Raw genomic sequence first — 70005 nt, forward strand, 5'->3', positions numbered from 1 at the left:
TTCCCAGAGGTATCCCCAGGATTTATATCCTTTCAGAGGAACTTTGTACATGTATGAGCAATATTCACATATTTGTGTCTGTTTACAAAAATGGTAGCATACTATGCATGCTGTTCTGCCCTTTTTGCATCTAGCAATCTAGCATAGAAAACATTCCATGTGTACAGCTACCTCATTATTTTTATTGGCTACTTAATATTCCGTTGTATGTGTGTATGAAAGTTTAACCAGTCCTCTCGTAATGGTGTTAATATTGTTTCCCATCTTTTGCTGTTTCAGACAGTGTCACAGTGAATAGCCTTACCCACATCATTTTGCAAACATAAGTACCTGTAAGATAAACTCTTAGCTGTGGGTTTGCTTAGTCAAATGGTGTGTGCATCTTCAGTAACCTGGAGCACCATGTTACCCTCTATTGTTGACACTCCCACCCACGATAGGATGATGCCTTTACCCTGACAAAATGTCTGGGTTAAACAATGGCATCTTCTTGTGATTTTATTTTACAGGTCACCTTTTAAATATGAATACTTGTATTTTTTTCTCCTTTTCCTTTCCTTCTTATTCCTCTAGTTCCTAGGAATTTTTCTTGGGTTGTTTTTTTACCTGGAATAGTTGGAGCTTTCTGGAGCTTTAGACTTTGTAGAAGGCATGGCAATGACCTCTGGTGTTGCTTTCCAAGGTGGAGCTGCAAATGCCATTAAGAATTCCCTGCTTTTGCCTTAGCACTTTACGTCTCATGTTATTCTCCTTAGACTCTTGTTCAGATCCCGACAGAAGATGCTTGTCTCCAGACCAGACATGGTAGCCGTGGGGCCTAGAGAGGCCCCTGCTCCACAGGCAGTAGTACCAAGAGGCGCCAGCAGGTGGCAGGCAGGGCACCACAGGCACACTGGGCCTTAGTGAGGCACTTCTCTGGAGAGCAGCCAGTTTTGGACGGTTCCCAGTGACTTGACCTCCCAGCACTGTGCCCAACTGAATGTAGGGCGGGTGCCTGATCCTTCCCTCCCACCTAGTTTTGCTGCCATTTCTTAAATGGATGCGCAGTTTAAGATTACCAGCTGCTGCCTTGAGAGGAGCTTAAACAGGTCACACCCCAGGTGACAGCCTGGGGCCTCTTCCCCTTCAGGAACTAGTTGGAAGGATTTACATGCCCGGCCTGGGATGGCTTGGGTTTCCTTAATTGTAGGGCCCTACTTCCTGCCCTTGCAGCCAAATCTCCCACACCCTTCCCATGAACTGGGAGGTCCCCAGAACAGGCTCTTGCCACCCTCCACCCACTCTGCTACGGTCTAGGGGAAAAAAATGAGCCAGAGGTTTGAGAAGCCCTGAGGCAAAAGTGCTAGGGTCCTTGGGCTGCCTTGTTTTGGGGAGGAGCCCCTGGGGACCAGCAGGGCCCAGGGCTCAGGCCGAAGGCACCACTTCCCTTCCCCCAACTCCTAGATAAGTGCCCCCTCAATCCCATTTTCTCTGTTGCTCATTGTCTCTCTGCCTTGGTGAAGTCCTGCCCAGTATCTCCCTCAGGGCAGGGGTCTTGCTCTTCTGCCTTTCCAGGAGGCACGGGGGAGGAGGGAGGGCAGAGAACTTTGCTGGGGGGAAGAGGAAGGAAGTGGCAGCTGCAGTGATGAGTGCTGGCCTCTTCCCAGACACTACCTGTCCTCTCCTCTCACAGGAGATTGGCAGAGTTTGTTTGGGGTGTTAGCACTCGGCGTGGGGGGCGGGGGTGCCTTGGGAGAGCCGCTCTCCTGCAGCCCCAAAGTTCTGCTCCTAGTTTAGATCTATAGATCTTTAGGGCCTGCTGGGTTTTCCCCTAGTCTGGAGGGGTGGGATGGGGATTGAGAGGTCCCAGATGTACAGAGCAGGGATAGTTCATCCCTTTGTGAGCTGGTGTGTTCTCTGCCAGGAAGGCTGGCGTTATTCTGAGGAGAGAGCAGCCATAGTCATCTTGGGTGCACTCCAAGCGGGGTTAACCCATGTGTGCGAGACAGAACTTGCAAGAAAACTCAGGGTCAGGCCCCTGCTGGTGAAGCCACAGGGTGGGGTGGGGGGCCTGTGGGGTGTGGGGAAGGGCAGGCAGGAGGCTGTCCTTCGTCAGCTGCCCAGGATCATTTCCCAACAGTGCAGGGATTTGCATACTCACGAGTTTCCCCATCAGCTTCTGGCTCCAGGAACCAGGAAAACAAGAGGAGGAAAGAGCAAGTGGGGCAGCTGCCTGGAGTTCCATCCAGCACCCTCGGTGGCCTGAGCTTCAGGTTCAAGGGTCATATTCCATCCCTGTCACCCCCTACCGCTTCCAAGCTCACACAGGGAACTTTGGCAGGCCACGAAGCTGAGGCTCTGAGAGGGGAAGTTAGTTGCCCAGGGCTGCACAGCTGGTGACTGGGGCTCAAATTCAGGCCTCCTCCCTCTCCTATCTGCTTCTGAACTGAGGCGTCCTCTCATCAAATCTAGAGAGGCAAAGATCATTGGGTCCCTTCTACAGGTGGGGAGACGGAGGCCCTGTGAGCAAATGCCACCTACTTAAGCTGCTTGAGTGGGTGGTGGTGCAGGAGGTGGTGGGGAGAACTTGGAAGGTAAAACCCAAGTTATAGAAAAGAAACATCCTGGGCATTGGGCCTGGTAGCCTCTGAGTAGCTCTGCCCAGAGGCGAGATTGAGAAAGAGGCCTGGACAGCAGGCCCAGCCAGGCCGAGGCTCCCGGGAAGGCACAGGACAAGCTCAGGCCAGCGGGAGTACTGAACTGACCCAGTCTCCCCAGAGCCCAGCACCTGGCACGTGGCTCCACTGTCCTTGTTGGTGCCTGTCGATGGACCAGCAGGGCCAGACAAGGCCTCCAGACATTAGCCACAGCCAGCCATGAACTGCTGCCCACTGCCTGTCTGCCTGTAGGATCACCGCTCCTCCCCTGCTCCCAGAAGCAAAAGCAGCAAATGACCAAGAATTCAACTCGAGAAGCAAGTGTGAACTCTCCAGTCTGTGGCCAGCTGGCAGGTGGGATGGGAAGAGGGGTGAGAGCACTCCCTGCTTCTAGGCAATGACCTCTGAGGCCTCAAGGCCTCCAAGTCCCACTGTGGTGTGCAGGAGGAGGCTTGGAGGGTGGGGCTGTGGGGTACCTGCCCCTGAGCAGGTGAGCGGGGTGGGTATTTCAGCTGCTGTGCTGGAGGGATTCCCATGTGAATGTTGGAAACCTGAGCCCGTTGTGAGGTGTGAGGCTGAGGGGACCTTCACCTCCCCCATCCCTGCAGAGGTCTGAGTTGTGCAAACTAGTATCTGGAGCCCGCCCTCCCTCAGGTTTGGGGGCCAGGGCACCAGGACTCAAGGGCCTGTCCCAGTCCTTCCTCTGTGGGACCTTGGACAAGTCACTTAGTGTTGCCAAGTGGCTGATAGTGAACTGGACATTCCGGTATTTTAGCTTCCTGTCCCATAAAAACCAACAGAGGCCCATAAATAGCCTTTTAACCCAGAATACAGTTCTTGATTGGAAAAGTATTTTATAAATAAGGCAATGACGTTTCTTTGTGCAGATAAAACCTGAGGAGGCTGGAAGCAACAGGCGTGGGTCACCTTGAATACCATGCGGGGGGCTTCGAGGGGTTTGCCGAAATCATTTCCATATTGTGCATTGATTCCTGCCTTAAGTGTAGGCTTCTAAAGAACGTTTGGGGTAAAGAGTGAGGTGGGGGCCTCGTGTACAGAGGATCGCCAATGTGGCATTTTCTTCAACATGCTGTACAGCTGTTCTGTGCTAAAGCAAGCAGTCTCTAAAAAAATTACAGATATAAAAGCTTCACAAGCAGTAAGTACAAATCAGGTGAGATGTTCAAAGATATATTTATTAAGACTATTTTTTCCATTTTCCCTAATGGTGTGTGTTTGGGGGGTCATCTGATAGGCCAGCTTTTCACTTAAAATTTAACATTCACACCCCATTTTTCATCTAAAAAAAAAAAACAAAACAAAGAGCTATTTTCTTTTACGGTCAGATGGAACATTTGAGGTGGCAGATGGAGGTAAAACCCTGTGAACACAGCCCACAGCGCTAACACCAGAGGCCTCTCAATGCGCCCTGGTGCCATCGGGTCATGCACCCTGCAAGTATTATTTCATGTGATCCTTACAACGACCCTGTAAGGTAGGTACCATACTTATTCCCCATTTCACAGATGAGGGAACTGAGACCCAGATAGGGGCAGTCCCTTGCCCCAGGTGACATAATCAGTGGCAGAGCCAGTTCTTGAGTTTGGGACCAGGGTCCCTACCCTCCTGGAGGGTACCCTGGCATTGCCTCTCCAAGCTGCTTCTGCCCTGCTGCTCCCCACCCCACTTTGTGACCCTGGTCTAGAACACAGCAGTATCCGGGAGGACAGGCCAGAGCTGAATACCCAAGGACTCCTCCCACACCCACCCTAACCAGTCTCTCCTGGAAGCCATCTTCTCAGCCGGGTCACAGCACAAAAGAGGGGAACAGTCCACCCCAGTGCCCCCTCCCCAGCTGCAGCCACAGAACTTCAAGCCATTTTATCCTTCTGCTTCCCCCCAGCCTCCCTGGGCCCCTGTCCATGTGTCCACGGCCACCTTCTAGCAAGGCCCAACAAGGCCTCAGGAAAGATGCCCCAGCCCCAAAGGGACTGAGCACTCAGCGAAACTCGGATGCCTTCCTTCCAGAGAAGGGTCAGAGCAGGCGTGGAGGGGCTACCCGGAAGGTGAAGACAGGTCTGGGGTGCACACCTGCTGGCCTTCCATCACCCAAAGGCCAGCTCAACACCCCCTCTCCTGAGTGCAACAAAGACAATCACCTCTTTAAAGGGCTCACATTGATTGTACTTTATTGATGTTACAGACTTTCCACTTAAAATACTTAAAATTTACATCACTGCACAAACATATACATGTGCCCCCATCCACGGGGAAGGATGAGATGACTCGAGTACAGAGGAAGGGGGGGTAGAGACAGAGGGCCCTTGACCCCCAGCAGGGGCAATGGGACAGGTGAATAGAGCGGTGTGGAAAGTAAGTTATTAAGAAGCATCTTGCTTACTAACATGAAGCCTTGTGCCCAACAGGAACACGCAAGAGGCCTCATCGGTGTAGGGGGCCCTTGGAGGGCAGGCACACGGTGCCCAACTAGCCAGCCCAGGCTGGCATCCCGGGGGGCGGGGCGGAGGTGGGGGGCGGCACACAGGGTCCCCAGCCCAGGTCTCTGCTTCCCTGGCCTCCCTCCCCGCCCTCTGAGAGAAAAGAGGGTTTGGGCCTCAGCCACGGACGGGCGCCATTACTGGCAGCGTCTCCTTAAACTACAGAGATACAATGTGTATCAACAGGGTGATCGCTTCTGACCACTCAGGCAGACGGCTAAAGGTGCTGCATGGGCCAGAACCAATCCTATGGTATCTTTGGTTTGTGGGTTCCTTCCCTACTTTAATCCTCCCTCTGTCCAGCCTCCAGGGTGGGCCTCAGGGCTGGGAATGGGCTGCTCGAGGTCCCAACGCCGAGCCCTTGGAGGCCAGTGGTGGTGTCCTCGCAGGCCAAGGGGCGGCTTACTCACTGGGGTGCTGGGACTTGTAGGAAAGGATTTCGGCAGCCAGCTGCTGGGGGTCCAGGAGCTGCGGGAAGCGCCCCATCACAGCCTTCACCAGGTGTGGGGGGAAGACGCCACACAGCTTGGTGTACACACTGGCCTGCTCCTTGGCCAGGCTGCCTGCCCTGCCCCATGGGCCCCCGCCAGCCCCTGGGCTTAGCACCTGGGGCTCCTGAAGGACTGGGGTGGGTGCGGGCAGCGGGTACGGCTCAGACCAGTACTCCCGAGGTGGAAAGGCCGGTGGTGGGGGTACGTAGTCGGGGACACTGAAGTGGCCAGCACCCACGGGCCGTCCAAAGGCAGGGAAGGGTGGAGTGGCTGGAAGCTCAGATCCATAGGGGCTGTAGCCAGCGTAAGGGCCCTGAGGTGGGCCTGGCTCCCCAGGGCCGCCTCCTCGAATCCCCCACAGTTCTGACATCTGGCTCTCCAGGGAGCCAATGCCCGAATCCAGGCAATCCTGGGAGGTGTACGGGAGTGAGTCCAGGGTCTGTGGGAGCCAGTCCGTGGGCCCAAAGCTGCTGCCACTGCCCCCGCTAGGTGGGTGGCTCCTGCCTGACGGGGCAAAGGTCTGTGTCGGACCTTCCCGGCGGGGCCCTGGGGATGCTCGGGTCCCCAGCTTCTTCCCATCCAGGCTGCACTGCTCACTCTCTGTAGTTACAGAGTTGGACTGAGACGAAGGTGAAGGCCGTCGGCCACTTTTGTCCTTGCCCAGCGTCCTGGGAGGTGAGAGGAGGGCGTTGGCACGGAGCTCATCAGCCACAGAGCGCTGGGGACGGCTTGGCCGCTCTGGGTGGAAGAATCGGCACTTGATCCCATACGTGCATTTCCTCCCTGGAAGAGGAATGAAGAAGGACTCTAGCAGGGGGCTCCAGAACCAGGGACAAGAGCAGGGAAGGGGTGGCACAGGAAACAGGGTTGGGTGGTCCAATCATGGTGGTCCCCAAGAGGAAGAACCTGGGCACAAGCCAACCTAGGTGGAGGGAGGGAAGGAGTGAGGAGGGCTGTAGAATGCAGGGCTGGGGACATACCGTAGGGACATGGCTGCTTCCTCTGCTCAGAAGTGAGTGGCTTCTTACGCAGGAAGTTGTCCAGGCTGGGCCCGTGCCGGCCCAACGGGTCATCAGGTGGCATGAACCTACAGAGGGCGAACAGAACTTTCAGGAGGTGGGAGACATGGAAGGGGACTTCTAATTGCTGAGCGGGGGGCTGGATGGCAAGCCTTGCTGGGAAGAACAGGAGAGTAACCCCTAAAACTGGCACCTGTCCAGCAGGACACCTCAGTACTGTTCTCTTGGTGTGATCATCCCAAGAAAGGGGAGAAAGATCCCTTGGTCCAGAGGGCCACAGTCCATGGCCCTTAGGGCAACTTCCTCCCTGATGTTGGGAGGCCAGCACCTGAGTATCTAAATCTAGGGCTCATCCTCTGCCCCGTGGCTTCTGCTCAAGAGATGCGGTGCTGGGGCCAGGCGCGGCGGCTCATGCCTGTAATCCCAGCACTTTGGGAGGCTGAGGTGGGAAAGACTGCTTGAGCCCAGGAGTTCTAGACCAGCCTGGGCGATACAGTGAGACTTTGTCTCTACAAAAATAAAAAAAATCAGCCAGGTGTGGTGGCAAACACCTGTAGTCCCAGCTACTTGGGAAGGTGAGCCAGGAAGATTGCTTGAGCCTACAAGTTTGGGGCTGCAGTGAGCTGTGATCATGCCACTGTTCCCCAGTCTAAGTAACAGTGTGAGACCCTGTCTCAAAAACAAACAAACAAAAAAAAACAACTAAACCAAACCAAAAAAATGGCACTGGGAACAAGAGAGGCTTTCTTGGAGCCACTGACCACATCACCTCACAAATGCTACTGCTCCATACCCCAAATCAAAAAGCACAATCCCCCTAGCCTGCTTGGTCCCAGCCTGATCTCTCTCATGCAGCAAGCTGTCCATCTCACTCCCAAAGCTGCCTGGAGCCAAGACCACAGCCCGCATGGCCACAGGGCCCAGCAGAACCCACCTCCAAGGCCCACCCTCCCCAGAGCATCTCTGGCTGTCTGTCAGGGCCCCCCCGGGGCAGGAACATACTTGTCATTGACGAAGGAGTACATGAGCAGCCGTTCCTCGATGAAGCGCTTCCACTCCTGCCGCTCACCCTGGAGGTCTCGGTACGTGTCATTGGAGACCACGACCCCATCGGAGTCAAAGGCCAGCTTCACAATGAATCTGTCATCATAGCACACCACTCGCTTGCCACCCACACGCCGGGATGGTGTGAACACCAGTATCTTCTTCTTCTCCAGTTCCCGTAGGATGTGCTGGTCTGGGAGGTGACGGGGCGTAGGTTAGGGCCAACAGGACTCAGAGCCAGGCCCACAGGGGTCCCTAACTTCCTGGTGGCCAGGCACAGGGGCTGTTAATGCCAAGTTCAGAAAGGCAGGAACCAGCTCTGCTGAAGCCACTTCCACGCACCTGCCTCTTGCCGGGGCCCTGCACAGTTTGCTGCTGAAGACCAGGAACACCTGAGCGCAGGGCTGCAGGGCCCATTCAGCAAAGGCTCCAAGCACAGAGCTGGCCCCTCGCCTTTCCCCTCTGGACATCAGGCCTGTTCACCCAGCCTGTCCTGTAGGGGTGGTCCGTGAACAAGCTGGGGCAGAAGTATCTTGGCTCTGTCCCTTGCATTGTCAGGACGTGGTCACTAGATCTCATGTGGAAGGGGCCCCTTTTCCTGGAGCCTACAGCCCCAGCCAGCCTGTTCCCAGATTGCAAGACTTCTAGAGAAAATGACTCAGTTTTTACCCCCAAAGGCTGGAGGCCCTTGCAAGAACAATGATGGCAGCTAATGGACACTGAGCACTTGCTCCATGCCGGGTGCTCTTCTAAGCACTTACTGGGTATTAAATGTGATGCTCACAGCAACTCTGTGAGGAAGGCACTGTTGTCAACCCCCCACCGCTCCCCAGTCTACAGATGAGGAGCAAGTGGCTCAGGGCAGTGCTAACAGGGGTCCTTGCCCAGGTCACAGCACCAGAAAGGGACAGAGCCAGGATTCCAACCCTGGCTATCTGGGTCCAGAGCCTGCAGGCTTAATCACTATGCTGCACTGCCCCTCTGCCACTGGGGATGTTGAAAGAGTGACCCATCCACCAGTAGGATGAGGGAGGTGCCCAGTAACTGAAGCAGAAGGCTAGACAATGTGACCTCCAATGACCACTGTTCAGGGCAGGGTTGCTGAGGACAGAAAAAAACAGGAAGACGAATGCTGGTCCCTGTTTGAATTCTAGAAGTTGTTGGTCATGCCCAAAGGGTCCTTCTCGGGGACAATCAGGGCTGCTGGGACAGTGAGACCACCCTGCCTCCAGAGCACCACTCACCTGTGATGGGCACATCAGGTCTTGGCTGCTCCTTCCTCCAGGATGGCACAAATACCGTGATGTCCGTGTGGCCCCGCTCGAGAAACCAGTTCACTGCCAGCAGGATGCCCCGGCAGGAGAAGACCTCCTTGTTTCCATGGCTGGGAGGAAGAGGGGACACAGTCAGCCCACACAGGCCCACCTGCTATTCACCAGGCCTGAGCAAAAAGGGAGGCAGGGCCCTCTGCAGTTGGGGGCCCCAGGCCTCCATTCCCTGTGCTGGCTCCCACAGAACCAGGATGGCCACACTCGGCTGGGACTTTCCCTGAGGTTCCATCTCCCGAACGTGAGGAAACACCCAGGAATCTGGCAGCACCCGCTCCCCATGGTGGGGGAGGGTCAGGCCACTTGCAACACACCTGGGGGTGGGGGAAAGGCGCCGGAGACTTCTGGTTCCTGCCCCACCCGGGAGCCACTGGGACCACAGGGACGCAGATGTACACGCAGACTGAGTCACCACCCCTCCCTGGCTCACAGTGCTGCGGGTGGGGGCGGGGAAGTACCAGCGGGGCTGACCCAGGAGAAACCAGACTGTTCCGGATTAAAGTTCAGTCCGTACAAAAACCTCAGGGGCCGAGGCCCGAGGAGGGCAAAGGGGAAGGGATTGGTGATTCCCACCTTCAAGTTGGGACAGGAAGCTTTCAGTTCGAAAGTGAAAGGACACTGCTTTTCCTCCCAAGACAGCCAATTCCCCAAAACGCCTGGCCCATCCCTGGCCTCCCTTCACCCGCCTCTTCATCTGAGGCAGACACCGGGGGACCCTGTTGGCAAGGAGAGCTGAGGGATGGGACATCTTCCTTGCCTTGGTCTGAGGACCAGACCCCACCCTATCCAAATGTGGCTGGACAGAGAGGGAAGCCTTGAGGTGTTCTGGGTTGCTGCGGCTCTTAGTTTCTCTGTCTGAAAAATGGGCCGAGCAGCCTGCAGCTTCCTTAAGGGCCATGTCAGTGAGATGACCTTCCCAGTTGGCTTGAGGCCAGAGACAGTCCGGCAAAGTGGAGGCTCCAACGGGATTTCCTGGGAGGGGAGATGGGGGCTCCCAGGTAATACCAGGTGTCACAGAAGGGCTCCTGGAACCAGCAGTCCCAGCCTCTCACTGCCCCTCAAAGAACAACTCAGACTCTCATATTTGGCAAATAAAACAGAATACATGTTACGCAAAAGGGGCGGGTCCAGGGCCGACCACATCCTGTGGGTGGCTTTGGGGGTGGGGGATGATGGCTGGAGCCTCAAGAGAAGACAGAGAGGGAGGTGAGGCAGCCGGGGGGCACACAGGCTGTCTGGGGGTGAGACTGGGCACCAGAGTCTGAAGGTCTCTGTAAATTGTAGGGGAGACAAAGTCCAGCCCCAGGCAGCACTCATCCCACCTGGGGCCCCCCCGAACCTGCCAGCCTGCTCATAAAAGTTAACATTTACTGAGAGCTGTGAACCAGGCCCTGTTCTAAGTGCCCAACACTGAATCAGCAAGCCTATGAGGAGGGCACCATCATTATCATCCCCACTCCCCCTTTTCCAGATGAAAACTGTGGTCCAGAGAATGTAACTTAGTGGTCAGGGTCCCACAGCAGTAAGGGTGGAACAGACGCAGACCCCACAACCTGTGCTCGAAGCCACAGGTTGATGCTCAGGCAGGTACAAAGACAGGATAACCCTGACCTCGAGGACAGAGCGGGAATTAGCGGGTACTGAGCTCCGACTGGAGGCCAGATAATGTTGCCGCATTCTCACAAGGCTTGCTACAGTGAAGGAAAGGAAGGTTCCCTGACTCATCCAGGGTCACCTGGCTAGTGGTTGAGACAGTCAGAACTTTTTTTTTTGAGACGGAGTCGCTCTGTTGCCCGGGCTAGAGTGCCATGGCATCATCATAGCCCACTGCAACCTCAAACTCCTGGGCTCAAACGATCCTCCTGCATCAGCCTCCTGAGTAGCTGGGACTACAGGCGTGCGCCACCATGCCCGGCTAATTTTTTCTATAGTAGAAAGGGGGTCTTGCTCTTGCTCAGGCTGGTCTCGAACTCCTGACCTAAAGCAATCCTCCCACCTCGGCCTCCCAGAGTGGCTAGCATTACAGGCATGAGCCACCATTCCTGGCCTGACAGTCAGAACTTGAACCCTGGTCTGGGGCCACTAGATTGCCTTCCAGTCTCTAACAGAAGACCCAAAGTTTATTTGGGAGAAAAATGCCCGCCAAATTGAGTTTGGACAAGTGTGTTAAGAGAGGTAGGCTGGGACAGGAGAAAGCCTTCCCTGACTGCCAGGATGGGTCAGGTCCCTGGTCTGTGCCTTCACGATGTCCAGTGTTTCCCCAACACATTACCCCTTCCCTGGGGCTTCTGCTCTATCTTCCCAAGACTGCGAGGTACGGTCACCCCTAGCTTGGGTCCCTGTCTCAGGGATGCAGTCTGCGAGTGCACCCACCTGTCTCCCTCTGTACACATGCATGTAGGTGCACCTGCCCCATGCTAGGCCAGTGTCTCCAAGATCTGGGACCTAATGGGATGCCAGGCCTCCTAGGGCATGCACTGCCTCTGAGCACTGAAAATCTTGGCTGGGGACAAGTTTGCTTTCAGCAACCCTAGCACCTGGAATATTCCCTCAGCAGGTAGTTAGAGCCCTACTCTTGGTAGAAGTAGAACATGTGAGCCTGGAGTGCCTCCCTGCAGCTAACTTTAGTCCCTTTCACTGCAGTGGAGGAAGCTCTGCTGGCACAGGAAAACCAGACATCCTCCCACCCCAAGTCCTCTTTGCCCAGGAGGTCAGGGCCCCCCCAGCCTGGCTGATCAGGCACTGATAGAATCTGTATGTTGGGAACTCCAGCTCGGCTGCTTCTGCCCCAGGACAGAGGGCAAGGCTGGGCCGGAGTCCCCAGGTGAAAAGATCTGCCTGGGCTGGGTCTGGCTAGTGGAGAAAAATTCCCTTAGAAGGAAACAGAGGTGAATTTCCCCACGATTTGCATATGGTGGGGGCAAGCCTGCCTGCCCTTAGGGGGAGGGGGTGGCAGGGCAGGAACCCAGCAGCAGCTGAGACAGGAAGTTTGAGGCTGGAATTCCCCTCCTGCCACTGCCCCAGCTCAGAAACCCCCCCTTGGTGGGCGGGTCCTTTGCCTTTCAGGAGCCAGCTCCTCTGACACCCCCCTCCCCCAGTGCCCCTCCTCCTTCTGCCAGGACACAAACACACACAGCACATGGCTGCTCTCAGGGCTCAGCCATTCCTGGCCCCCAGCCCCCAGAGGAAGGAGTTACAGATCCTTCCTAGCTCCTCGCTCAGCCTCTTGAGGCTGGAGCCTGAGAGCAGACCCCTAACTCTCAAAGCACAGGCTGTGACCCACTGCCCTTGGCATGGGAGCCAGCTTTTCTCAGCCTCCCACCCAGGCTCTGCCCAAGTCAGAGGAAGGGGCTCACCCACAAGCCTGTGGAGCTGGGCCAGGACAGCTGACTTGCCCCAGCTGGGCCAGGAGTAGGTGGGGCCAGGGAGGGCAGAAGCTGACGTCATGCCAGCCTCAGGCAGCCCACCTGGGAAGATCCTAGGGCAGCTGAGGAAGGAGCCCTTTCCACCCCCGTGTCTGGGGTCTCCCAGTCCAGGCCAACAGGAACTTTTCCTTGTCCACCCAGCCCTGACTCACCAGCCTGTCTTGGAGGGAAGTGGGAGAAAGCAGGGGCAGAGGGCAGGGCCTGGATCCAGGAGAGAAGTCTGGGTTTCCTAAGGTCAGCGGCAGCCCTAGGCCTGGCTTCACCCTCTGCCCCCCGCCACTCCCCACTGTGAAAGCCTGCTTGGGGACAGGGGTGGGAGTTACTGGGGCTGAGACCCCAGAGACCAGGCCAGCCCTGCCAGCTGACTCAGCAGGGATCCAAGTCACAGCTCACCTGGAGCCTGAGCATTAGGCCACCAGCTGACACCTACCACGTAGAGCCAGATCCAGCCCTGAGGTCATTCCTGGTCATAATTAGAAAGGCCTCAGTAGCTGGGAGCCCAGCTCTGGGACAAGAAGGCCTCAGAAGCCCCAGCCCCTGAATAATAATAACAGCAATGACTGCTGTTTACCCAGCACCTGCCCCTCCCCTGGTTCTGTGTCTTTGCTCCTCACAACCACCACCTGAGGAAACAGGGCCCGTCCAGGGTAAGGGACTGGCTCCTGTGCAGGTGAGCTGAAGCCCCCAGGCTTGTCCCCTGTGCTACCCTGCCTCATGTCACAGGACAGGAGTTGGAATAGAGAGTGCTGGCCTCAGGGAGAGACCACAGCATAAGGGGAGCTCTGGATTGGAATCCTTCTACCATTTACTGGGAGTGTGGCTCTGGCCAAGTTTTGAGCCCCTGAGTGTTCATCCCTAAAGCATTTCTAACACACCCCCTTCAAAGGGGTCACTCATGAGGGCTAAGGGAGCCTCCTGACAGGCAGTAGGGCCTCATACAGCGCTTTCCCTCACTCTAGACCAGGACATAAGAGGTCACTCCTTCCTGAAGGCCCCTGGACCAGAGTTGCAGAGACATGGGCCACACTTCCACATCCTGGCCACGGAAACAACACATACCTCATGGCCACATTGCTCCCGTCGATGACCACCGGCCTCAGGTCGCTGCTCTCCTTGTCCTCCTCTGGGAGTGAGGGCTCTAGGGTGGGTGCCTTGGGGGTGCCCCCACCCCGGGGGACCAGAGGGGGTTGAGGGCAGGGGTCGGGCGAGGCCTGGCGCTCCCGCTCGGCAGCTGACCCGTGCTTCACCAGCTCGCCCAGCACCGTGTTGGTGTCCGCCTGCACCCCCAGCTTCTGCAAGACGCTGTGGATCTCAGAGGATGAGTAGCCCAGCTTCCGGAAGAAGTCCACCTTCATCTGCAGCTCCGAAGCCAACGCCTCCTCAGCACGAGGCTCCTGCGCCGGCCTGGGAGTGCCCTGACAGCTGTGGCTGTCCCCAAGTTCCCACAGACTCATGGCAGGGCTGGCTTCCTCGATGTGCCTCTCTCCACAGGGGCCACTCATGGCTCAGACTCTTGGAAGGCACGCGCCACAGCTCCTATCGGACAACCACAGGGTTAGGGATGGGGAACTGTGTCTCTTTTCCCTCAGCCACACCCAACAGGAGGAGGCAACACTGACCGAGCACTATACAAAGTTATCTTCATGTGTTAGCTCAGGCTGTCCTCTCAAAAGCTCTCCCAGCCAGCCATTATCATTCCCATTATGTAAAGGGGGAAACTGAGGCATAGCCATTAAGAACTTGCTCAAGGTCATCCAGTTGTTGGCTGGCTGCGCAGGGATTTGAACTTAGTCTGACTCCACCACCCGCACCCGCACCCGCACGCTAACCCAGGGGACCCGGAGGCAGGGGCGGGGCTCGCAGATGGAAACCTGAGGCTGGAAGTGCGCAGAGGGCCGCGGGCTTCCCCCTGAGGCCATCGCCTTCGCCCACCCGTCCCGAACTCCGGGCCCAGGAAGCGTGGGGCCGGTGGCCAGACTCCCAGACCGGGGGAGGGCAAGTTTCCGGGGTGACCCACCGGGGAGAAAAGTTCCTGGGAAACTCTGGTTGGCCGCCGAGCGCCGGTGACGCCGAGGCTGTCCCGCCCCGAGACCTGCGCTCTCTCGGTGCCCCTCTGGACCCTGGTCCCCCTCCCTCGGCTCTCCTAACTTGGGCTAAGTTAGAGAGGGTCCTGCGGACCGGCGAGGCCCCGGGCGCCGTCCCACGTCCCTCCCTCCGGTCGGAAGCGGCAAGAGCCCTCCCCACCCCCTCCTCCGGCGACAGCCCGAGGCCCGCGACCCTCCCCGCCGCGCGCCTCACCTCGCCGAGCGCCAGCCGCGGCCCGCGGCGTCTCCATGGGGCCGAGTCCCGGCGCCAGGCCCGCGGCTCCTTTATACGGCCGGGCGGGCCGGCAGGTGGTGTTAAGGACCGTGACGCGGAAGCGGGGCGGGGAGGGAGGCGAGAGCTGGTCCGGGGAGACCGTCCCGGGGGCGGAGCGGCCAACGCCCCTTCCTGCTCCGCCCCCCTCGCCGCCCCGCCCCCGGCCTCCGACCCCGCCCCCTCGCCGCCCCGCCCGGCCTCCGACCCCGCCCCGCCCCCGCCCCGCCGCGCAGGGCCCAGCCCGGGGTAGGGTCCGGAGCCGGGGACGCAGCCCCTTCTGCGTGCCTGACGACCTCGGCGGCGACGAGATCTGGAGGGGAAAGTGAACGGCCCGTGTGCGTAAGATAAGCACCGACTGAACCAGGTCCGCGCACCTGCCAGGTACGGACAGGTAGAGCCGGCAACGTTCAGACCTAAGAACGTGACAAGCACACCCTGCCTGCGCAAGGTGCAATCGCGGGCGCACTGAGGGAATCTGGCGCACAGAGGCTGGTCCACAAACTGTTGGAGGTAGGTCTATAGTTATAAAGACGGGTACATAGAGACAGGCACTTTCCAGATTGAGGCAGGACCACTGAACAGATAGGCTGTCACTGAAGCGGTTGTGCAGAGGTGGGGCCACACCCAGGGCCAGGCACACTTCTGAAATAAGTAAGTACCTTTTCCAGGATAGAAAGGCAGGTTCAACCAGCAGATACGCAATGACGGAGGCGGGAAACCAGGCAAAGGAGGGACATTTACACCAATCGCCATATAAATAAATGTTCACGAAAAATATGTTACCCATGCTACAAAACTCACGTGACTCTGTCCCCACTGGAGGAAACACCCACCCGGCCCATAAGGATGCTTTTAGTTTCCCAGGTCAGTAATGATCCCTCACACCAGCACGGCACTTTACAGTGTCTATCCATGGGCTTAGGTGAGGAAGACAGAGGTCAGTATGCCCATTTTACCCTTGAGAAATTCAGAAAAGGTTAAATTGCCTCAGCTAGAAAGACTTGGAACCAGGACAAAGAGCTCCCATCCCAGTGCACCAGGTACTGCGTTTGCCACTTTGGAAACCACCAGTGACCTAGGGCAGAGGGGAGCTTGGCTGTGTGTGTGTGTGTGAGAGAGAGAGAGAGAGGGAGAGACAGAGAGAGGGAGAGAGAAGGAGAGAGAGAGGCAGAGAGAGAGGGAGAGAGAGAAAGGGGAACATAGAACCCACAAGCTAGAGGCAAAGCCTCCACGAGGCCACCTGTACTTACTGTACCAGCCCTTTGCTAGCTCTGTCTTTGCCTCATCATAGGCGTGTGTCCTGAAAGGTAGGTGTTAGTGTTATAAGAAAAAAATTATTTCTTGTAAAAGACACCACAGACACAACTATGCATGTAGTGATTAAAGAATAATAGCAATGAAACAATCCACCAACTTGCTTGAAAAACAGACCAGTGCCAGTAGCCCTGAGGCCATCTAGGTGTCCCCATCACAACCTCCTCCCCTCAGCCCAAGAGCTACTTCCCTGCGTTTTAATTGTGCTGGTCATTCCCTTACTTTTCCTGTAGATTTACTACCCTTGTGTGAATGCCTAAATAGTAGATTGTTTAGTGTAGCTTTTTTCTACTTCTTGTAAGTGGAATCATTCTGTAATTATATGGCTTCCTTTTTCACAGTGTTATATTTTTAAGAATCCATTTCTGTTGCCTGTTTACCTGTAATTTATTTATTTTGCTGTTGAATAGTATTTTATTTTGTGACTGTACCACTGGTTATTTATTCATTCACCTGTTGTTAGATGTTGTTTCTAGGATTTTTTTTAAAAAACTATTAGAAAGAGTGCGCTTTGGATATTCTTGCACACGTCTGAATGCAGTTGTAGAGCTGAGGAAATGGACACTCAGGGATTCAGAAAGGTGAAGTCACCTGCCCAGGGTCACAGGCTGGTGGAGCTGGAATTTACATAGCGCTCCTCAAGGCAGTGCATCTCCCCATCCCCACGGATAGGTACCTGCTTGTTCCGGAGGCCACAGAAGGGCCCAGGGAGTGTGCCTTTCTCGGTGGGCCCTGAGGCTGTTCCTCTGGGCTTGCTTGACCCTGCCTAGCCATGTGCCTGCTTTCTTGCCTCGTCATCGTTGAAGACCCCAAAGTGTCCCCTTCTCTGTGTGCCCCTGCCCCGAGGTACAACAGCCCCAGGGGCTGGCAGCCTGAGGAGAGAGGGAACGCACGGTCCCCTGCCGCATGCCAGCCCACATGCAATGCTGGGCACCTCCCACACTGGCAGTCACTCCAGTCCAGCACTGTACAGGCTGGAGCCCCAATCCCACAGCAGCTCCTTTTACACATGAGAAGAGCTCAGTGATGTCAGGTGTTTATTCGTAACTACTTTCAAGATAGGAAAAGTATTCAGTGATGTGTCCAGGTTAATAAATATAATGATATTAATACAAGGCACAGCGATAACGCCTCACATTGATGGAGTGCTCACTGGGCGGAGGCGCCGTGCCAGCACCTTGCAGATGCACCCGCCTCTGCTCGGCCTCTTCCTCGCCCAGGAGTGCCCTCCCTTCCTGCCTACCCGACAGCTGCCTGGCCACTTCCATTCATCTCTTTGATGATGTCACCTCCTCTGTGAGGCCTGCCGAGCTTCCTCAGTGCCACCACAGCATCCTGCCTATGTCCGTCCCTACGTGCCCTGCCGGGTCATGATTGCTAGCCTGGGACCTCCTCTGGGCCGGGACTATGCTGGGACTCCGCCCTTGCTCCCAGGCCCCTGCTGCCCAGTGCTGCACCAGTGGGAGTCAGCGGGACGTGATGAGTCACGAAGTTCCCTGCCCTCCGGGAGTGAGCCTCGGTCTCACACTCTTCCGGTTTATGAAGGCTGCTTCTTCCCAAGAAGCTGACTGTCTTCTGCAGAACCCAGGGCTTCTCCGGGGAACCCCTGCTCCATCCACTTACAGCTGGATTTTGCAAACTTTGGCCCCAGTCCCCTGGAGCCCTGTGGTGTCGAGCCCATGCACCCTCCTCTGCCTCTTGCATGCCTGTCTTGGAAGCCGGGCTGCAAATTTCCTTCCTGGAACCTGCCAGCCCTCCTCCCACCATCTGCCTGCACCCAGCCAGCCCGGGTGAGGTCTGCAAAGCTCCTGGACTGGCCACCCCCTGTGAGGAGGAGGGAAGGCTGGAGAGGGAAAGGTCCCGGGAATGACCTTCGACTTCAGTTGCTTCTTTGGGCACCTCAGCCTGGAAGGACCCCAGAGCTGGGCCACCTCCACAGGAAGGCTGGGCAGGCTGGCCCCAAGCCTTAGCAGTGTGGCTACAGAGATGATGCTTAAATTCCACAAGGCTTCCTGGAAGTAGAGAAGGGACAAGATCCCTCCCATGTTTTGAGGCTCCTGGTATATTTTAAAAAGCCTTGTCACACAGGGCTACAAAAATCGATGTATGTTTTAAATGGTAATAGAACAAATTAACTCTTTTTTCTTTATCATGCACTCAAATGCAGTACCATATATTTGGACTATTGACAAGATAATTAGAGAACTTGTTTTAAAAATACATTATTTCCTTGGAGAAATGGCTGATTCTAGGGCAGGGACAGGGAAAAGACGAGCTTGGAGCATCTTGTGGTGCCAGAGAGTTGGGGGGTGCTCACGACACAAAAGGGTGGGGGCGTGTCTGAGGGACCCAAGAGCCAGAAGAGCTCCCAGTGGCCCAAGCTGGAACCGTGGGAGCAATGGAATAAATAATGGAGTAGTATTGGATTATAACCCAAAGTATAAATAAATATTTTTATTTTATAAATAAATATAAATAAATTTTTGAATAAATTTATTTTGAATACATTTTTGAATAAATAACTGGGGGAGAAGAGGTAAACAAACCTTCCTTACAGAAGAATTCCCAGGAATGAATGTAGATGCTCCTCCCTCTAGGAGGCGGAGCTTGGTGAGCTCCTCCCCTTCCCTTGAGTGCGCGCTCGACTCAGGTCTTGCTCCTAAATAATAGAGCAGGGAAAGATAAAAATAGTAACTTTACAGTGGAGAAACCTGGCAGACACCACCTTACCCAAGGGATCAAGGTTAACATCACCAGCGATACGTCAAGCGGCTATCACGTACCTCCCCTCTCTCGCCCCCTCTGATGTTGTGTGACCAGAGCGCACTTCAGCTGTGCCGCATTCTTTCTCGAAACCCATCACCCCAGAGAAAAACATCAGACAAACCCAAATTATAGGACATTCTACAAAACACCTGACTAGGACTCCTCAAAACTGTCAGGGTTATAAAAAGCACAGAAAGACATAAATAGTCATAGACCAGAGGAGACAGGTTGACTCCTGCAACAGAAAGAATAGTAATACAAAAGCCGGTAAAATCCAAATAAGGGCTGCCGTTTAGTTAATAGTGCTGTGCATATGTAGGATTTCTGAGTTTTGACAAATGGCCCACGCTGGTGTGAGACGGTAACATTAGGGGAGACCGAAACTGGCGGAGGGGCACACAGGAGCTCTCTACATTGTATCTTTGCAACTCTTCTAAAGACCTAAAGTTGATTCCAAAATTCAAACGTTTATTTAAAAAATACCCATAAAATTTTATGGGCCTTGCAGGTGGTGTGTTTTGGTGATTGGGTCAGCTCTCTTGGTACTTATCCTGTGACAGTATAAGCTTATTTGGAGATAGTGTCAAAGGCTGAACTTGAGGCCTTTTTGTCTATGCTCCCCCCCCCCCCGCCCCCCCCTTCCCAGATGCCCCTGCTGTCTCTGCTCTTCCCTTTGCCCCCGGCATTCAGCCACCGCTCCTCCCTCTTTTCTGAACCCTGGGATCAGACTGATAAGAGCTGGAAAGCCCCATGCAGATTGATTAGCCTGAAACCTTTGTTTTATAGATGAGGAGACTGGGAAGGAAGGAGGGAAGGCGCTTGCCCCTGGCCACGGGCCAAGCTAATTGAGGCAGAGTCGAGAATGGGACTAGCCAGGCTTTCTCCATCCCAGGATCCCTGGCCCCATTTGCCGTGGAGACGGGGATCCGGGATCGGACCCACACGGGTGCTCTGAAGTATCGGTGACTCACTTGGGGACGTGATAAGGGCAGCGCTTACCTGGAAGGAAGGGCGGAACCTCAGGTGCTGGTTGGAAAGAATGGTTTGGAATGGAAGTTTCCCCTTTGGCCTCACTGTGCATTCTCTTAACAGGTGAATCCCACCTGCTTTTGAAGATCCAGGAAGAGCCGGGGACTGAAAGTAGGCAAAAGGTTAAGTCTGTCTATGGCCCCCACCCCAACCCCAAAGCTGTTGCAGTAAAGGGAGCAGAGAGATTCTGCAAAGCTCTGAGCCTGTGAAGAAGGGTTGGGTCTCCAGTCTTGGTGTTGAGCACTCCCTAATCTGCACGGAGAGATGCAACTTTGGTGATAAACTCGAAGCTGCCTGAGAACCCCCTGGCCTTCCCTAAGGCCTGCAGAGTAGGGGGCTGGGCTGCAGTGGCCCTGCTGTGAGAGTGCTGGGCGGACTCATGCCCCCTGGCCTCCCTCAGTGTGTTCACATACTGAACTGTACCAGTCTGAGCCACCACTGTCTCCCCACCTGACTGTGGCTCCTTAAAGGTGGGCCCTGCCAGGCACGGTGGCTCAGGCCTATACTCCTAGCACTTTGGGCGGCTGAGGTGGGAGGATCACTTGAGCCCAGGAGTTCAAGGCTGCAGTGAGCTATGATGATGCTACTGTACTCCAGCCTGGGAAATAGAATGAGACTCTCTCTCTTAAAAAAAATAAATAAAAAAAAGGTGAGGCTGGGCTCGGTGGCTCACGCCTGTAATCCTAGCACTCTGGGAAGACGAGGCGGGCAGATTGTTTGAGCTCAGGAGTTCGAGACCAGCCAGAGCAAGAGCGAGACCCCGTCTCTACTAAAAGTAGAAAGAAATGATCTGGACAGCTAAAAATATACAGAAAAAATTAGCCAGGCATGGTGATGCATGCCTGTAGTCCCAGCTACTCGGGAGGCTGAGGCAGGATTGCTTGAGCCCAGGAGTTTGAGGTTGCTGTGAGCTAGGCTGACGCCACAGCACTCTAGCCCGGGCAACAGAGCGAGACTGTGTCTCAAAAAAAAAAAAAAAAAAGATGAGCCCAAGTCTCACTCTCCTATGCGTGCCCAGCACAAGACCTGGCATGGATGGTGCTAACTGCTTGGCGAGTCAATGTAGGAGCGAGCCGATGTAGTTCTGGTTATGTTTGCTGTGAGGGTGTCTGTTGCATCCTCTTTGCCAAGTCCAGCTTGTGGGTGTCCCCTTGAATCTGAAAAGAGCAGACACAGGCCTGGGAAGTCAGAGCTGGAGGGGGGCTCAAGGTTCACTTGGGGTCTCCAGCTGAGTCACATGTGAACATTCAGATGGGATTGGGGAACTAGAAGCTGGACACGGGTGAACTGGCAACTAGGCCAGATCTAACCTCAGAGTCAGACGCTTGCTGCTGGTGGGGCTGACGTCAGCTCACGTGGTCAGTGTGGTTACCCACAGATGGGGCGGCTGTAGAGCGCCCCTCACAAGATGTTGGAGGACACTGATGTGCAGTTCACATGCTGGTCAGCAGTTCCGATGGCTGTTGGTGATGTCGCTAATAAACATGCCGTAGGAGATGTGCCGGGTGTCTCTCCAGCATCCTTTACCCAATTCCCCTTCCTAACAGTCCTGGGAATTTCCCAGCCATGTGATCTGGTTTGAAATGACCCACTCTGGGGGCAGGGCCTAACTGTCTTTAAAAAACCAGAGTAACTCATCCTCTAGGCTATAGGAATGGGTCAGAAAAAGGCACATGGTCCAAGTCAGACCAACTCGAATTGATCGATCTCAATTCTGGGTCTTGTCTTTGAGCTAAGTGGGAAGCAGACTGTTTCTTGATAATTACAGATGAGAAAAGCAAGCAGTGCCAGGAGCTTCTGGCAACCACTGTGTGACACGTCATAGGAGGTGGAGCCAAGAGACTGAAAGAACGTGGGTCCTTGGTAACAGCTGCTGGATCAAGCCTTGCCTGAAGCTATTCCTAGTTCTAGGCTTTCTGGTTATATAAACCCATAAATTCTGTCACAACCAAAAATATCCCTCATAATGGTAACAATAATTACTTAATAATTATATTAAGTATACCATAATTGCCTAAATATAGCTTAGGAGATAGAATCTTACAAAGTACAAGATTTGTGTTTGGATATAATAAAAGAGACTCTCGTGTATGAAAAGGTCAGCAAACTGCTGAGTTAGTTCAAGCTTCGCTATCAGGCATGTGGTTAAACGAAGGCCCAGAGAGGTCATGAGACTTGCTCAAGGTTTGACAGCTGCTTAGTAGAGCCTGTGACTCTCAGGCCACTAGTGATTGATGTTTAATGATTATTGGAATGCTTGAAGTTCTGTGCATTTGCAGTGAAATCATCACTACATGTTTTCTTTCTTCCCTTGTCTATTTTGCCAAGAGACAGAGAAGGAATGGCAATAATTCTCTTTATTTTGCAAATAGGGAGGCAGAAACTCGGAGAGGCTTAAAGATTTGCCAAAGGTCACATAGTGAGGCAGTGATAGAGCTCATCCCAGAGGACAAATGTCCTGAATGCGATTTAGGGTTCAACCCCCTCCACCCCACCCCTTGAGCTAGCCACTTCTGCCTCCATTAGGGTGGAAATAAAGATTAGGGCATGGAGGCCGGGCGCGGTGGCTCACGCCTGTAATCCTAGCACTCTGGGAGGCCAAGGCGGGAGGATTGCTTGAGGTCAGGAGTTAGAGACCAGCCTGAGCAAGAGTGAGACCCCGTCTCTACTAAAAAAAAATAGAAAGAAATGATCTGGACAGCTAAAAATATATATATAAAAAAAATTAGCCGGGTGGGCATGGTGGTGCATGCCTGTAGTCCCAGCTACTCGGGAGGCTGAGGCAGAAGGATCGCTTGAGCCTAGGAGTTTGAGGTTGCTGTGAGCTAGGCTGATGCCACAGCACTCTAGCCTGGGCAAGAGAGTGAGACTCAGTCTCAAAAAAAAAAAAAAAAAAAAAAAGATTAGGGCATGGTAAGGCCCTTTCTTGGTCTTCTTTCTTAGCTGCTGAGTAATTAAAGAGTATGTTGAGTTGTACAGGCCAAGGAAGTGACTGTGGCCCTGACAGGTGGGTCCTTTCCCCCCAACCTTAGGAAAACCAATGTTATGAGACTCAGAGAAAACTTAGGATATTTCTGTTGCCAGCGCCTACAAAAGGAAGGCCAGCCTAGAGAGATGGGAGGCTGCATGCATGAGATTCTGGCAACACAATCCCTGTGACTCCAGCTCTGACACCTACCCTCTCCTGCCCAAAAGCCTTCTATAGCTCTCCAGCATTTGCTGTAGCCAACGGGGCTGATGTGTGTGGCTGCACAGGTGGTGCACTGCAAAATTTAGATGATGATCTGAATGGCACTCTGGGAGTTGTGCAGTTCACAGCTTGCACCACCATACCCAGTGGTGGGTCTAGGTTGCCTTTCTCAACATGTTTAGACAGTCAAATTACTTTCACAGCAATCAATAACTTTGCAAACCCTTTTTTAAATAAGAAAAAAATTTCATCATTTTTACGAGGTAGAGAAAATATGTTAAAGGACATTTATTTTTATTTTAGATCAGTCTGATCCCAAAGATTGTATTAGAAAGTTTATGTGTAAAAAGATTCATTATTTTTAAAGGCTAGTTTTGCCCATTTTCTATGTAATAAGTGATGCCTACTGTTTAATAGAATTTAAATTAATATTATGAGGAAAAGCAAGGTTTATGGACAAATGAATTAAAAATAATTTGTCAAGCTTAATTTGAGAACTGAATGTGTACTGAAATTATCATTGTAGATTGGAATTTAACTACATGGTATGAATTTAAAAAATAGATATACTTGCTTTCAATACGTGGGGATTTAGAATTCTTGCATCTTGCACTTCATTCTTGTGATTTGTTTAGTTATTTTAAAAACAAATTTTGTGCTTTGTTTCTAAACGAAGAGATGAGAGAGAAGATATCACCTCCTCAAATAACCCATTTCAGTTATGAATAGCTGTTATTTCCGAAAGATGAAAAGCTAAAATGGCTGTATTTTCTCTTTTTAGTATTCATTTTTGAAGTACTAGAGGCATCTTGATGGGCTATGTAAGATTTTTTTTTTTTAAACAGGTGATACATTAACAATGTAGAGATTCAAAAGGTGTGGGTATGGTTATGGCAGAAACAAAATCTCTTTTCACTGGTCCTGAGAGTGGTTCTGTTCTCCAGGAACAGCCAAAGTTAGCAGTTTCTCATGTATCTTCTCAGATAGAATCTGTGCACCTATGGGGAAATATCTGCACATATGTATTCTGCTTTGTTTTTCTTTATTTTTATAGAAACAAATGCTTCTATATAACCAACCGCACCTTGCTTTTCTCACTTAAAAATACACCCAATTGCAAACAGTATATGTTACGCTGCCTCGTTACCTATTTCTTCATTGATTAAAATATGGAAATAGAAACAGATGCCAGTACTGCATTTGAAGACACGAATCCCCTCAGAAAATGTGAGGCATCCTCTGAGGAGTTGAGTTTGAACCCTGACCTCACTACCTCCCAGCCCTGCCACCTTGGGCAACTTGCTGCACCTCTCCGCCACATTTCTCTTCAATTATAACATGGGGATAATAGGGGAAGGTTTTGTGGGGCAATTTGGGGTGCCCTCTTCAAAATTATAAATCTAGGTTGGGTGTGGTGGCTTAGGCTTGTAATCTCAGCCCTTTGGGAAGCCGAGGTGAGAGGACCGCTTGAATCCAGGAGTTCAAGACCAGCCTAAGGAACATAGTGAGACCCCGTCTCTACAAAAAATAAAAATATTAGCCAGATATGGTGGCACGTGCCTGTAGTCCCAGCTACTCGGGAGGCTGAGGTAGGAGGATCCCAGGAGTTCGAGGCTGCAGTGAACTACGTTCATGCCACTGCACTCCAGCCTGGGCGGCAGAAGGAGACCCTGTTTAAAAAAAAAAAAAAAAAATTACAGCTATCAAGTTAAGCACTTCCCCTGCAGGATCTGGGAAGGGCCCCTGCAAGTGAGGGGCCCTGAAGGTTCAACTTCATTCGCTTCACCACAAACCCGCCTCTAACACTAGTGTCTACTCCATAGGGCTGTTGGGAGTACAGAATGTGTCTTAACTATCTGGCACCTGGCTGGGGGCGTGGTGGGTCTGACTCCCAGACTCAGGTATGCCAGGAACATTTACATTCTTCATGTGCCACAACCTACCTGAAGTTCTGACGCCAGGCTCCCAACTTCACTGAGCCGGCAAACACTTTCACTGGAGTCACTCTCGAAGTTTTAAATCCACCTTGCACTGAAGCAGTGTCAAGGCATGGGGTGAGGGGAGGGGTCCGTTTATCTTTGATCGTCATTTCTCTTTGGTCATCTGTTCACACAGGCCATGGCTGAGGCATCTGGTGTCCCTTTCAGAAGGACCCCTCAAACCTCCCACCCTCCACTGCGTCTGCGCCATGCGTAGGACTTTGAGGGGTGCCAAGGAGTGCTGTTTAGCTGGTTGTAAGGAGATCTGGGTTGGGGGGGCGCCCATCGGCTCTGTTCTAGGCCTTACCAGAGAGCCTGCTCTCTGAGGACAGCAGCAATGAACCTGGTGGCTAAAAGCACGGGATTGGGTGCCTGTCAGAGTTGGGTTCAAATCCTGCAAAGCCTTGCTTTCCTCATCTGCAGAGTGCGGAGGGTGATAATTATAGCTCCCTCAGAGAACTGGTGGGAGGAATTAAATGTCTTGGTAGGCTTAGCATAGCATCTGACAATAGTCCCTGAGCTCTTTTAATGGAGGTCACACTTCACTCCTGTCTGCTGTTGTGTGACTGGGAAGCTGAGATCCCAGCACTGGCTGCGTCAAGCTCACCACTCAACCTTCCTGTTGACAGCGGCTGGGGTGTGGGCACAGACGGCATGCTTGCCCCATTTGCAGATGACCCCAAACTAGAGGCAGCAGCTGGTATTTTAAGTGACCAAACCAGGGCTTGAAAGCACCTAAAGCAGATGAAATGATAGTCTAACTCCCCTGAAGTAAATACGGATGGGTGTAAAAATGAAAAGATTTTGCATAAAAGAGATTTTGGTTAAAGGTTCAATAACGTCCCATATTAAGATGGCTGCCCCAAACTAATGTGATCTATAGAAATATAGGGCTGAGGATGAGGGAGGTGATAGCTGGAGGGCTGTGTTCATTTCTGGTTGCCACATGATTGAAGAGACAGGGAGAATCCAGATTCCAGTTTGAGGAGGGTGAATGAAGGATAATGAGAGCTGGGGATACTGAGAAGACTCCGAGGGGCAGAGGCAGGAGCAGCTGTATAGCTCTGCCAGGCTCCAAGGACAGAGCTGCCACCTAGAGATAACAAGGAGCTGAGAGCCAACTCAGTGGCTGTCAGAACTGTCCCACAATGGAAAGGCTCGCCTTCAGAGGTAGTGAGCTCCCCATCACCAGTGGTATGCAAATAGAGTGAGGGGGAGGTGAATTTGTTAAAAAGCAGTTTAATAGCCTGTCTCCCTTACATTTCAGAAGCCAGGACGATGGTGACAAGGTGGAATGTCACAGGTTGATGGATTCGATAGATTGACTACAGCTTCACTAAGAAGAGAAAGCTGGATTTTTAAAAATATTTTGTATTTATTTAGATACTTTATAAACCCTTTATAAAAACCCTTTATGAAAGGATTTATAAAGGGACGTTATTGAACCTTCAGCCAAAATGGTAGTGATACGGTAGTGAGCTCCCCATCACCAGTGGGATGCAAATAGAGTGAGGAAAGAATTACTGTTTCCAGCTCTCGGATGGGTTTGTTGTTGTTGTTGTTGTTTTGTTTAAGGTGGGGTCTTGCCCTGTCACCCAGGCTTCAGTTCAGTGCCATGGTCATAGCTTACTGTAGCCTCAAGCTCCTGGGCTCCAGCACAGTTCTCCCACCTCAGCCTCCTGAGTAGCTGGGACTACAGGTATGTGCCACCATGCTCAGCTAATTTTTCTTATTTTTTGTAGAGATGGGGTCTCACACTCCTGGCCTCAAGTGATCCTCTTGCCTCGCCCTCCCAAAGTGCTGGGATTACTTACAGGCTCAAGCCACTGTGCCTGGCCTCACAGATTGTTATAACAAAAATAAAGATCCTATTGATAAAAATCTTTGTTGGCTCTATATATACACATATAGCCAACAAGTGCATAATTCGTATTTCCTCTATTTTAAGGTATACTTTAAAAAATGAATATTACTGAAGTTGGGACTAACTTACACCCCATGTGTGTGTTTAATGATCCTTCCTTCCTGAAAAGTCGTTATTTGAATCAGCAAAATGAAGTATATGATTCAGGAGGTTTTTTCTGACAATCTGGATTCCATCTTACACTGGTGCCATTAGAATGTATCTCTTGAATTTGTTTCTTTTTAAAGCATCTAAATAAATAAAAAATATTTTTAAAAAGCCGGCTTTCTCTTTTAGTGAAGCCATAGTCAATCTATCGAATCCATCGACCTGTGACATTCCACCTGTCACCGCCATCCTGGCTTCTGAAATGGAATGGAGACAGGCTATTAAACTGCTTTTTAACAAATTCAGAGCAGCGTTCTTGGCTGGGGGAAAAAAAAATTCCACTTATCAAGAGATGTTATTCCTTCAAAGGATGAGAACCTACTTCTACATAAAGAGAATTTGGAGGGAGCGTTTTGTTCTGCGGGGACATCATCTGGATTTGAATACATCCCTGCTCAAAAGAAGATTTATCATAATGGACCCAACTCAAAACACTCAGAGTACAAGGACCGGTGAGTTTTCAAAAGGAGGCACTTGGAGAGGCTGGTGAGGGCCCTTGTGTGGATTTTGGAGGTCAGGGAGGGCTCCGAGCCCGGCATGTAACTTTCCTACTGAAAGACTCATCATCATCCTCCGCGCCCCCCCACCCTGCGCCTCTCCGGAAACTTGGGACCTGAGTTCATTTAAAAACACTCATGGTTTTAGGAGGCTCTTGTTTATTATAAAGCTGCCAAGAGACCTTGCAATGAAAGGCATTTTGAAGATGAGAAAGAAGGAAGCCAGGCCAAGGCTGGCCCGGCTCTCAGCCGTGGGTTTATAAAGGTGACTCGTGGAGCACAGCCACCTGCAAACCGTGCGCTGGGCACCGGACCGTCTGGCAGGCGGCGGGCAGAAGGTGTTCACAGGGACCTGGGTTCAAATCCCTGCTCTACCAGTCGGTCATTTCCACTGCAATCTTGGGAAGTTGCGTAACCTCTGGGCCCTGTGACGCCCTTTCCTGGAGCCCGGAGCTGGAACAAAGCCCCTTGAATCCCTGACATCAGAAGTGACGCCAGCCTCTGCAGGCAATGACTAGGCACAACACGCTGCCACTCCCTTTCCCGTGTCCGGGCTGGCATGGGGTGGTGCTTCCCACCAGGTGGTCTGGCTTCTCCATGGGCCCAGTGCTGGCCAGACCCTCACTCGCTCCTTGATGACATTCTCCATCCTCAGATGACATGCCCTATGGGCTGGCCTGTGGTGCCCTCTCCTGGTGACTGCAGGGAGGAGGGTCCCTGGAACCAAAGGAAGTCCTTCCTGGAGTCTAACCTCCACCTCTCTTGGGGCATTAGAAGTGAGAAGGGCAGCTGAGGGTAGCGTGCTCTCCCCTCCACCTTAGGAAATAAACTCACATGGAGTCCAAACAGCTTATTTTCTTTGCTGGGTCAGGCCATCTGGGGGCCTAAATGGAGGGGACCACCTGGGTGGGCTCTATGCAGGATTTCTATGTAAAGGACCCTTTGGGGAGTAGGACTGAGGACCGTTGTGAAGGTGGGCTGCCAGGGCTCGCACCTGGGTGTGGGAGGGCAGAGGGACCCAGGGATTAGGGCTTGCAGAGGGAAAAGGCTGGAAGGCAAGGGTCTGGTGCAGCTCCCCAGCCCCCCAACCTGGAGGGGCCCCTTCCCCTCACCTCACCTGGGACAGACGCTGTCAGCGATTCTCCAGGACTGGTGAAGGGCCTTCAGTTCGTCATTTGTCTTAAGCACAGAGAAAGCAAGAGGGATTCGAGGGGTCAGGCGCGGGGAGAGTCATCGCCACCCCGCATCCTGCCCCACCTGGTAAACTCATCTTCTTCGCCTCTGGGCTTGCCTCCTCTCGATGCTTCCTGGCCCCTGTGAGATCACGCTGCCCTCCCCTCCCACGTGCCCCCTGCAGTGCCCCCGTTGCCCCGTCCAGCGCACATTCTGTGATGGCAGCCTCTGTGCTGTCCTTCCCCATGGGCTGTGCTCCATGCGGGCCGAGGCCTGTCTGTCTTGCTCCATCCTGGCTCTGGCCCCAGCACCACACGGGCTTCCTGGCACAGCCCTGGGGCTGAGGATATTTGATGACCTCAGTTGATTCCGGAAGGGGCCCCGGCTCTTCCTTGGGCCAGCTCAGCTGGGCTTTAGGAAGGATTGGGGCAGGCATGGGAGGAGGCAGGGCCCTGGGGCTTGACCGTGGGTGCCTGGGCACTCTCTGGCTTTCCAGGCAGGGTTGCTACCCCCACCCCAGTGTGGATGCCCTCCTCATCTGCCTGAGGCTCCGACTTCCTGCTGGCCCTCCTTACTCTGCTTGGACTCTGACACCCGCACTAGCTGCCCCCATATGTGGACACCCCTCACCGGGTTGAGCCCTGACACCTCCAGGCCAGGGTGTCTCCCTGTGTGGTCCCCTCCTCACCCTGCTGTGACACTAGCTTCATTCCTCTGTGGTTCCCCTTGCCAGAAAGGGAATCTCCCCTGCTCTGCTGCACCTGATGGCTTTAGGTCCGAGTTGTTCAGGGAGGGAGGAAGGGAAAGGAGGGGCAGTGCAGTGTTTTTGAAAAAAATATTTTAACCGTGGAAATTTTTGTGCAAGCAAAATTTTGCACAGATTATATAAAATAGAGTCGCTCTGATTGAAGAGAGAGTGAAAGAGAAAGCAAGAGAGAGAGAGAGAGAAAGAGAGAAGGGAGAGGGAATGAGGGAGAGAGGAGAGCAGAGAGGAGAGGGAGAGGGAGAGAGAAAAGGAAGGGAGGGAAGGGGAGAGGAGGGGAGGAAAAGAAGGGGAAGGGAGGGGAGGGGACGACAGGAAGCCCTCCCAGTGCGCCTGGAGCCCCACCCGCTTGGTCCCACCCTCTCACAGAACTGTCATCTGTCATGAAGTCCTAGGGGTTCCTTGGTGTACAATTTGGGAACCACTGGAAAAGCATTCTGCCCCCAGTAAAATGGGTGCTGCATTGCAGCCACTAAGCTGTCTTCTCTGAGCTTTCCTGGGAAGCTGCCCACCCTGAGTAGCTCTCGCGGCCAGCAGCCGGATGTAGCTTGAGCGCATCAGTTGCTCCTGTCTGGAGAAGTGGCCTCTGAGGGACGGGGGCCCCGATGGGTGTTGGGGGCATCCTCTGGGACCTGTGAGAAGTGGGCTGGGGTTGCAGGGCACAGGCTGTGTGTTATAGGACTTCCGGGCAGACCCTTGGCCCCAGCCATCCGAGACCGTTTGTGACCCTTTAGGCCCCATCTCTGTCCCCTCCAGTCACCCCCAGGGACAGGGCCTGCAGGAGTCACTGACTTCCTCATGATACCCATCAGAGTGCACAACACTTTCCAGTTTGCAAAACACTTTCACATCCAGTCCTTGTGGTTTGATCGTGGCACGTCCAAGGCAGCTGGGGCGATAGCGCTGTTGCCAATTCCCCTGCAGCGGAGAGGAAGCGAGAGAGAAGAGGTTGTGCAAAGTGCCCTCAGCAGCAGAGGTGAGGCTGGGAATCCAGACAGACTCCACGTCCCAGCCCCGTCCTGCGCCCACGCCTTTCCCGGGGCTTCTCCCTCCCTCTGCAGCCGCCGGCCCAGGCGTCCGGAGGGGCTGGGAAGGCAAACTGCTCAAGGGTCAGGACCCTTTCTCAACACCTGGGGGCAAGCGCTGAGGCCCCCTCGGTGGGAGATTGGAGTAGGGTGACCAGATGATTAGTCATCCAGATTAGGACACTTCTGAGAATGAAAGGGAGCGTCATTAATAATTACCCTGGCAACAGCCTGGCCTGAGGTCACCCTATCGTGGAGCCGCCTGCCCCCCTTCCCCTCCCCAGCCTCAGGCCCCGCCTCTCTCCTTCCCAGCTGTGTCTCCAGCCGATGCAGAAAGTCGCCACTCACTGAGCATTTATCCACAGAGCTTTTTTTTCGGGATCTTCATGACAAAGTGTGGCTGATCCAGTGTGAGTCCCATTTTTATTGCTAGAGACACTGAGGCCCAGAAGAAACTTGCCCGAGAACACACAGCCAGTAAATGGTGGAGCTCAGATTTGAACCCAGGGAGGCCGGCTTTCCGTGGAAGGATTGTAACAACATTTTCATAAACCAGTTTGGGCCACAAGAATTGGGCCACGGGGTGGGGCGCCCTAAGCCTCTCAGCAGACCTTCCCCCCGTCTCTCAGCTGTCTTTAGCTCAGGGACATCATCAAAAGGGACTCTGAGTGGCAGCTGCAGCAGGGGAGTGGGGGATGTGTAGGCAAGGGAGGGAGGTGGGGTAGCAGCAGGATGAGAGTAGTCAAAACTGACATTTATTAAGCACCTACTGCATATCAGGCTGTTTTCAAGTGTTTTCAAGGCATTATTCTATTTAAACCTCACACCAATCCTATAAGCTAAGTAATATTATTATTCCCATTTTATAGAAAAGCAAAACTGAGGCCACTTGCTCACCATGACACAGCTGGGAAGTAAGTGGTAGAGCCAGGACCATCCAGGTAGCCCAGCTTCTAAGCCAGCAAGCTCAGTCATCATGCAGAGTGTGCCCAGGGAGAAAGGACGCTGCTGGTCCCCGGGTAGATTTCCCTCTACCCTGCTTCCTGCGCATGTCCAGTGGGCCGATTTTGAGTGAGGAGAGAGTTCATGGTCCAGCCTCGTGGGGGCACCAAGAGTTCCCGCTTCCGCTCCACCTTCCGCTCCACCGGCTCCCCGCAGGAGGCTCAGGGAGGACGGAGACGGCCCTGAGCCCCCGCCGCCCTCTGCTGCGGCTCATTTTCATTCATTTGCTTTAAACGCTTCTCCCTCTCTGTTTCTAAATCTAATTTTTCAGTTTCTTTTTTGTCTTCACTCAAGTTGCTTTAATGAAACGAAAATGTGTCTGTTTCCCTCTGCTGGAGCTGCCCAGGGAATTTCAATATAAAACAAACAAGTTGGCTTTTAAAATTAAAATTTTATGGGTGGCATTTCCTCGTTTAATGGGTGGCACAAAAGACTGGAGTAAAACCAATTAACGTGGGGTTGAGACTCGGTGTTTGGCAAAATTAAACAACGGGAGCAGCACGGTGCGCCGGGAGCCAGGAGCAGTTAGTGCAGAGGCTGGGGGTGTGCAGGGGAGGCGCGGAGGGGGGCTGTGGTCGGGTCCCCCAGCACCCGAGTGCGCCCAGTTGGGCACTGGCGCATGTGAACGTGCTGGCCACAGGTCCCATGCCCAGGTGCCTGTGTGCACACCTACCCTGTGCCACGGCAGGCAGTTGTGGGGTTTGGGAAAATGAGGGGGGATGTGGGCTGCTTAGGAGCCCTGGGGTCATGGACACTGGAGCCTGGAGAGGCATTGGGGAAAGTAGCTCAGGCCTCTGCAGGGGCCAGACTTCACTCAGGCGGTTGTCCCCTGGCACAATAAGAGCCCACCCCTGAAGGCAGGGACCCCCATCTTGATCCCGGCCATGCCCCAGGCCCAGGCAGTGCCAGCAGTGTGGCAGGTGCCCCACAGATCCTCAGTGGCGGAGTGAATGACTTCATTCAGGCAAACAATTTTAGTGGAACTGCTCTGCCGTGAATCCGTCAGGGTGCTGTCACCCAGTGCAGCGTGTGTTTGGAGTAGAAATGGTGAAGATGTCACAGGAGATCTGAGGACGGAGGTGGCACTTCTGGGTGGGGCCACCAGGGGAGACTGAGCAGCCAGAGGAAGGGGCCGTCCAGGTGGGGGGAGGGCAGGAGCAGGGGGTGGAGGTGAGAAATGGAGGTGGCAAGTCCGGCAGGAGTGTGAGACCTGTAAGAAGATGAATCTGGAAGGCCAATGGGGCCTGGCTCTCAAACAGTGGAGCCAGGAGCTTGCACTTCATCCGAGGGCCGTGGGGAGTCATCGGAGGTCCCACGGCAGGCTGGTGCGATCAGAGGTGACTTCTGGGAGGCTCATTCTGGAGGCTGGGGGCAGGGAAAGGAAGGGTCCTGCTAGGTGTGGTGGCTTTAGTCCAGGCTGAGCTGAGGACGTCAGGCTGGGTGGGCAGAGTGGCCCTTGGCTGCTGGGGGAGGGGAGAGAAGGCGTGGGAGACGGGGAGCCTGGGGGAGGAGCAGGGTGGGAAACCGGACACCAGCAGACCCCCAGCACAGACCCAACCGCACTGAGGATACAGGAAGTAGACTTGAGATTGGCAATTGCAGCCACACTACCTGTAAGTCCAGGGAGGGACATGGCCACCCAGGAGGTCCCAGAAAACAGGCCTCCCAGCCTTGGGGCAAAGGGCTCGGGCCACCTCTTTTGTTCCCTTCACCTCCCTCCTCACCCCACTGTCCCCTACTGGGGTAGATTTTATCCCACCTTTTCTGTCTTCTGACCTCTCCTTCTATGGAGAGGACCACTCCGTGGACTAGAGCCCCCAGGGTGGCAATAAGGTGAGGAGGCCGAGTGCCTTACCTGCTCGGAGCCAGGAACTTGAGCTGGTCCCCATGGCCACCACCAGCATCCTTAGTCCCCCCCAATTAGGCCCTCAGATGTGAAAATACACTCCCAGACAGAGTCCTGCAGGCTGCAGGCCCCAGACGGACCCGGCAGGGGTGCGGAGACCGGGTGCCAGGCCTGGTCTCTCGGGGCGTGTCTGAGGGAGCATCTGAGGTGGGAGGAAGGGGCTTCCTGATGCAGGTCTGCGCTGGGACCCAGTCCCATCAAAGTCCCTCCAAGGCCTGTCTGAAGATCCAGGTGAGGGTCTCTCTGAGAACCTATCTGAGGTTTATCTGTAAGTCTCTTTGAGGCCTATTTGAAGTTATAAACACTGTCTGGGTTGGCCCGAGGGCCACTAGCATAAAACCAATAAAGATGGCCCAAGGCCAAGGCTGACATTGACTCTTTTCCCTCCATACAACAAAGACAGTAAATTTGGCCAAGCTTGAAGCAGGTTCTTATGGCCGGGGGGTTGGCGGAGTAGCTGGTGTTTTTCCTTTTGTGGTGAATGAAATTTATCTTAAACCACAAAAGGGTTGACCAGAGAGAGTCCCCCACTTTATCCTAACAGCCACCTGGCTGACCTTGACAAATGTGGTGAAGGCAACACACACTACCTGTACACACCTCCTTGGGGAAAGAGACACAGTTGGGTCCTGTCTGAAATGGGTTTTTAAGTATGAATAGGAGTTCACCTGGTAAGGTCGTGAAGGATAGTATTGACTGAGTGACACCAGTGAAGACACAGAAATGTGAAATAGTTCTCTGTGGGTCAAGGAAACTACAAGTACATCAGGTTTTCTGGAGTCCAGAACTTGCAAGAGCTAGACACGCGTGGATCAGGTAAAACAATGTAAGAGAAAGGGCCTTGCAAACTGTCGTGTACTACCCAAAATGAGGCATGGCTGTTACCACCCCCTCTCTTGTTTGTTATGGGAACCAAATGAGTTGAGATGTGTGAAGCTGCATTGTAAACTGGAAATGTGCTTATAAAAATGTTAATTAATATATTTAGAGAGTAGGTAGATTAAGTGTGAGAATGTGGAGATGGAGCAGACAATTAAAATATCTGCTAATTTCTCTCTTGAATTCACATTTTAGGAAATGTTTATAAACTGAGAATTCTAATTACTTTTCTCCTTCACACCTCTTTGCAGATGAATACATTGTAAGAGAATGATAGTGTCTGGTAAAAATATTGTCAGTTTCCTGGTGGATCAGCTGGGACTCCTTACAGAGCAAGTAACCGGACACCCACCGCAAATTGGCTTAACCGGTAAGAGGAATGTGTAGTTCGAGTGCTCTGAAGTCCAGAGGTAGATCTGATCCAGGGTTGGTTACTCCTGATGCTCAGGAGAGCTTTTCCCTGTTGAGAGCCAATAGCTCCTGGCATTTAGGTTTTTCCCTCCAAATCCAGGGAGAGAGTGGGGCTTTTCTTTGGCCAACCACCAAGCAAAATTCCTGAGTTTCACTTCTTTGTTTTTTTTTTTTTTTTGGTTTTGGTTTGATTTTCTTTATTTTTATTTGTTTTGATCTCTGTTGGACAATACCCTAAGAGCTTAACTTCTGATTGGACTAACTTGGAACATGTGGAGCTCTGGATAAAGTGCCCATCACTAAAGCTACCACGGTGGTAAGGAGAAAGGTGAAATGGGTGCAAGGAGGCGGACAGGATGCCCACTCTACCTGGTCACTCAGCTGGACCATGGGGCTTCAGGTGTGCAGACCTGGTGTCCTGTTTGGTTTCCAGCCTCACTGCCGATTCATGATCTGGAATCTCTCTTCCCTGCAGCTCTTCCTCTGCAGCCATGATCCTGGTTGGGGCCTTGTCCCATCAATCCACACTCAGACCACAATAGCTTTTCTTTTAGCTGCTCAGTCACTAGCCTCTCTCCTCGCCAATACGTTTTTTTTTTCTCCCTAGAGATGCTCAAAAGCTCAACACATTTAATCATAGCAAAGAACACATGTCACAGCTGATGCGATAAGACAAAAAACACAATTACAAAATTTATGGGAAAATTAGCATCCATTGCCAAAGACACAATTTTATAACTAGAAAGCCCAATGAAATTAACTAAAAACAATAAATTCTAGCCAATAAGGGAGTGTAGTCAGATGTCAGACACAAAATAATAAAAGTTTAAAGCTATTTTCCTATAATGGCAATCAGTTTTAAAATGTTTTGGCAGGTTATCTGGAGAAGAGGGTCTTTTATTTTTTATTTTTTAACTTAATGAGGAAGCTCAGTTGGGGATAGTTGTTTTCTAGAAACCATGTTAGTTTCAGTGGTACAGACACATGTGACCTTGAATCACACCCTCCTCTCATTTTAATAAAATTACCAGGATAGGATCTTTGTACGAGTAAGGCAAGTACCACCTGCTTTTCTAAAAAGAGCCTTGGAAGAAGAAATCTATGTAGAAATGCAACCTGAGATGTTAAATATTCTGTTTTGTAATGACTGCATTTCAAGTAGTTTGCAGATGTGACCTGGTTTTATGGCCTGGGGTAGGAGCAACGGGAGAAGAGCAATTTCCAGGGGTGGAACAGTGATTTCCAGGTGTGGACAGGGCTGAGGAGCCTTTCCTTGGTGGGTGCTCCCCGGTATTATAGGGACCCTGAGATTGGGTGCACAGCCTGGGGCACCAAGGTGACACTGTGTAGCTGTGTAGGAGCCCTGATTGCAGCAAAGAGGCAAAAGAAGGAAAGATGGGGAGGGGGAGGGGGTGGGAGATGGGAAGGTAGGGGATGGGAGGGTGGGGGAGGGGAGGCGAGAGAAGCCAGGAGAAGGAGCAGCGAGACAATGAATTGATCAGCGGCGCCCAGATCTGTGTGTGGAACACATGAACCCCTATCTAGGTTCCCCAGATACCTTTAAAGTATAATTCTCAGAATATTAAAAACATAATTCTCATGCAATACATAGTGAGCACGACCAAAATATTATTTAACTCAAAAAGAGACTCTTTGAACAAGGTGGTTCAAAGAAGGATATGAGAAACTCCTATGAAAAACAATGATGGAATAAGACACTAAATTATTAATAGACACAAAACTGGTTAATATCCTATAGGACAATAAAACTATAACCTTTGGGGATTATTTTCTCTACTGGATGGAAATCATTTGCCCCTTACCAGTTTTCTACAAGTGAACATCTAATTTTACAGAGCCGGGGCCCTAAGCAATAGTAATTAGAACATCATTCTAATCACTCTAGACAGGCTTGTTGGCCCGTGCATGGGACATGGAGAGGACTTACCATCATGTTTTGGCCCGTTTTGGGAACCTCACCGAGAAATTCGCTACATGAAATTTGGGTTTTGGGAGCTCAAAGCCCTTCTAAATGAACCCTGAGAAGAAATATGAGCCAAACTTGGATCCCAACACGGTGAGGTGGGGTGTATAAAAGCCACCTGGTGCCAGTGGCTTGGTGAGCACCCTGTGCGGGTGGGAAGGTGGCCTATACCCATCCCCTGTGCTGGACTTTGAAGTGCTTCTTGTTGGGCTCAGAGTCACATTAATCTTTTTGTTTTCTGGATTTTTTTTTTTTACTTTTTTTTTAAATTAAATTTTTTATTGTGGTAAAATATACATAACAAAATTTACCATTTCAACCATTTTTAAGTATACAGTTCATGGCATTACGTACATTCCCATTGTTGTACAACCATCACCATCGTCTGTCTCCAGAACTTGTCATCATCTCAAACTGCAGCTCCATCCCTATTACACAAGAACTCCCATTCTCTCCTCCCCGCTTCTCCCACCATTCTTTCTGTCTCTGTGGATCTGACTACTCCAGGCAACTCATAGAAGCAAAATCATACAGTGCCTGTCGTTATATGACTGGCTTACTTCACTTAGCATAATGTCTTCACGACTCATCCCTGTTGTAGCATGGATCAGAATTTCCTTTGTTTTAAAGGATGAATAATGTATGGTATGTTTATACCACATTTTGCTGATCCTTTCATCTGTGGATGGGCACTTGGTTGCTCTCACCTTTTGGCTATCGTGAATAATGCGGCCATGAATGTTGGTGTACAAATATCTGTTTGAAGTCTTGCTTTCTATTCTTTTGGCTATATATCTAGAAGTTTAATTGCTGGACCATATGGTAATTCTATGTTTAATTTTTTTGAAGAATCACCATAGTATTTTCCATAGAGGCTGTGCCATTTTGTATTCCTACTAGCAATGCACACGGGTTCCAATTTCTCCACATCCTCATCAACGCTTGTTATTTTCTCTGTGTGTGTGTGTTTGTGTATTTTTAAATAAGAGCCATCCTAATGAATTGTGAAGTGAAAACTTTTAGTTTTCAAACTAATTGTTGAGAACCACTGATTATTAAAGAAAGTCTGATGGAGAATATTTCCCCATGTCTCAACTGACCAGGAATCTCTGTGGCTAATGTGGTCCACATAAGGGCAATCCTATTTCCAGGACCAAATCTAGAAGAAACAAGAAAGCCCACGATTGCTGTGCCTTCTTCCTGCCACATGGTGACGCTGTTGAAATGGGTCCTGCGCAGCCTGGTGGACATTGCTTGTCATTGCTCTGCTGTTGTCTCTGTTGCTTCAGGTCCTTCTATTAGTGCCACTCGATTTTCCAGAGGAAACAGTATGCCTTGGCTACAATTACAGTTCTTCAATTAAATTAGACAAATACTTATTGAGTGCCTACTACATGCCAGGCTCCGATCTAGGTTCTGGGAAAACGTCAGAATGAAATAGACAATGATCCCTACCTGCCCTTGTGGGGGCTACACAATAAACAACAAACACAATAAATAAGTAAAACACAAAGCATGTTAAAAGGTGTTAAGCACCATGAAGAAATAAAAGAGTAAAACAGGGTCAGGGGGACTGGGAGCATGTGGCGGGGCATTGGGTGAGGTGTGTCATTGGGAAAACATTCAGTAAAGTCTTGAAGCAGGTGAGTTGTATTGGGAGGAAGGGTTCCAGGTGGAGGGACCAGCCCTAAGGTGGGAGTCCGCTGAGTATGTCTGAGGTCAGAGTAAGCGAGGTGGGCATGTAGCAGGACAGGAACAGGGCCCTGGGGGCCATTGTAAGGACTTGGACTTAACTCTGAGTGCGACGGGGACCCATTGTAGGATTTTGAGCATGGAAATGAATGATCTGACATGTTTTAAAAGCTTCACTTTGGCCTATGTGTTGAGAATACATTGAAGGGGGATGAGGGCAGAGACAGCAACAGGGAGACCAATTAGGAGGCAGCTGTGATAATCTGGGGTGACAGACACCACGGTTCACAAGGTCATCACAGCCCCGAGCCTGACCCCACCCCCAGCCTCCTGGGCAAACCCTCTGCCTCTGCTTGGGGGGAAGCATTGAAGACAACAATTGGTATTGAGGACCTACTACCTGCCAGGCATTGTATTAGGTGCCTTGTGTTGACGATCTCATTTAGTCTTCAATGGGACTTGTGGGGAAGGGATTGCCCCACAGACATTTCAAAGCCCATGCTGTGGACTGAAATGTGTACCCCCCGAATTCATATGTTGAAGCCCTCACCCCCAATGTATTTGGAGATGGAGATGGGATCTTTGGGGGTTTAGATGAGCTTACAAGGATGGGGCTCTCATGATGGGATTAGTGTCCTTATAAGAAGAGACAATGGGGAGTACCCCATCCTCTCTCTTCTTTCTCACTCTCTCCTTCTCTCTCCCCACACCATGTGAGGACACGAGAAAAGGTGGCTGTCTGCAAGCCAGGAAGAGGGCCCTCACCTGCTGGCACCTTGATCTTGGATTTGCCAGCCTCCAGAACCGTGAGAAATAAATGTCTGCTGTTTAAACCACACACTCTGTGGCATTAGTTATAGTAGCCCCAGCTGACAAATACCACCCATTTTACTGGCAAGGACACTGGAGCTCCGGGGTGTCAGGTCACTCAGCTGGGGAGTGGCAGAACATGGGGCTGGGCTGTGATGGGAGATCGGGGACCCGGAGAGCACAGGGCATGAGGGAGACCTGGCACGCAGGAGTTGCAGGGGACAAGGCCACATTTCAGGGGTATTTGGGCCTGGTGGGGTCCCGCCTGGGGTGGGGGATGAAAGGTGGTAGTGTCTGGGAATGAAAGTTTCGCCGTGGGTGGGTTTGGAGGCTGTTCCTGGTTCACCCTTTCTGTGCAGTGTCCCAGGGCCTGGCTCAGCTTTTCCAGGCATGTGGGGTGTCCTCCTGGGGCCCCGCTGAGGCCCTTCCTGCCGCCCCCCAGCCTTGTCCGCAGCTCGAGCTGTCCAGACTGGTGCTCCTGGAGCCGGCAGGGGGACGGGGTGGGGCATGGAAGGGGGGAGGGGAGGGGCACCGGGGCTTCAATCATGACTCCCTGGGGCCTGTTAGCTGCTCACTCTCACAGAAGGTGGTGAAGAGGGCAGAGTGTTAATGACAGTAATTGCTTTAATTATTTTTTTGGTTTGGAGAGTCATAAAATGCAGCAGCCCTGCTCGCTGCTAATCACGGTAATTAGGAGGGGCTGGGGCTGTGCTAGGACAGCAGTTGTTAACGAGAGGGAAGTAACAGCCTGCAAAGACAGACAGAAGCCAAGGATCGTCCTGCTTTCTCTCCTCTCTTCTCCTTTCCCTTCCCCTCCGCCCTCTGCCGCCTCCTGCCCCCTTCCCAGGGAGGCCTCTCGGATGGCTCCAGGGACTGACTTCAGGTCCGGGGGAAGCAGCTGTTCTGGGGAAGAGGGGAGAGTTCGGTCACAAGCAGAGGTCTGTCCCTGCTCTTGGCAGCCTCGAGGGCTGAGGGCTGCAGCTAGTCTGATGGACCAAGCAGCTTGCCCTTTACAGAGGAGACAGAAGAAAGCGCAGGGCCGCCCCCTTAGGCAAAGCTGGGGGAAGCCACCGGGAATGGAATTTGGGCCACCTCCCTGCGTCCCTTTGCCCACAGCCAGCCAAGCAGCCCACACTCAGCCAACATTTCCCAAGCACCTACTGTGCGCCAGCCTGGAGGTTCTGTGGGGGAATTCCTCTCTGCCTTGTTCTCAAGGAGCTCCCGGTCAGACGGGGAGCTGGTGTGGAAGAAATAATGACCTTCCAGGGTGGCATCTGAGGCACAGAGCTAAGGCCAAAGGTGTCAACTCTTGGTAAGTGAGAGAAAGCTTCCTGGAGGAGGTGGCAGGGTCATGGGAGGAGACTTCCCAGAGGAAGCAACATTTGCTAGGTCTTGCAAGGTGAGTAGTAGTTTCCTGGATGGGAGGGTGGGGGATTCTGGGCTGAGGAAACAGCAGGGACAAGGAACTGGAAGGGGGTACAGGGAGGGCAGATGGGAGGCACAGCCAGAGGAGCTGCTTTGGGCTAGAGTGTGAGAGGCCTCGAAGACTGCGCTTGGAACTTGGGCTTGATGTGCTGACTTCCGAGACCGCTGTGCACGGGCTTGGGAAAGGGATGGAATCAGGCAGCTCATGTTTTCATTGATAGGGAATAAATGAAAACATGTAGACAAAGCACAAAGTGAGTGCTCCACGGATGATATTGAGGGCGATAACAAAGTGTTTTCCCAGGCCTGCGTGGACGTGCTCCTGCAGAAACTTAGAGACAGCCATACACAGATGTGTGAGCTATGATGACACAAAGCACAGGCACAAACACACAGTTACTGTCCTGCCCCACCCCGGAGACACGTACAGACACAAAGTCATGCTTGACACACCAGATCCACAGATGTGAGTTCATCTTGGAGGGGCTTACTAAGGCCAGGGGTGTGCCCCAGCTCTGTGACCTTGCAACTTTGCTCCCCGGGACTGTGGGCTGCAGGGCTGGGGCCGAGTTAGGGAGAACTTCCTCTGCAGATGACCCCAGCAGTCCCTCTGCTCTGTCAGAACATGACCCCTGGCACTGCAGCTGGAGAGCTTGAGGCCAGCTGTCAGGAAGAACTGTCCTGCTGAGAAGTCAGTTGTGGGGCAGGTTTCTGCAGTCAGGGGTGCCACTTACCACCCCAGGCCTGAGTCATTGGTGAAGCCTACATACCTGACTTGGGGCAGGGAGCTGTTTCACCCCCTGCAGAGCTCTTGCCCTGTTCTAAGATCAGGGTCTCAGAGTCACCAGGGCTTAGGTAGAGGAGATGGGAGCTCAGTGAGGTGCATGTGAATCTCTGTTGAGGATGATAAGAGCCTCACAACAGCAGGGAGAGTGCTTGGATCTCAGGGGCCACTTCTGGGTTGTGAGGGGTTGTGAGGAACAACAGAGGGGCATAGGGAACCAAGGGGACCAGAGAGGCCCCTGGGGTTTGGTGAGGAGCTGTGATCCCTGGGAGCTTGCTCTGTGCCAGACACGGTTTCAAAGTGTGTGACGTGTTAACTCGATTAATCCTTCTAGCACCCAATAGGGCAGGTGTCATTGGCATCCCATTTTACAGATGTGGAACTTCAAGTACCTTGTGCAATTCGCACAGCTCGGAGGCGGTGGGGGCTGAACGGATCCCAGACAGACGGGCGAGTCACTCACCAGGCCAGAGTCCGAGGTTCTGCCCCTGCCTGCTTCTCCAGACTGACTTCTCTTCCTTGAGGACAATGATAGTGACTGTTTCAGCCTCGTGTTCCCAGTAGCCAGCACAGGCTGAGCTGCTTACCAAGTCTGGATGGAAGGGAGGAAGGAAGGAGAGAAAGGAGGGAGGGAGGGACGAAGGAAGGAAGCATTAGAAGCAGGAGCTTGTCCAGAGGGTCTTGGGCCATCTCAGCCCTCCCATCCTGTCCCTGCAAGCATTCTCCGCCTGTTGGGAGCCCTCCTGCACCTGCCACCACCCCTGGATCCTCCAGGTCTCCTGAAGCTCAGCTGCCTCCTTGTCCAATTTCATTTTCTCTCCAGACAAATGAGGGGGTGGATCCACCTTTCCGTTCACACAGGCTGGTTGTCAGCTGCAGTGGCATCTGCTCTTGTCAGAAAAATTAAGAAGGAAGTGAAAAAGCCGCAGCCCTGGTGCTGGTGGCCGGGGAATCTGGGCCTGGCCTCTCTTAGGAAGACCCTTCCTGTCTCCCAGAGGAGGTGCCTGGGGGCCCGGCCAGGGCCAGCGTGGACACAGGTTCTCCACCAACATTCTCTTCCTTTCAGAGGGAAGGTGACTGTGGAGCCAACTCTTGGGCTGAGTCCCAGCTCTGGACTGACCAGCTGTGTATTTGTTTGGGCAAGTTACTTAACTTCTCTGTGCCTTAGTTTTCCCATCTATAAAATGGGTATAATAATAACGTTGTGAGCACTTGGAACAGAAGGTGCATCCAGCACTTAGTAAGTAAGTGCTTGGTTAGTGTTGGTAGTTGTTATTCTCTTCTTGCCCCAGGGATTGCTCCTGAGTGAGGGGCTCAGCCTCCTGGGGTGGTGGAGCCAGAGCGAGCAGAGCTCCCTGGGGACTAGACAGGTGGGAGAAGGCAGCCTTCATTCTACCGACTTTCGTTGATCTCAGGCCCCTCATGCCTGCCCTTGGGAACCCCCAGTCTGTGGGGATGGAGGCAGACACATAAACAAGGAATTAGTACAAGAGGCAGGCATGTAATATTCAGGAAAAAAGAGGAGGAAGTGACTCCTCAATGTTCCAGGCCTGCGTGGACGTGCCGCAGCAGAAACTTAGAGACAGCTGTACACAGATGTGTGAGCTACGATGACACAAGGCACAGACACAAACACACAGTTACCATCCTGCACCCCCACCCCAGAGACACGTACAGGAACAAAGTCATGCTGGACACACCAGATCCACAGATATGAGTTCATCTTGGAGGTGCTTACTAAGGCCGGAGGTGTGCCCCAGCTCCGTGACCTTGTAACTTTGCTCCCTGGGACCGTGAGCTGCAGGGCTGGGGTATAAAGCTGGCGGAGGGAGGTCAGGGAAGGCTTCCGGGAGGAGGTGACATGAGCAGAATGTGGAAGTGCAAATACGTTTTTCAGGCGGCCCCAGGGTGGAAGGCGTTCTGGGAGCCTGAGTGGAGAGGTGCTCTGGGTAGCGGGAGCCAGGCCGTGAGGAGCCTGGGCTTTATCCTAAGAGCAGCAGGGAGCATCGAGGGGTATGGAGTAGACAGGGACATAGACAGCTCAAGGAAGGTGGCTCGGGAAGCTGTTGCAGGATGGATGGGCATGGGGAGGACTGCTGGCACCTGTCAGTTCCCTTCCTTACTCATCTCTGTCGCCCCAGCTGCCAGGACTGGCCGGCCCAGGTCAGCATAACTGGCTACCATTGAGCAGATGAGCAAAGGAAAACTCCTTTGTGATCACCCAGGACCAGAGAGACAGCTGGGGGTTGGCAGGAGGATGCAGAGCTGAGGGTTTGGGGACTCTCAGGGAGGGCCTGGGGCTTCTCTTAAGGACCACGTGCTCCTCGTTCCCCGACATCTCTGCTGGGGCTCCCCTGGTTGGAGAGGCGGGTCCCGCAAGCGGCGGGCACGACCGGCGCCGTCCAGCAGGGGGCAGGCGCGGCGCGCGGACGGGCGCGCCCACCTCCGCGGCTCGGGGCTGCGGGGCTTAGGAAAGGGTCTGCGGTGGGGGGCGAGGGGACCGAGCTGAAGGGCAGAGACAGGGGCACCTTCACAGCCTCAGGATCTCGCCGGTCGGGGCAGTCCTGCGGGGACCGAGGATGCCACAGACCCGGAGGCCAGATTGGTCGCTTCAGAAATTTTCAACCCCGGGAGCACGTCGGAATCACCGGGGAGTGTTAAAAAACTACCCATGCCTGGGCTCCCCCCGCCCCAGATCAGTTGAATCAGCCTCTCTGGGGGCGGGGCCCAGGCATCAGTAATTAAAAAGGTCTCCCCTGGCCATTTTAATGCACGCCGAATGACCCGGCTGCAGGGGTTTGAAAGTGAACAAATGTCAGGGCCCGGGTTTCCCTCCTGTGCGGCAGGTCTGCGTCATTTACATCTTGTGCCCACCACGGTCACAGGAGTGGGTCCAGGGGCCCTTGACAGAGGAGTGAGCAGGGCCCACAACAAGGAGCTGCCTGTCCCCGCCTGCCGAGGGCGAGGAGGTCGTGAGCAGGGCTCAGCACTCTGCGGGGCAGAGGTGCATTCAGGTGTGAAGGTGCCGGGGACCTACCTGCGTGTAAGTGTCCCTCTGGCACGTGCAGGCGCTTCTGGGGCCGGTTCTGCTTCTGTGCTACGTGTATGTGTTGGGACGCGAGCGTCACTCCGTGCCCGTGGCTGTAAGCTCTCTCTGTGTCTGCATGTGTGTCTCTGTGTCCCCCGTGTGTCACGGTGCGTGGCTGTCTCAGGACCGGCCTGTGCCTGGCCTGTGATCTCTTAGAGCCAATGACGGATGTGAAGCTCTGCTCTTTGGAGGTGTTTTCCTTTTTCTCTCTCTCCTCCCCGCCTGATCGATATGCTGCTCCCGTGCAGCCTCCCCCAAATCACACACAGGCGAGCTCCATGTGGACAGAGTCAAGTGTGGGCCTAGGAAGATCCACTGCAGCCCCCCTGGCCCGATGCCTTCAGCCGGCCTCCAGGGGGGCAGCTGGTCTTGCTGGTCAGAAGCTTCTCGCAGCTGATGCAGCCGGTGCCAGGCGCCTATGCCCACTGGGCACGCCGGGACTGCGCCCCTCCCTGCCCACCATCCTGGAAAGCCTGGAGGATGCATAGCAGGGCCAGATGGAGACACAAGGACCTCCCGGGCAGGCCAATTATTTGATGCCACTTTATATCAATATTCTCTAAATATCTGTCCAATATTTATTTAGCAGAGGGGGTAAGGTGATATTCTGTTAGTAAGAAAAAAAAATAATATATCTGCTTATAGTTAAAAATGAGATTTATTGAGGGGAGGAAGGAGGAAGAGAGGGGAAAAAATGAGATTTATTGCATGCACCGGGCATAACATCCATTTTAACTTAGAGTAGCCCTTTATATGAGTTTTTCCATCATTTATAATCAGATGTGCATTGTCACTCCCTAAGGATGGAGGTTACTTACATAGATGTGGTTATAAAGTTTGTTCCCATAGACAGGACTCTACCAAGCATTATTTGGGTTTGAGAATTTCAGCAGCTTCGCAAGGCTATGCTAACCCTAAAGCAAGACTGCCTTTTTGTGAATTAGACAAAGGTGTCTCGCTCGGGCAGCCCCAGCCCCGTGGACATACAGCTTTGGGAGCCGAGGTTGGGTGGGACTTCAGCCCCAGGAAGGTGGGGTGCACCTCTGTGTGTGCAGTGGGGCAGGCCAGCTTAGATGTGTGAGGGTGGGTGGTGGGCACTGGGTTTGTGTGCAAGGAGTCTACATTGTTTTGTGTGGTTGGTGTGTGAGGTGTGGGCCTGGGTGGGGTTTGCATTGCACAGAGTGTTATGATGTCCAGGTGTTCTGGAGAATGGGTTTGGTGCAGTTGGGGGTCATTTTGGGGGGCATGGAGGTGTGTGTTACGTGAGTGTCAGGCTGGATGGAATGTCAAGTGGGTTGAGGCAGGTGCTGCGTGTGGGGGATTGTGGTATGCACCTCCTAGTGGCCTGGGTGAGTTGGGTGTGCCTGCATGTGTCAGGGTGTGTGGTGTATAATGTGTGTGTGGCTATGAATGGGGTGTTTGGGGACAAGCTTGAGTTCTCAGCCCTGCAGATCCGCATTTGGAGCCTCGGGCAGGTCTCCCCAGAGCCCCTCCCAGCCTCAAGCTGCTGCTGAGAGGGGCTGGACTACAAGCTGCAGCTTCCCCAACCATACTGCCCTTAGGGGCCAACAGGGGCCTGTCTGTGGGATTCGAGGAAATAGTCCTTTAGGTGGGAGGGACAGTTGGATGGCAGTTTGCATCGGAGCTTTGAGCTGGCCCAGGAGTCCTCTTCTCACCATTACCCCAGCCCCTGTGTGGCCACCACAGTCTGAACCATCGCAGGCATGTCCTATCTGGCCTCCCTGCCTGTCCCCCAACCCCTTCTCCTAACTGGGCTCCACCTGTTGCTGGCAGGGTTTCCAGTACTCAAATCTGGGTGCCTCCCTCCTTATTTAACACCCTCCAGTGACCTCCCTGCTGCCCACAGGGGGAGGCCAAGCTCCTCAGCCTGGCACCCAAGGCCCCAGCTCCCCCTCCGCCTGCCCCCATGCCCGCTGTACTAAGGGCCACGGGTGCCATTTCTTTGGACACCAGTGCAAAGTCAAGCCTCCAGCTATTGCCTCTGCTGGTGACCCCTCTGCACCCGGCCCGGCCACGCTCACAGCTCCCAGCCCTGGAAGCCTTCGCCGCCCTTTCCAGGCAGAGTCGATGACTCCTTGGTGCCAGCCTCACGCCTCCACTGAAGCTGCCCACTCCGCATAGTGACAGTCAGCTGGGCTGTGTGGGGGGCTACCTCAGGGATGCTCCTGGGCTGGCCTGGCACCTCAGGGTCTGACTCCGACTTCGGGGGATCCCCCTGAGCAGGTTTCCAGTGCCCAGTCGCATGCTGGTGAGGGTGACAGCTGGAAATAGTGACACTTTCTCTCTTTCTCCTGTTCAGACGGGCAGCTGGCCCGAGCTTCCTCGTGACTGGGCAGGAAGAGATGCTGTCAGGAAGATACTGCTCCATTTAGGTTTTGTTTCCCTACAGCTGAAGCCTGTCCTGGGGGTTAAGCAGGGTGTCCTGGGGGGAGAGGTGAGGGAAAACTGAAAGGAGAGAGAGGGATTCCCCCTGACTGAAGGAAGACTCTTGACAGACTCAGATCCGGAGGGGGTGGAAGTCCGGGGTTGCCCGGGCGGAGGGGGCTGCTGTCTGTCCCCTGGTGAGCCTCAGAGGAGGGAGGACTTCCGAGGGCCTGGGTGGGTCCCAGCCTTGCCGAGTGTGCTGGGAGGGGGAGTGGAAGGAGTCCCGGGCACTGGGACAGTGGGTGTCTCACAGGGGTCACTGTTGAATAGTGGCCATGAGGGGACAGGCCTCACCAGAGCCCGGACACTACGCTGCCACTTCTCAGAACCCGGGGCAGCTGTGACGGCAGGTGTGTGTGGCAGGAGGCGGGATGTGAGCAAGTCATCATGACTCTTCAAAGGCTCCATCTACCAAGTACGGTTCCAAGGGCTCTACGCATAATAGCACATCTAACCCTCATGACAGCCTGTGTGGTAGGTAGTCTCCTTACCTATTTTGTGGAAGAGGAAACTGCAGTATGGACTTGTTCAAGGTCTTAAGCAGGAGACTGGATACAGGTGACCTGGCCCCTGGGCCCGTGCTCCTGACCACTGCCCCTCGGCTGGGGGATGCCGAGTCCTTAGTAAGTAACAAGAGGTGTTAGCACCATGCAAGGGAAGATGTCTGCTTTCGGTAGCCCTTGCCTATGAAGGATCAAAACTGAAGGCTGTTGTCAGCATGTGACATATGCCAGACCCTCAGTGGACTAAACTGGAGACGTTCTGGGCCCGTGTCCACCTGTGTGGGCCGACAGACTCATCCTCCACCCGTCCTCGGCAGTGCCACTTTTCACGCAAAAGTGAAAGTACCACCGTGAACTGCCTTCGTCCTTTCTGGCATTAAACAACCCTGAATTCTCCGCTTTAGTAAATAACTTGGTGAATATCTTCACTGGCATGTGAACCTCTTGTGCATTAAAACACTCAGGTTTTAGTTTATTTTGTTATTTAATTTAGCTCTGCCGGTCTTTGTTTTGCTCCTTGACAGTTCTCAATAAATGTTAGCTGTGATGTAGAAAACTCAGTCTGCGTACTTAGATATGCAAGAAACACACATATTTTCCTTCTTCCAAATCAATTTCACTATCTAATATTGAGCCCTCATTCCTTCCTCCAGGGATGTGGGAAATTCAGCCGCAGACACTTTTGGGGCTAAGTCGGGGTGTGTGTATGTGTGAGTGCACGAAAGAGGTGGAGGTGGGAGTTCCCATACCAAAAGTGGCATGAAGCTGGGAGCAGACAGGGAACCCAGGGGGCATTGCTGAGGGCAACACACTGAGGGGGTAGAGCAGGTAGACAGGAAGCAGCGAGTTGGTGCAAGGGGTGCCCCCGGGCGGGGGCTGCTGAGGTATGAACCTGAGCCTAATGACCTACCCCACAAAGACGTGGTCTGGTGTTCTCCTTGGGGTTGTGTCCAGGACGCCTGTCCAGACTGGTCCATCAGAACCATCCTGCCCTACTCTGACCACCCCCCACCCCCAGAGCACTTTATTTGGGCTCCTGTGAGGGTGCTAACCACAGCCTGTCTTGGGCTGTGGTGTTCATTCTATTTGATTTTATTCAGTTCTACAGCGTTAGCCTCTGTGCCAGGCACTGAGTTAGACTTGACTCCTGCCCTGTGGAGCCTGCAGCTAAGTGGTTTCCTAGGTAGGTAGACACATGACAAAGATACACAGTACTGCCATGAGAGCATCAAACAAGGGTTTCTCCCCCAGGCTTGGGGTCCGTGAAGCCTTCCCAGACACCCCATGCACGTGGCATCTCAGAAGGCTGCAGGTGGAGAAGGTGTTTCAGGCAGGGAAGGCATGTGGTGGGGACTGGAGGCCAGAGAGTGGGGCCTGGAGATAACTTCTCTGGGGCATAGAAGGACCTGGAAAGATGTGGGGAGATGGTAAGGGAGGAAGCCGGACAGGTGGGCTGGGGCCTGGACACGCAGGGCTTCGGAGGCCTTCCAGGTAAGAGTTTGGGCTTTACCCGCGGGCAACACAGAGAGCTGTAGAAGGAGAGTGACACTTGCACTTGCAAACTTTAAAGAACACCTTGTGTGTGGTGCGGAGGGGGGGTTTGAAGCTATGTTGGTAAGTGTTCACCGACTGTCACCCTGGAAGAAAAGCCTTTTGCCAGTTTCTGTGGTATAAATACTGCCACCGTGACTGATCTCAAGCTGTCAGCATGATGTCACTGAGTGTGGAGTTGGGATGAGGCGCTAACAGTCTACTCCTCTGCGCTGGTCCAAGCTGGCTCCCGTACACCACTGGCTGGAGGGGAGCAGGGAGGCCTTATTCCTCTTACTACAGTGAGCAAGAGAGTGAGCTCCCCTCTCATTTTCCTGTCTCCTCTGTCAGCACCGAGTGCAGGCCCTGCACAGAGTGAGCACTGAGGCCAGAAATATCCTGGAAGGACAAACAGGGAAGAAGACCCCTCAGGAGTGTCCTATCCCATTTTCTGAGGGGATTCCTGAGAACTGGCTCTCGGGAGGGAGTCAGAGGCAGGAGAGGGGGCCCATGGGATCAGATTTCAGGGCTGAGGACGGGAGGAGGGCATGCTGGGATGGGAAGCCGATGAGCTGATGATAATAATTATGACAATTATGCAAAATACACAAATAATAATTACAGAAAATCATGATTATTATTTGTGGGTGTGAGATGCCTCCAGCTTTTTGGAACCTCACAGAAGCGTTGGATGCCCCTTTTCTGTGGGTGTGTGAGTGTCACAGCCGAGCCCAGGGCTGGGGTTTCCACCCTTCTCCAGACAGCGGTCTGCTGCCCTGGGTCTTGGTGGGGTCCAACCTTCTTCACCCAGTGCCAGGCCTGAGTGAGCCGGACTGCAAGTTCAGGAAAGGCAGGGCCCCCCACTTCTGGTTCCCATCTCAGAGCCATGGGTGGGGGTGAACCGGGGATAGGGCAATGATCAAACTTGGGAAGGATTCAAAGTCTCAGGGGCCATGTGTCTCCCTGTTGAGCCGGTCTCCTGATTCATGGCTGATTGGATACCTGGCCCAAATGGGGCCAATCAGATCCTCTTTTCTGGAAATCTAGAGCTGGGACTGAGAGAGGCAGGGTTTGTCTCTGTGAGTGAGTGGATCTCTCACTGGGAAGCTGGGAGTGGCAGGTTCTACGCAGTGACCAAGGGGACTGCAGCGGGGGAGAGAGAAAGGACTGACTGGTTCCTGGTGGCCTCCTGCATTCTAGTTATAGTCCTCTTCCCCGGAATTCCTTGTATCATTGTAGTAAAAGCCCCAACGATGTCAGCTGGAGGGGGTTTCTGTTACTTGCAGCCAAGATTCTAAGCAGGGCTATATTGCAAAGAGTCTTGAGTGTCCACCCAAGCTAGCCCACTCAGGACCCTCGGTGGCATAAAAGGGCTCTGTCATGGAAATCCAACAATAGAAGCTGTCATCGGGCTAGAGCTCCTGGGAAACTGAGGCAGACTGGATTTAAGATGCTGCCAGGACTTCCACAGCTGGAGGGCGTTTGTTAAAGCTATTAACACAATTTAGGGTCAATTCCTTGCGTCTGCTTCTGTCCTGCTATCAGCCAATTCTCTTTTTCCTTCTAGTTTGAAAAGCTGAGAGAAGAAATCTGATTGGCTTAGCTGATGACAATTGTTTCTTTGTAGAGCCTTTTGTGTCAGGCCAGATGATAGGCTATTGGATCGCCTATGGATAAGCTGCCCTTGTGTCAGGTGCTCATACGTGGTCCAATCAGATGCCAGCTTCAAGCTGGCAGGGTAGTTTCAAATAGAAGTTGGTCATGGCAGCATGGTAGCTGACGTGTCCTGCTCAATGCAAGACTTGGCACTGAATTCAGCAGGTGAGAGCTAGTCCTTCAGGGTTCTTGAGGATGTGATATGATCAAAGCTGGGACTTGGGAGATTCATCTGGTTGCCGGGAAGAGGTTGATTGGAGCGGGAGAGGACAGGCAGGGAGGCCAGGTGCGTGGCTGCTGCCTTAGTCCAGTGAGTGGTGCTGAGCTGGGCTGGCCAGGACCAGAGTGGGGAAGGTGGCGCTCACTGCCAGGGTCAGAACTTGCAGGAGCCTCCTTAATGTTGCTTCACTCCCCCATCCTAGACCTGGCTCTGGGTAGTGGGGTGGAGAAGACATCTGAATTTATAGGCTCAGCAACTGGTGGCTTGCTGCGGGTGAGGGAGAGGGACCCACTCTTTGCCGGTGAAAGCTGAAGCTTTTGGTGTTGCACCCTGGAGGATTGGGAGGCCAGGCCCAGATGTGGGGAATCAGGAGGAGGGGCAGGTTGATGGAAGAGGCTGGTAAGTGCACCCTAGGGTCTGCTGAGTTTGAGATGCCTGCGGGACATTGAGGGTAAGGTTCTAGTAGACAGATGCGAATGTGGATCTGAAGCTTGGAGAGAGGTCAGAGCTGTAGAGGTGGCCTCTAGAAGTGTCAGCACAGAATTGACTGTGAGGTACTGCATGTGGAGTACCACGCACAGTGCCTGGCACAAGCCTGTGCTCAGGAAAAGTTTGGCAAACAATACTGGAATTCATGGAGTGGACTTGATCCTCCAGGGAGTGTTGTAGGGAGGAATGGGTGTCTACTGGTGAAATTTCAGGCAGTCTCTATGTTAGGGAGCATTTGTGGGTAGGAGGAGATCCTTTTGGAGCTCTTTATACAACCCCATGCTTATGTTCACATACCTGCCTTGTCCTCAAGGATTCATGGATCATGGATGGCCAGTTGAAGAGTTGAGGACCAAGGGTCATGAGACCACCTCCCTCTTCTCTGCCTGTGAAGATTCCTGCTCTTTTACGAAGTGGCTTCTGGACAATCACCCAGGAGTTATGCCTGCATATCAGCGGAACTAGTAGCATGACCCCCACATCTGCGTGGGGTCTTAGGTTTTTCAGGGTAATTTCATATTCATGAGTTCATTTGAGCTCTACTATTTCCTTCTGAGGGGGAGATCACAGGCTGATCATCCCCCATTTTACAGATGAAGCATCCGAGGCTCTGAGAGGTTGAGTGACTGGCTGCAAGCCACACAGCTGGTCAGGGAAGGCTGGATTGGAATCTAGGTCTACTTAAAGCACAATCACAGGAATCTAGAAGTTATCATATATTCTAGGCTTTCTCTGGATGTATGGTAATATGATGACATCAGAGTTATAGTATTTAAATGGCTAATGTTTATTAGGGACTTTTAAATGATGGATACTATACTTTATGTTTAAACCTTGTAACAATTCCATGAGGTAGGTACTATCATCCATCTATTGGCAAGAATAAAAAAGATAGTGCATGTCCAGTTCCTGCCATGATGTGACATTTGAGCCCATGATGTGGGCTTTTGCATACGTCACCGGGAGGTGAGAATTGCTGTCAATGTTAGGGAACAAAACTGGCAGTAACAATTAAAATTTAAAGTGCGAACACTCTTGATTCACACACAGATCCCTCTTTTGGGAATCCAGCCTGTGGGAATAAAAGCATCAGAACATAAGGATAAATGCACAAAGACATCTCTTACAGCACCATTTGTAGTCATGCAAACAGAACAGTGGAACATCTACCGGGAGGGAAATGGTTAAGTGAAGACGCTGTGGATGTTTACACAGCTAATGACAGGAGGGAGGGCCGTCCACGATGTAGTCAGTGAACAAAGCAAGTTTGGAATAATGTGAATCCTATTTTTTTACTAGATACATAAACAGAAATTTAAAAAAAGGCCACATATGATTTTTGTGTTTGTAAGGGTCTAGAAAATTACAGTTGGTCTTTTGTATCAGAGGCACCGTATCCACAGATTCAACCAGCCATGGATGGAAAATGTTTTAAAAAAACCAACAACAAAAAATAATACAAATCAAAATATTGTATACCAACTATTTATATAGCATTTACATTGCATCATTAGGTATTATAAGTAATCTAGAGATGATTTATCCCTTCCTCCTCTCCTTTAACTCCTCCTTTGTTTTCTCCCCCAATCTCCTCTTCCTCATTCCTCCCTCCTCCCAATTCCCTGTCCGCCTTCCCCTTGCTCTCTTACGTCCACTTCCCACAGGCACCTGTAGGGAGAGGGGTACGGCTGAGGGAGTGTCTCGCTGTAGGACAGTCAGCTAGACATGCCAGGACCCTCCTCAATCCCTCTTGCACCTCCCCCATCTGGGCAACTCAAGCAAGACCTGAAGCTGCGCTGCCAGATCGACTTGGGTTTAAATTCCAGCCCTTCCACCTAATGGCTGCATGACCTCTGGCAAATGGCTTCATGTCTCTGAGCCACAGCTTCTTCATCTGTAAAATGTGCATAATGATTCTTCTCTCATGGGGTTGTTGTGAAGATTAAATGAGAAAATGCTTACATCCAGCACTTTCCTAGATCCAGACAAAAATATTTTCTTATTTCTTGATCTCCTTTGAGCCTACTATTAGAGATGATTCTGGCAAACTCTTGGAGCCTCTGCTGTCTCTTTTGTTTAAGGGACTTCCTTTCTTCTTGTCTAATTCTGGACCTTGAATTGTGGATTATCTGTGGTCAGTGTTCAATTCTCTGCGTGGTACAGGCTTCTTCTGCCTGCTCTTCCTCTCAAACTCAAAGAAGCAAGTGAATTGAAAGAACTGCATGCAGCAGAGCCACCTCTGGGATGCGGGATCCGTGGGCATCCCCTTGGGTGGATAAAGGGGGTAGCTGCAGCCAGCAGGGGCAGACAGCAGAGAATTTGGAGGCTCCACCCTCTGGCAAAGGGGGGTGCTTCCCCAGCACCCAGAGGAGGCCCTCCCTGGCTCCGTGTGTATGTGCGAGGGAGCCTGGAAAGGGCCCGTGAGCGGTGATGGAAGGAGTTCTGAGTTATTAATGGTGTTTGTAGCTGTAAGCTCCGCTAACAACTGTAATCATGCGCATTATAATAATGTGTGTAACGAATGCTCTAGCAATGAATGAATAGATCAGTCATCCATTCATTCCTTGAAGCCCGTGGTGGGTGACTTTACGTTAACAGACGCGGCACAGCCTGGCAGGGAGAAAGGTGCGTGCAGGGCGGGCCTGGGGCTGAGAGGCAGTCCTGGAACCGGCAGACCTGGGTGTGCATCTCTGCTCAGTGTCTTCAGAGCTGTGTGACGTGGCACTGTCCCTACCTCTCAGAGCCTCAGTTTTGCCATCTATAAATTGGAGATAATAGTCCTTTTCCTCTCGAGCTGTGAGGATTAAATGAGAGAACACATTTGAGATAGGTAATGCCTCTCTGCACCGCCCTTGCTTACCCTCTCCAGCCGAGCTGGCTGCTTTGCCGCACTGAGGAATGCCACCCAGCCACCTGCCGCACACCCTTTGCACTGGCTGTTCTCTCTCTTGGCACACTCCTCTCCCAGTTACAGTCATGCATTGCTTAACCAAGGGGATGTTCCGGGAAATGTGTTGTATTTTGGTGTTATGCAAACACCGTAGTGTGTACTTATGCAAACCTAATGATGATGTAGCCAACTACACACCTGGACTATATAGTATAGCCTGTTGCTCCTAGGCTACAAACTTGTACAGCACGTTACTGTATTGACTACTGTAGGCAATTGCGACACATGGGTAAGTGTTTGTGTATCTAAACATATCCAAACATAGAAAAAGTATAGTAAACATACTGTATAAAAGATAAAAAATGGTATGCCTGTATAGGGCGCTTACCATGAATGGAGCTTGCAGGACTGGAAGTTTTTTTGGGTGCCAGTGAGTGAGAGATGAGTCAATGTGAAGGCCAAGGGCATTATTGTACACTACTGTAGACTATTTATAAATACTCTGCACTTAGACTATACTCAATTAATTAAAACATTTTCTTTCTTCATTAATAAATTAACATTAGCTTACTGTAACTTTTTTTACTTTATGAACTTAGATTTTTTTTTAAAACATTTTGACTCTCTTGTAATAACACATAGCTTAAAATACACATTGTACAGCTGTGCAAAAATATTTTCTTTCTTTATATCCTTATTCTATGAGCATTTTCCTATTTAAAAAACTTTTAAACTTTTTTGTTAAAAACTAAGACACAGACACACACATTAGCCTCAGCCTACACATGGTCAGGATCGTCACTATCACTGTCTTCCACCTCCACATCTCGTCCCATTGGAAGGGCTTTAGGGGCAATAACAGGCATGGAACTATCGTCTCCTATGAAAACAATGCCTTCTTCTGGCATACGTCCTGAAGCACCTGCCTGAGGCTGTTTTACAGTTAACTTTTTTTTTTAATAAGTAGAAGGAGTACAGCCTAAAATAATGATAAAAGCTATAGTATAATAAATACATAAGCCAGTTTATTTTCATTATCTAGTATTATACTGTACATAGTTGTATGTGCTATACTTTTATATGACTGGCAGCCAAGTAGGTTTGTTTACACCAGCATCGCTACAAATATGTGAGTAATTGTTGCGCCATGATGTTGTGACGGCTATGATGTCACTAGGCGATAGGAATTTTTCAGCTCCATTATGATCTTACAGGACCACCATCACATATGCAGTTAGTCATTGATGGGAACATCTTTATGCAGCACACGGCTCTATCTGCATGGCTTGCCCCTCCTACTGGCAGGTCCCTGCTCAAAGCTGCCTCATCAGGGGGACTTTTTCCGATCCTCTTGTCTAAAACAGTGCCCCACGATGCTCTGTCCTCTTTGCTTTATTTTTATTCCCAGCTTTTACATATTATATATGCAGTGGTTTATTACTTTCTGGCCAGTCTCTGCCTCTGGACTGTGTCACAAGAACAGGGACCATGTTTTGTTCACTGTGGAATCTCCAGCACTTAGACTAGCACCTGGACCACAGGAGGCACCTGGGAAATTTTTATTGAATCAAGAAAGGATCCTGTTGCCCTGGAAGATAAAACATAAAAAAGACACCCCCCCCCCCGCAAACAACAAAAACATGAATCAAGGAAGGAATAGCTCCATGCCGGGCAACAGGGTAAGTGTTCAATAAATGGCGAGTGGTTGAAGCCGTGTGGGCAGATGAACAGCCCCCAAGGCAAGGGAGTGCCTTGGTGATGCAGCTTCGGAGAGAAAGGAAAATCCGAAGCATCTGGTTGTCCGCTCTTCTCCCCTCACTTGCCCCTTTCTGATCACTGGGGAGCTGATGGTAACGTTGGTGGAGGCTTCCCCCCCACACCATGGAGTGGAGACGCCAGGCTATGGGTGGCAGGTGTTGACACAGACGGAGAGCCAGGTTTCTGGGCCTAAGCAGTGATGAGAAGGGATCTTAGGGGTCCTCCTGCCAGACCCCTGGATTGCGTCTATAGATTCTCCAACATTGGTGTGGTGTCCATGGGTGTGCTGTGAGGGGTGTGTGTGTGTGTGTTTGTGTGTGCATGAGTGTGGGAGTCACTGTGAGTACGCTGGTGTGTGGTATGTACATCTGTATCCCGTGTTTGCTCACGGGAGCTGTGTCTGGCTGTTTAGCATGTGCTTCCTTGTATATGTTGGGTGAACAGTTGTGTGTGTAACTGTACGTGAATGCTGTGTGTGGGCTTGTGTGGAAGGTATGATGGTATGTGTGAGTGTGTGGGTATGAGTATGTGTGAACTTGTTGTGTGCCTTTGGGGGTGAGCTACGGGTGTGTGTTCATGGAGGGGTGCGTGTGTGAGCAGGTTTGAACATGTTTTATGCGTGTATTCTAGTTGTGAGAGGGTGTGCATGATAGAGTGTGCACACATGGCTTGCGTATGGGGGTTTGTGTATGAACATGTCTGTGACTGTAACTTTGTGGTTGATTAAGGGTTTCTGTGGTCAGGGGCAGTTTTTCAGTTGAAACTTGGGCTACCAGGCCGGGCGCGGTGGCTCACGCCTGTAATCCTAGCTCTGGGAGGCCGAGGCGGGTGGATCGCTCGAGGTCAGGAGTTCGAGACCAGCCTGAGCAAGAGTGAGACCCCGTCTCTACTAAAAAAAATAGAAAGAAATTATCTGGCCAACTAAAAAATATATATACAAAAAAATTAGCCGGGCATGGTGGCTCATGCCTGTAGTCCCAGCTACTAGGGAGGCTGAGGCAGTAGGATCGCTTAAGCCCAGGAGTTTGAGGTTGCTGTGAGCTAGGCTGATGCCACGGCACTCACTCTAGCCCGGGCAACAAAGTGACACTCTGTCTCAAAAAAAAAAAAAAAAAGAAACTTGGGCTACCAAAGATACCAATTGTATCATTTTGCTTGTGCTTGTGTGACAAGATATCCTGATGCAGAGCCATGGAGAGACGTGGGTCTCTTGGGAAGATTTCTGCTGATTGCTGCTGTTTCATTAGAAACAAAACCATTTCATAAGGCCGGCCTCGCAGTGTTGCAAATAGCCAAGTGCAGAGCTGGAGTGATGGGGGCCACATCCCATATGATGCTAATTGGTTTGATGATGATAATTGTTGCATTGCAGACGGTGTGACTATCTCTTCATTTAATATAATCAATAAGGTAACAGCAGCTCAATGCAAATGAGATGTGGGGAACTGTGGGGCCATTTGTAAGTTATGTTCTTAATGCATTTTCCTAATTAGCTGTAGCAGGGCTCCCCTACCCTGGAGTGTGGGAGACGTGATCATCTGAGATGCCATCCTTTCTCCCAGCCTTCGCTTTCAGAGAGGCTCAGGGAGGGCTCCTCCTGGCGCTCCCAGGAACCCGGGAGACGTCCTTAGGATCGGCTGAAATGCAGTCAGGAAGTTAACAGTTCAATAGGACACTGCCCTTCAGATTCAGGACACCCCCAGCTCGAACCCCTACAGTTTCACTGCCTCTTCCATCTGGGTGGGAGGTGCTCCAGGGCAGGGCTTGTACTTCTCCCATCAGACTGGTCACGCCATCACTCACAGACCCACGTCTCTTTCACTGAGTAAAGGCTCCAAATGGCACTAGGGTGTTTTATTCGTTAGATGAGAGCCTTGCCAAGGTCATGGGATGGGAAATTTCTCCCATCAAATTAGGGTCCCCCTCCAGAGCAGAGCTATGGTTCCACTCTCAGCCTGGTACTTGCTCATACTCCGTGCTCAGACCTTGCATGTGTGCTTGTATGCATGTGTGTAGATTGCAACGTGCCCCAGATAGTGACAGGGATGCAGCACACCAGCAGGGATGCAGCTCAGCATGATGGTTAAAGAGAGACTTGCTCCAGACTGCCTGGGTTCAATTCTCAGCTCCACCACCTACTAACTGTGTGACTTGGACAAATTACTTGTCCCCTTTGTGCCTCAGCTTCCTCAGTCAATAAATGGGGAAAATAATAGTACCCACACATAGATCTCTTGTGAGATTTACATGGGTTAATATATTAACTCATTTTAATATTAAAGTAAAAAAAATTGTTCCTCAGTCCCATTAGCCACACTTCAAGTGCTCAGTAGCCACATGTGGCCAGTGGCTAGACTCGAGTCTTGGACAAGGCAGATATAGAAACTTCCATCATTGCAGAAAGTTCTATGGGACAGGGGGGCTGTGCACCTTTGATGTGCGGTGGGTCACGCCCCAAGGAGGTCCCACACTTCTCCAGATTTGGCTATGGGTGCACCTAAGCTTTCTCCAAATCCTCATTCGGTGTGTTGCCTGTACTCCTCTCCCGTTGCCAGAAAGAGCCCAGCTCTGTGCCACCTCTTGTCACGTCCTCTGCACCTGACACCCAGGCCTGGGAGCCCCAGGAGCTGTTGTACCAGATGGCCAGGGAGTTAATAATGAGAGACTCCATGTGCATGTGACTGGGCTGGGGCTATGTGCTGTGATCATCATTTTGGGGCCTTCCTTGGGGAGGTAACAAATGGCATCCCGCCCAGGGGTCCTCTAGCAGGGACCACCTCATAAATCAGTGTGAAAGGCTCCTAGTCTCTGCTGAGTTGCTCGCAGCCCCACAGCTTAGTGACCCAAACACTCTGTCGCTGCTGTGGCTTCACCTTCTGCCGTCCCCTCCCTGGGTCTCTGGGCCTTGAGCACCTTGTGCTGGTGTGGCTGTCAGCAGTCCTGGCCCCGTCCCGGCTCTGCCAGTAACCAGGGGTCTGACCGTGGGTCTACCAGTAACAGTGGTTTGCTCAAAGTCACTTGCTGGGACACAGGAAAGGGGAGGGGTATATGTCTGTCCTAACTGAGACCCACTGTTCCACATTGGCCACCTGATTCCTGCTGGTGACGAAGCATCCTGAATCCCTTTAAGACAGAGAATTTGTGAGGCCAAGTGGGGTGATTGAGGTAGAGCTAAAAGGAGACTCTTAGGGAATTTCTGCCTGGGCTGGGCTCCTGTTTAGCCAGCCAAGGTGCAGGAATAGGTTTCTGTTGGCTGGGAAGGCTTACCCTGCCATCCTGTGTAGGGTGCACTGGTGGGTGTGGGGCTGTGCAGGGGTGGGTCTGTTTCTCCTCTGATCTTGCAGCCAGGGCACAGTGTACCTGCCCATAGCCAACTCACCACCTACAGCTGTGTTTGCAAGACATGAATGGAGAATCCGGCTGCCAGGCTGGGAATGGCTGGGGTAAATGATGACATATGCAGGCAGCAGTTAAGTAGCTGCGTGGCTTTGGGCAGGCAACTGGCTGAGGTGTTAGCCCAGGCCAGGCCAGGCCAGGCCTGAACTGGGGCGGGCTGGAGGGGGTCCTGGTCAGGCAGGAAGTGGAGCTGGGCAGGCATCTGGCTCTGCACTTGGCTGAGGTGGGACAGGACGTGGTGGGGGCTGACAGCTGGTGTGGAGGGTGGAGGAAGAAGGGAGCCAGCCTCAGGCGGAGACTCCAGTACCACGGACAGCTCCAGGGATTGCATTCTGCTGTCCAGACCTTTCTGCAATTTGAGACTTTTACCCCTAGAGTCATTTAAACCCCCCATAGCTCTTGGGTTGTTCAAAAGCCTTTGCTCCCATCCCCTTCTTGTTGTTCAAAAGCCTTTGCACACCCCCTTCTTCCCGTGGTCTTTAAGAAGTGCCTCCAGCAGCTCTCAAGCTCTGTTTCCAGAGGAATGCCTGTGACTTTGACCTGTTTGGGGGGTTCGCTGAAGGGATTCACATCTTTCAAGGGTCCAGTTTGTTGGTGATTATCCTGATTATCCTCTGGAGCATGTTTGTTTCAGTCCAAAGACAAGGCTCAGCCAGAGACCCAACCTTTATTCTGAGCAGCAAAGGTTGACCTGGTTGGGGGAGGGACTTGCTGCTTCCCCTCAGCTCAGTCATGATCCCCTCCCTGCCATATCCCCAGTGCCCTCTACACACACATATCCCCGGCTCCCCTTTTTCTTCTCTTTTTGCTTGTGACTGCTTGAGTGAGTCAGGGCTGAATATCAGAAGTCCCCAGTCGGGAAGCTCTTCCCACTAATGAGCTCTCTGAGGGCCCCAGGCAGCCCCTCCCTTTGCCCCACCCTACCCTGTTCACTTATTTATAAGGGTTGGCACCATCCCCCAAATCGCCAGAGGAAAAAGGGCCAGTCAGCTGCAGCGCTGCCAATCAACACTGGAGGGAGGGCGGGCAGAACAGGATGACTCAGTCAGAGAACTTGCGTGGGGGCAAAGTGAGAAGTCTTACAGGCTTTATAATTTATCTCAGCAAAATATCATCCAGCCCCAGCACATCACATTGCAGATGAGGTATCTGAGGCCCAGAGTGGTAAAGTGACTTCTTAAATCCCCACAGCCAGTGACGGCCAAGCCAAGAACTGGAACCTAGGTCCTTTGATTCCCAGTCCAGCACAGTTTCCCCTGTAGAACTTCTTTAGAACGTGTTTGTTTTGAAAACTGAAGCAAGGTCCCTGTTTCAGTTGACGGCTTGGCATTTTTCTGTCTGTCAACACTTTGATAAATTTAGAAGAAATGGACTTGTGCTGGCACATCTGGGAACTAGCAAAAAGATCAAGATTGTCACTGTGATGATGTCTTCCCTCTGCCACCTTGAAGCAAAATGGCAGTTGACAAGAACATTTTCAAGGAAACATGGTGTCTTTAACTTGTAACAGATTCCAATGTAATTTGACTTGTGGGTAGAGGTTACCATGGATATGCCTGCATTCAGTTGACCTGCAGATCAGAGTCATTCTTCCTTACATAAGGTGCATAGCTTTTCCCGCTATTGACAAGGCACCCAGGGCAGGTGGAGAAGTCCTATATTTTAAGGGGTTATCATTGTTATAATATTTATGATGATGAGTAGAGAGGTGTTTTGTGCTCAGGTTCCCAGTTGGACCTGGGCCAGGAAAAGCAGAGTGTGGGACATCCCAGGGCCTCAAAATCTCCTTTTCCATCATCTAGTCATTTCCCTCTCACTGTCAGACACAGGAGGACTGAAGATACCCGAATGTCTACTGGGTGTGTGGATCCAGTTTCCTTTTCTGCATAATCAGTCCCAAAGGCCAAAGGATGAACATCTCCTGGGAGCCTTGGGGGATGCTTCTGGGGGTCACTTTGGTGGATCAGTGCACATGGTCCTTGCAGGAATTGAGGAGGAAGCAGCTGGGGTCTGAGTTCAGTAGCCTGAGTGCTGGAGTATGGACCACTTGAGTGGGGGGGACTTCAAGGGTCGTTTCTTCTTACACCATTTCCTTACATCTGAGAGGTGATTTTCCTCAGCAAGATTCAGCCCTATGAAATCTCCTACCTGAGCTCCAGGCTCATGTACTGGACACCCCCATGCAGATGTCCACAGTCATGTCTAGAACTCGGCTCATCTTCCCCCAACCTTGCTCTCACCCCTGTGATCCAAAAGCTGTCACTACTGTCCAGGCATGGCCAGTACCCTCTATACCGTGGGTGAGCCACTTGCACCTGGTAAGATGACACAGAAGCCACCATTTCCCACTTTTTGCTTTCAACCCTGCTGCTACCTTCTGCATTCGTTTGCCTTATACCTAGATTCTCTCTCCATGCATATTATATTTCACTCTCTTTGACTTACTACCTAGTGCTTATTATGTGTCAGGTGCTATTCTAAGTACTTTAGAGGTGTTAGTTCATTTCATCTTCATAGTAACTCTGTGAAGTAGGATCTTTTATTATCTCTATTTTACAGATGAGAAAACCAAGGCACAGAGAGGTTAGATATTTTGCTGAAGGTCAAACACGGAAGAAGTGGAGTCTGCAGACTGTTCCCTGAACCCCTGTAATGCACTACTGCCCAAATGCCAAACCGATGGGGCATTTGATTTAGTTTTTTCTCAAGATTCTGCCTCTCAGATGGATGACCTTGGCTTGCCCATTCATCCATCCATTCATCCATCTAACCAGCCACCTACCCACCATTTCATCCAACAAGTGTTTATTGAATACATCTGCTCTGTGCCCAAGATTCTGCCAGCTGACAGTGGAAGCAAAATCAGATACAGTCCCTGCTTTCCTAGAGCTGATGGATAATACATTAGCACACCCCTGAGTGTGTATGGATGAGTAGACACAGGTGCTCTGAAGGAAGGGGATGCAGCTCCCTGCATCACAGCTCATGGGCCAGGGCTGCCAACCCAGGTCCCTGTGTCCCACTCCCCAACCCTGACCCAGACCCCTGGACCCTCATCAGATGCAATTTCCCAAGCCTGACAGTGTCCAGAGGCTTCCACCAGTCCTAGATCCCAAGGTAATGTCCCAAGTGCCTTCCTTACCTGCCAGTTTCCTGGGGCTGGATAGTGTCCTCAGGTGTGGCCAATCCTAGATCTTCTCCCAGCAAAATGAAGGCAAGTTTTACTGCCTTTGCTGGCTCCACAAACCTCCCTGGTTATTTGATCATATATAACATTATTCTCCTTCATTTTGAGCAGTGGTTGAAGCTTTTTTTTGGCAGAGGGTTTGGGGGAGATGCATGGATCTCTTTGAGAGATTGGCAAAAACTAAGAACATTCTTTAAGAAAACAACGCCTCCTTGGATCCCCAAGCTACCCAGTACTCGAAAGTAGCCCTGAGTTTGCATCCCAGATTTGGAGGGCACTTTTTAAGGCTGAGTGGATTGCACTGGCTGATAGTCAGGTGATAGCTCTGGAAGTTCACCTCCTGCTGAGACGTAGCTGCTCCACCTTCCTCACCCCAGCAGAATTCACTATCTCAGTACTTTCCTTCACCTGGAGTAGTGATCAAAACCTCTTCTGGGCATGGATCTCTTTGAGAGATTGACAAAAGCTGAAGACCTCCTTTGAGAAAAATGCACGTACTTAGAACAATTTGTGCATGATTTTGAGGGGCTTACAGACCTGTAGCTCATGCATGGATCCCAGGTAAAGAATTTCTCACCTGAAAGACCCCCTTTCAGAGTTTTTATGGCTTCTACCTCTTGACAAAACCTCTGTATACTTGGGCAGCATTGATGCTATAGCAGCTGGTCAGTGTCTGGGGGATTCCAAGGGTTTCCCAGGAGGGTCTCCAAGGCACTCTTCAGGGTGCCAGGACCAGCGCTCATCCCCAGATCTGGAGATACTGCCTGGCACTCTTCTAGAGGGAAGTCCCCAAACCACAGGTAGTCAGCCTCATGGCTTCCAACAGAACTGCTCATCTCTGGTGTGCACCTCTGCTCTGTGTTCAGTGGGGTGACTGCGAGAGACACCCAAGACCCATCTCGCTAATTCTCGGCAGGCAATGTGAGTGTGCAGTACAGGGAAAACAAACATCAGACATGTGTACTGCTGCTCCCAACCCAGCACCCATGACAGACGTTGCTAATCAATCACAGCGTTCTTTCCCATTGGGCCAGACATGGACTCATAATCCTTCTCAGATGGTAATTTAGGTAGACACTACCAATCCATCAGCATTGGCATGTGGGATGAAATATACTTGCCATCCTGGTTGCAGGTGATATGGGCTGGAGGCTTTGGCTCTAGGCCCACCCCTTGCCTGTCTAGAGCCTCAGACACCACATCCCAGCTGGCCTGGAACCCCAGGCCTCTGCGGTCTTGGAGACCCTCAGACACCATCCGTCTTGTTAGCCAGGCTGTACCCTGAGGGTGATCCTAGGTCTCCCACTTTATCCCTCTGCACTAATTTGCCCATTCTTCAGCTGAAATGTTGTCAGCATCCTAAGCTTCCCCCTCAGACACGCCTCAGAGATCTCAGATCAGACCCTCATAGTCTGGAAATGTCAAGAGTCTCTTAACTGTTTCCTGTCCCCATTCTTATACCCCCTGGCATCTGTCTGTGCACATGTTTCCTCCAACATACAAAGCATCATATCATTCCCCTTTTTGAAATCCTTCGGTCCTTTAAAAGAGGAAATCCACTTTTTGTTGTTGCTGTTGTTACCATGGTACATACAGCCATTTGCAGTCTGGCCCCAACTTCTTCTCCACGTTAACTTCTCTCCATTCCCCTGTGCTCTAACACACCATTTCCTGATATCCCAGGCTTTCACATGCATTCTTGTCCCAGGTCATGCTGTTCCTTCTGCCTGGGATGCCTCCTCCATCTGCGCCCTCAGCCTTTTCCTCTGCCTGGTGAGCTCCTGCTCTTCTCTCGAGACCCTTGTCAAATGCCGTCTGCCCTGTCTGTGGAACTCTGTCTGTTCCACGCTGGGTTAGGGGTTACCATTGCCCCTCCCCCTCCCTGTGTGCATCTCTATCCTGGTACATTTTACTCTGTCCGGTAATTGCCTGTTTACTTGTGGGACAGTGTTTGAGGCACCCCTGTGTCCTAGCACCCAATTGAAAATGAAGCACAGAGCAGGGAACTTGCTGTCATGCACTACACGTAACTTGCAGTGGGTGAAGACCCCCAGCCTCCTCCCCCCCATCCCCCAAGGCGGCATTTGCTCTATCGCCATATCTTGCCAAGCAAAAGCAGCCTTCGCATTTTAACTGATGGCTTTCCTCTTCTCTGCGGAAAGGGTTCCTCATTGAAATTCACCAGGAATGGGCAGTTTCTGACATGAGTCTCTTGGCTGGCCAGTGATACAGCTGCCAGCACCCAGCACTCCTGGAAGCAGAAGGGCCTTTGTTCATGAGCTGCAAGCATACCTTGCACCACTCCCAGCGGCCCCAGGGAAAAAGAGCCTTCCCCTTTCTCCGCTGGCCTCTCCCAGGCCCCAGGGCTTCCCTTCTCTTGGCTGAGGAAACGAGGGTTCTGGGAGCCCCCCAGTGATGGTGGAAAAGGGGGTGAGAGAGGCCTGCTTAAAGCTGGGGTTGGAGGAAGAGCTGGTGGGCTGGGAGGGGCTGGGGACGTCAATTTAGACGGTGCTCAGGCGGTGCAGGTGACTGTCTGCATCATTTGACAGACATAGACAAAGGGCTCCTCAGTGAGGCTCAAGTGGTCTATGGGCTCATGGCAAAATGCTGCCCTTAAAGACAACAAAAATAACATTACCAAGAAGAATATATCACCCATATAGCCCTGACTCTGTGCTGGGTACTGCCCTAAACGCTTTCCATAGATTAAATCCTTGAGGTCCTTAGTACAACCCTTTGTGGTAGGTTTTAGTATTATCCCCATTTTACAGATGAGAAAATGGAGGCCACAGAGAGATAACCTTATTCTACTTTGACTCTGCGTAAATGGGGAAACTGAGGCTGACACCACTGGAGAAAGGTCATGGATGAGACTACTCTGAGCATAGGAAAAAGAGGAGTGTTGAAAATCTCAAAGACATTTAGGCTGTAGTCTTGAGAAAGTTATTTTACTTCTGCAAGCCAATACTTTCTAATCTAAGCAGTAAGATAATTATGTCTTTTTGGAAGGCTCAACATAAAGATTGGATGAACTCATATAAGTAAAATGCCTAGCACATTATAGATAATCAATAGACAGTAGCTATCATTATTAATCACCTAATTGCTCCCTCCTTTGTGTTCTTGTGGTTTCACAAAGTTCTATTCCAGAGCCTTATCGGACTATTTTAATTATCTTATATGTCTGTCTTGCTGCTGTACTCTGAGCCCCTCAAAGACAACCACCAGCTCTTATCTACCTCTGGGCTTTCTACCTGGCAGATGGGAGGTTTCACTCGAGGAAATAGGCTTCGAAAGGAAGCTATTTGCCCAAGTGGAGAAACTAATAAGTGTCAGAGCCCAGGTCCTGCTCCAAGATGCTATGCGGACTATTTTCTGATCCCCAATCAGGGAGGTGGGCGGTGGAGGATCCCATTCTAGGGCCTGGGATTGCCTGGGTTGGAAGCTGCAGGTTCCTGGCAGCTGCAAGAAGGAAAAATGGGACTGAGAGTCCCTGAGCCCTCCTGGGAGTGAGCTATCAGAACAGAGGAGGAGGGGGCCGACAGGGAGTAGGGGAGACAGGGCTTGGGGAGTGGTCAGATGTGACAGTGAGGGAGAGGGGGGAGTCAGTTTGATTGCCAGGTTGCCTTGGAATACAGGACGGATACAGGAGTTTGTGGACTGGAGGAGAAGATAATGAATTAGATTTTGCAAATGCTCGGAGGAAGGAGTTCATAGACAGACCTGTAAGGGTCTCTAGCAGGCACTTGCCTCTAACGGGATGTGAGCAGGGCCCCAACATCTGCCCCAACCTATGACCGTATGTCACGGTCCTGTACTGAGCTGGCAAAAGTCTAGCAATGGAGTCGGATTGTAGGACTTAAATCTTGGCTCTACCATAACTTGTTATCTGCATGATGTTGAGCAAGTTACTTAAGCTCTCCGAGCCTCAGTTTCATTTTCTGTAAAAGAAGGATGATTAGAAATTACCTCCTAGCATGTTGTTGTGAAGGCCAAATGAGCTAAAACGGGTTAGTGATGGAGCATGGTGAGAGTTCAATAAATAATGTCCATTATTACTACTATTAATAGCTGCTCCTGCTGCCAGAATGCCAACCCTTCCTGCTAGTGGTGCCCTTCTCCCAGCTTCAATTTCTCCCAGCCCACCAGCACTAGGTACCCAGATGCCCACACAGGTGCCCTAACCCTCGCCATGTTTGAGAGATCCCTGTCCCTAAAGCACCCCCTCTATCCCTTTTGGGAAACTGACCAAGGAGGAGCAGAGGGTTATTCTTGTTTTCTTCCAGTGAGATGTCACTTGAGTTTTAACTGTGCCTTCATGCCTTGACCCACAGGTGTGACTAATGGTGGGAATGTAGCTATTGTAGGGGTAGAGGGATCTTTCTGGTGCTAGTCAGACACACATTCAGGAGTTGTCTACTATGTCTTCATGTGTGGACATCTGAGCATAAATTTCATACTAAGAGAGGGTCTGAAACTCCTCACTTCGGATTAAAGGGGTGCTTTGTGCTTTTTTGATTGGGGGGTCTTTTGGTGAGGTCTTCAGTCCTCTCAATAGGACCAGGATGCCCTGGCATTGTTCCTTCTCTGCCTCTCTCCTGCCCCCAGGTTCCAGGAATGCACGGAGGTAGTGGACAACTGCCTGATGAATAGCACGTGTTTAAAAAATGTGGAAGAGAGGAAGGAGAAAGCTACTACCTGAGGATCAGGAAACCCAGGACCGTGTGCTGCCACTGCCTTTCCCAGGTGTGTGGGCTTACACAAGCTAATTTTCCCCTCTGAGCCTCAGTTGTCAATGACATAAGGATGATGATACCTGACTTCTTTAGCAGACTGAACATTTAGATCAGTACCTTCACTTGGTTGATGCAGAAATTGAAGCCGAGGCTGCAGCAGGGACTCGCCCTGGGTCATGATGCCAGAGTCTGGCTGCAAAATCAGTCATGTGGAAGTGCTTAGTCAAGTGTTACAAGGGGGTAAGGACCACACTGATTATTTGCGTAGGCTTTGCGACCCATGGCAAGGACAGAGAATCACCCTCTGCTGGATCATTTACTGCTGCACTTTCAAAGCCAGTGGGGGTTCCCGAAGGTGCCTGTAAGGCTCAGAGACGTCGACAGTGTGTATGTGTCCCAGGGGTCACAAGCCCTGGTCACGTACAAGATGCAGGCTGCCTTTGAAGCTCTTCTCAGTGACTCTCTGCAAAGTTTTAGGTCTCAACTCAGCTACAAAATGAATGAACTGCTCATCTTACCAGCACAGAGCACATTTGGGCCAAACTCCTCGCTCAGTTTTATGGGGCCAATACATCTGCAGAATCACTTACCCGTCACTCTGCAGACGGAATGCATTATTTCGGAAAACTTTCTTTTCCCTTTTCCCAAAAAAACTTTTATTCCCCGGCGGAAATGGTTTATCAACGTCTTTAAAAAACCACTCAGATCTTCTTGGCAACCCCTGATACCATAAAAGAGTGGCTGTGTGAATGCAAATGAATTGGAGGGCATTAAAAAACTCTCTTGCTTCAGCAGCTGAAGTGGAGAAGGGCTGGATGATGGATAGTGCTCAGCTTTCTGCTGAGCGATTTTGCTCTTTTTACGGCTGCCAATGGCTGATGTATTTCATCTTTTGTTTCCTTTACTGCCGCTTAAGCAACCACCCTCAGGCTGGGGGTAGGTCCCTGGGCACCCCCTCGTCTCACCCCCTGGGGAGGGCTCCAGCCAGCTGTTCTGCACTTACCATACCGCCTGACTGGGGGAGGCAGGGATGGCCCAGCTGGATGGGGCCCTGAGGGAGCTCCCCTGCCATCATTGCTGAGCTCAGTAGAAGAGGCTGCCGAGGAGGCAGAAGTCCCCTCTGCTCTCCTGAGGGGACATGAGCCTCATCCTCTTCCCCTCCACTGGTGTTTATTGAGGCCTGCTCTGCGCCAGGCACCGTGAGGATACCAAGCCCTGCCTTCCACAATCCTGCCGTCATGCCGGGAAGGAAACCCAGCCCCAGCTATACACACAGACACACCATAGTGAAACCTTCCCTCAGGCACTCACACTTATCCACATGTAGGCAGCCCGTGCTCACACTGACCTACGCACTTTACAGACGCACCATCACCCACGTGAATGCAAGTGCAAGTACACACGCCTGAGTGTGCACAGAAACACATACACACAACCAAGCCCTACCAACTCTCAAACCTGGGTACATTGACGTACATGCACACACACAAACACAAATAGTCTCCTGCACACCCACAGATGAGGAAGTTAGGCCATAAAACAAAACTATGTGTGATTCAAACTCAGAACGAGTGGGTAGATGAGAAAGGGTCTTGCAGTGGAAATAATGCTGCTGTGGGAAATTTGCCTTTCTTGTCTCAGTTTAGTTTCTTAGTAGCTGTGTGACCTTGGCCAAGTCTCTTAACTTCTCTGAGCCTCCATTTTCTTATTTAAAACTGAGATCCTTCCAGATACAAGATCCCATGATTTTGTGAAATCAGAAGTTCAGGGCTGAGTATGGTGGCCCACGCCAGTATTTTGGGGAGCCCAAGGCAGAAGGTTCACTTGAGGCCAGGAGTTTGAGACCAGCCTGGGTAACATAGCAAGACCCTGTCTCTACAAAAGATAAAAAAAAAAAAATAACCAGGTGTGCTGGCGTGCACCTGTAGTCTCAGCTACTCAGGAGGCTGAGGAGGGAGGATGACGCTGCAGCAGTGAGCTAGGATGACACCACTGCACACCAGCCTGGGTGACAGAGTGAGACCTTATCTCAAAAAAAAAAAAAAAAAAAAGGAAGAAAGAAGAAAGAAGAAAGGAAGAAGAAGAAGAAGAAGAAGAAGAAGAAGAACAGGAAGAAGAGGAAGAGGAAGGAGGAGGAAGGAGGAGGAAGGAGGAGGAAGGAGGAGGAAGGAGGAGAAGGAGGAGAAGGAGAAGAAGAAGAAGAAGAAGAAGAAGAAGAAGAAGAAGAAAGGAGAAGGAGAAGGAGAAGGAGAAGGAGAAGGAGAAGAAGAAGAAGAAGAAGAAGAAAAGTCAAAGTCAATGCAGGCTGAAGTAATAATAGTCATAGTAATAATTATAATAGCTGATCTATGTTAAACACTTACTATATGCCACACTCTGTGTTAAGCACTTTATATATACATTATGTTTTAAAATCCTTACAGCAATCCTGTGAGATGAGTACTATTATTAGCCGTGTTTTGCAGGTGAGAAAGTGAAGGCTCAGAGAGGTGAAGTTATTAGCCCAGGGTCACACAGCAAATAGCAGTAGAGTCTGTATTTGACCCCAGATCTGGTGGTTCCAGGGCCTGAGCTTTCAGTTACACTGAATAAGAGCTGCGTTAGACTC

The 70005-nt window shown here is 51.8% G+C and overlaps 1 protein-coding gene and 2 long non-coding RNA genes across 3 annotated transcripts; 1 reads left to right on the top strand and 2 right to left on the bottom strand.

The window, feature by feature from the left end:
• Positions 1-4808: 4808 nt before the first annotated feature.
• On the bottom strand, positions 4809-14864 carry ZC3H12A (zinc finger CCCH-type containing 12A). Its single transcript, XM_045548240.1, has 6 exons — positions 14740-14864; positions 13501-13977; positions 8933-9072; positions 7647-7881; positions 6606-6712; positions 4809-6408 (listed from the first exon to the last, which is right to left on the bottom strand). The coding sequence occupies exons 2-6, from the start codon at positions 13941-13943 to the stop codon at positions 5537-5539; spliced, it is 1797 nt and encodes a 598-aa protein (XP_045404196.1). The 5' UTR covers positions 13944-13977; positions 14740-14864; the 3' UTR covers positions 4809-5536.
• Positions 14865-15033: 169 nt separating this feature from the next.
• Positions 15034-38242, top strand: LOC123634731. The gene is made up of 3 exons (XR_006733998.1): positions 15034-15309; positions 34645-34763; positions 37892-38242. It is a non-coding gene; the product is annotated as an uncharacterized LOC123634731 (long non-coding RNA).
• Positions 27824-29734, bottom strand: LOC123634730. The gene is made up of 3 exons (XR_006733997.1): positions 29449-29734; positions 28763-28824; positions 27824-28362 (listed from the first exon to the last, which is right to left on the bottom strand). It is a non-coding gene; the product is annotated as an uncharacterized LOC123634730 (long non-coding RNA).
• Positions 38243-70005: the final 31763 nt, after the last annotated feature.

Source organism: Lemur catta, chromosome 3, assembly GCF_020740605.2.
Source record: "Lemur catta isolate mLemCat1 chromosome 3, mLemCat1.pri, whole genome shotgun sequence".
NCBI lineage: Eukaryota > Metazoa > Chordata > Mammalia > Primates > Lemuridae > Lemur > Lemur catta.

What these genes read in the sequence shown, in the direction of transcription:
- ZC3H12A (XM_045548240.1), bottom strand. Translation starts at nt 13,943, where the DNA reads ATGAGTGGCCCCTGTGGAGAGAGGCACATCGAGGAAGCCAGCCCTGCC. An exon ending in GGGAGCAATGTGGCCATGAG is followed by an intron (nt 9,073 to 13,500) that starts GTATGTGTTGTT and finishes TCTTCCTCCCAG; the next exon opens with CCATGGAAACAAGGAGGTCT. An exon ending in GAAGCAGCCATGTCCCTACG is followed by an intron (nt 6,409 to 6,605) that starts GTATGTCCCCAG and finishes TTCCTCTTCCAG; the next exon opens with GGAGGAAATGCACGTATGGG.